Source organism: Erigeron canadensis, chromosome 5, assembly GCF_010389155.1.
Source record: "Erigeron canadensis isolate Cc75 chromosome 5, C_canadensis_v1, whole genome shotgun sequence".
Classification (NCBI taxonomy): Eukaryota; Viridiplantae; Streptophyta; class Magnoliopsida; order Asterales; family Asteraceae; genus Erigeron; species Erigeron canadensis.
The window spans coordinates 16,789,531-16,854,968 of record NC_057765.1 but is presented as its reverse complement, the minus strand read 5'-3'; the positions used below and the strand labels follow the sequence as shown (position 1 = coordinate 16,854,968).

Sequence of the window (65,438 nt, the reverse complement as noted above, 5' to 3'; positions counted from 1 at the left end):
TAAGATACAACAACGAACCAATCATGCTTCTATACCTCTTTTGGTCAAATGGTTTCCCATTTTTATCAGCATTACGAGCAACCATTGGGGATGAAATTGAAGAACATGTAGGCATATCAAACTTTGTCAGCATATCCTTATGTACTTACCTTGTGATATAAAAATACCAGTTGGTAATTGTTTGATTTGTAGACCCAAAAAGTAATTCATTTCCCCAATCATGCTCATTTCAAAATGATTGACCATTAGAGATGAAAAGTTTCGGCAAAAGGTTTGACTGGTTGACCCAAAAATAATGTCAACATATATTTGGACAAGTAAAACATGCTTACCTTACTTACGAATAAACAGGGTAGGGTCAATAGTACCTTTGGTAAAGCCTCCTTTGAGTAAGAAAGTAGATAAGGAATCATACCATGCTCGGGGTGCCTGCTTTAAACCATAGAGAGCTTTGTCTAACCTGTAGACATGGTTTGGCATTTTAGGATCAACAAAACCTTCAGGTTGCTCCACGTAAACTTCTTCTTTGAGTTCTTCATTCAAGAATGCTGTCTTCACATCCATTTGAAACACAGTGAAGTTTCTGAATGCGGCATAAGCTAAGAATATACGAATGGCCTCCATTCTTGCAATAGGAGCGAAAGTTTCATCGAAATCCACACTAGGTTGTTGGCAGTAACCCTTTGCAACCAATCTAGCTTTGTTCCTTACTACAACTCCATTTTCATCCTTCTTGTTCTTGAAAATCCACTTAGTGCGAATTGGTTCTTCTTTCCTTGGATTTGGAACCAATCTCCATACCTTCAGTCTCTCAAACTGAGCTAATTCATCTTGCATTGTTTTAACCTACTCTGGATCACAAAGAGCTTCAGAGACGGTTTTGGGTTCGATGTTACTCAGTGAAAGTGCAACAAGACACTCATTGACTGTAGTACGGGTAGAAACACCAGCTTGTGGATATCCGATGATTTGTTCTGTAGGACGATCTTTGCGCATATGTGACCACTTGTTGTCATGAGGAAGAGGATCTTGTTGATGAATGTCAATATTGTCATCATTAAATCCAGAATTCTGTTGAGCAATGGAATTATAGCTTGGAAGAACTCTTTCCTCAAAATTTGGATGATCAAAATCCAGTGGTACATACATATTTGGAGTATTTGATGGATTTGTTGTTTGGGTGATTTGAGAAGGTTGTTCTTGATCATTCTTTTGAGAATAAATATCACTTGAAGATGATTCTTCTTGCTCTGTAGAATTTGAAGATGATTCATGATTGTTGCCAGGAACTGGTTCATTTGTTTAAATAGGATCATTGTTCGGAATTGGTTCATCGATGACTTGAGGTTCCTTTTCTTGAATCGGTTTTGAGTTGTAGAATTCTTCGAAAAGAATATCTAGCTCTTCACTTTTTGGAGTTGGATATTTCTTGAACTTTGAAGCTAAGGTAGACGTCTTAGAGGAAGCACTTGAAGTACTTGGATCACTAATTGTTGGTAGCAAACTTTCTTGTTCAAATATCATGCCAGACATCTCGTCAAACCAAACATTCATGGTTTCTTGAATCGTGTTTGTTCGATGATTAAAGATGCGATATGCAATCGATGTCTTTGAGTAACCAACAAAGTAACCTTCGTCGCCTTTTCTTTCAAACTTTCCAACATTTTCCTGATCATTCAGGGTATAACAAACACACCCAAAAATATGGAAGTATATGATGTTGGGTTTGCGTTTGTTAATAACCCCATAAGGAGTCTTCTCATGACGCTGATTGATGATGGGCCGATTTTGAGTATGACAGGTAGTGTCAACAGCTTCAGCCCACATGTTTGATGGTAACTTGGAATAAGCAAGCATTGTTCTTGCTGCTTCCACCAGCGTACGGTTTCTCCTTTCAACAACACCATTTTGTTGCGGGGTACGAACAACAGAGAATTGGTGAGTAATGCCTTTTGATTTCTAAAATTCATCGAAGATGTGTAACAACCGTCACCCGAGCGACCGTCTGACTATACTTTTCTGTTCGAATAAGGTCAGTTTCCGTCAAACCTAAGTCTAAAGACGTGAGATTCTATGGATTACATTATGATTAAGACATGTAATATTTATTGTATACTAGTGTTCTAGAATTTTCAGGACCTGGTGCGAATGTTTGAGGAAGACGAGCTGTCTAATAGAAACGCCTAAATAAAGATTTAAAATACTTTCGTGGGTCAAATATGGTCATGTGACTAGTCGTATTGTTCGTAATTCAAAATTATATCATAAAATATGGTTAAATTATTTCTATGACATTCGGTGTTCGTCCGGTAAGCGAAAAGGACTAAAACTGTCAGGCGTTCCGTTAGTCTGACGAACCCCCCCTTCCTTGGCCATGCCTATAAATACAAGACAAGCCTTTTGCTCTCATTTTCCTTGTTTTGGTCGTTCACCTAGCCACACACACACTCAAGGCTTTCTTTCAAATTCTATCTTGCAAAAAATCGCTTGATTTCGGTTCTAAACGCTTGCAAATCAATCAAGGCTTCAATCCCCGATCAAGAAACAAGTGAATATTATCATTTTCTACATCAAAACTTGTGTAAGTTCTGTTCTTAATCTATTCAAGTCGTTTTATGTGTATATGTATATGTTTTCTTTTCGGTTCTTATCAAAAGTTAAGCGAATCATGTCTTTGATTTTTGATTGTGCAATTTCGGTTACAATTGTGTGTAAGAAACGAATTGAACCTTGATTAAGGCTTTGATTTGATACATTATGCACTTTTGTAATTTGGATCTTGTGCAACTGCAAAAATTGAAGATATCCTTCACTTGGCTAAAAGACTCTAAAACTAGTCGATTTCACATCCAAGATGAAGGTTGTGCAATTGTCAGACACATGATGTATGAAATCGGTCGAACTTCACCCTTTTTGTACTGATTTGTGACACTTTTGAGCAATCAAGACTCATGGATATGGATTGGCTAGCCTTAGATCTCGTTATTTTAACAAAATCGCATCAAAATCGTTTGTTTTTGCACAAATCGCGTTTGAATCCGACTCCGGCCAGGCTTAGCTCGACCTAGGCTGGTCTAAGCTCGACCTAGGAAGGCTTAGCTCGACCTAGGCTGGTCTAAGCTCGACCTCTAATGGTCTAGCTCGACCTCCATGGGTTTTTGTCGCTTAAACGACTCGTAAAGCTCCTAGTTGACTCCAAATGACTTGTTTTAACTCTCAGACCCTTAAGTCTTGGGAATAACTCATTTTTACCTCTGTCCAGGTCTAACTAGACCTGTCATGGTCGAGTTTGACCACTTCCTAACTCATATAATCGAATCCTTTAGCCTTTCGTGTCCGTACGCGCTTAATCGGTTCTTAAACTTGACTAGTTTTCTCAAAAGATGTAGTTTTGGTCCAATTGACTAACTTACGATTAAATGGTTCTAAAATGACATTTTTGGCTGTACATGGTCAAGTTCAACCACTAGGTTGAGCTCAACCTCTATTCGTTTCGGTTTCGCAAACTTTTCGGTTAAAACCTCCGGTTTCGTCTAGTTTTGGTTAAGTTCGAGTGAAACTTATTTTTGGGCTATAAAATGATTTCAAATTAGGTTTTATTGATAAAATAATGTATTTTGAACTTAAAGGACATTGGTGTCAAAGCCAGACTTCTTCTCGGTTAATACGAGTCTCGTCACTTTTGATAAACGTCGTTTTAAAAGTTAAATAAAGACATATGGACCGAAAGGCATTTCTAATAGGCTAAGACTTAATACCAAAGACTTTCACTGTGACTTGTCATGTATTATTGATAGGTGTTGATTATCGTGGACTTTGATTGTGCTTGTCATGCTCGTTCGTTAAACTATCACAACACTTTTCAGGTGAGTTTCGTAGCCCCTCTTTTACAAGTTTTGGGGTGGAAAGTATACTTATTTTCAAACAGTTTTGTCGATTTCTATTTTATGTTCAATATTGAGCCTGTGCGTATAGAGTTACTTGTGCCATTTGACGTGCTTTGATCTTGTTGTATGTGTGTGAATATGTGTTTGTTTGTTGTGCTTTGGACGTACTTATTGTGTGTGTTGAGACTTGAGACTTTGGACTAAGGCAGGTACCGTAAGACCAGACTTTGAGACATTGAGACTTTTGGACTTATTATGGCGTAACTCTGCTCGTTATATATTGAACTATTACTGGTTTAGACTTAAAATAATGAACAAAAGACTTATTTCTTTGACTAGACTTTTGACATAAAACCTACGAACTCACCAACCTTTGTGTTGACACGTTTTAGTATACTTTTCAGGTGCTCAGGCTAATCAGGGATAGAGACTGCAATGCTAGGCTGGACTTCGGAGATTAGTGCTCCTTATTTATCGTCAGACTTTAAGGCTACATGCCTTGGATTATTTCTCTATGGACTTGTCTGTAATAAGCTATTTTAGCACTGTTATGACTTTGAACTCATGTTTTTGGGAATATATTTAATATATTCTATTTCATTTAGCAGTATCTATGTAATTCCATGTCGTGCTATGCTTTTCATGACACCTCATGTTTCCGCCAACGGTGGGGTGTTACAGAATGGTATAAGAGACGTGGTTGTAGAGAATTAGGTGGAAAAGCCTAGACTATAACCTAAGAACCCCGTATAGCATTTACGATAGGAATCATAGATGCATTCTAGACGTGCTAACGTCGCTTATATTTTGAGTTCATATTCTGTTTAGACTTATTATCCCTGTGCTATTTTGACTATGATTATTATCCGGTGACTGTGTACTTCTGGTGCTATTGTGATTACTTATGTGTATTAGAGCAAGATGAAGTGATGGCGCTAACTAGTATCGCATAACGATAATCATAGAAAAGCCTGATCAACTATTCTATGATTATCGCCATGCCTTGCGACAGTTATTGACATCAGTGATTGCACTTGTAGTGAGAGTGTGGTAGCTACCCTGGGATGTTTAATGGGTGTTGGTTAGGTGGAGGGTTAGCCGCTGGTACACCCTGTATACATACCGAGCCAATACCTAGAGAGCATACTAGTACCGTGATCCGACCTTGCATTAGATTTACTAGGGGTGTGGAGGGTTAGCCGCTGGTACACCCTGTATACATACACCACTAGTGCAACGGATGTAGGTGTTAGATTCGGACCACGTTTTAACTGCGATTTAGGATTATATATATATATATATGTATTGCATTAACATGAACTGCATGAATAGTTAGGTTCTAGATAGCATTCCCTAGACCATAAGACGAGAGAGCCTACTGAGAGTGTTTTGTGATGTTAACATCGTCGAGCGTATCCTCCCCGACTAATGACACATGATTATAGGATAATGGCAAGAACAAGATCTAGTGCTGGGACTAGCGGCGGTCATGGAAGAGGCCGTGGTGAAAATGAAGACTCTGGCCAGGGTCGTGGTGTTGGCCGAGGAACTGGACGAGGCCGTGGTATTGGTCGTGGCACTAGGCCTGAAGTAGTTCAAGGTGTCGGCCGCGGTGCAGGTCGTGGAAATGAACAAGCTGAAGGGCGAGGTACTGGTCGTGGAGTTGGTCGTGGTGCAGGCCGCGGTGGCGGCCGAGGTAGTGGTCGTGGACGCGGTCGTGGTGAAGCTGAAAATGAAACTACTAATGAGAAAACTGGAATGCAACCAGACCCAGCCATGATTGCCATGATCACTCAAGTGGTTAATACTATACTCGCATAAAATGCTCAAAATGCACAAAATGCAGAGAATGAAGATGCTCAGTATGATGATGCTCATTATGATGATGCTCAGTATGAGGACGCAAAAGATGAGCAGGATGGGGAATATTATGAAGACGTTGAACAAGGAAATCGACTTGGAAATGTACCAAGGGGGCCTAGGAGTGGCGTCAAGACTTGTACTCACAAAAACTTTAAGGATTGTGGTGTGCAAGAGTATGATGGTAGAGGTGGGCAGTTAAGTTTATTCAATGGTTAGAGAAGATGGAAGCTGTGATTGGTATTAGTGAATGCACTTCTGAACAGAGGGTCAAGTATGTGGCGAACTCTTTCACTAAAGATGCTTTGTCTTGGTGGAACACTCAGTGCCGAATCAGAGGTAGATTAGCGGCAGAGGCGATGTCTTGGTATAACTTCAAAGAGTTGATGATGTCTTGGTTGAAAAACTCGCCCTCATGATATCTCTATTAGAGACTATATTCCGAATCGGGCAGTTTTCATTCCACATATCAAACCAAACCATTGTATTCATACCATTGCCAATTTTGGTCCAAATATGAGGACGTACCTGATCACGAAGTTGCAATAGTTTTCGCCATCCCCAGCTGTAGTTATTGGGCACAGGGACATCCCAAAAGCTGCGATTAGCAAGTCTGTATGAATGAATCCACTGCACTCAAAATGACTCCCTTCGATCCAAAAGACTCCAAATGTGAGTGGTCATCAGAGCTTTATTGACCTCATGGCTTCGCCTTATTCCTAATCCACCCTCATTTTTCGGTCGACATATAACATCCCAAGCCACTTTTGCTTTTCCTCGAATATTATCACCCTGATTCCAAAGAAAATCTCGCATTTTCCTTTCAAGTTCATCAATGATACGCTGAGGGAGGATAAATACAGATGCCCAATAAATATACAACAAGGATAGAACAGATCTAATAAGTTGAATTCTACCTGCAAATGACAACACCTTATTTCTCCAATCTGTTATCCTTTTTTCCATGCGTTCAACCAATACCTTACAGTCATTATATACCAGCCGAGATGATACAAGTGGGACTCCAAGGTATTTAACCGGCAAACTTCCTTCTTCGAAAGGCATAATATTCAAAATAGAGTGCTTCAAATGGTTAGGCATATTGCAAAAATAAGCAGTACTCTTAGGTAAACTAGGCTTCAAACCCGACATACTGCTAAACTCATTTAAAGACTCCATAATTACCTTGGTTGACTGCATGTCCCCTCTTGAGAAGATAAACAGATCATCTGCAAAACATAAATTGATGATACGCTGCTCATCACACTTATTATGGAACCTGAATTGAGATGCCACCGATACATTCTTGTCCAGCATAAGTGTTAAAACCTCCATAACCAAAGTGAACAAGTAAGGGGACATAGGGTCACCTTGTCTTAAACCTTTTTTGCCTTTGAAAAAACCATGCAGATTACCATTTATAGATAACGAGAACGAAGTGGTAGTGACACAAGTCATAACCCATCTGATCATTTTTGGGTGAAAGCCAAAACCAATCAAAGTTGCACGTAAGAAATTCCAATCAACAGTGTCATACGCCTTCTGGATATCTATCTTAAAAGCACATCTTGGAGGACCCGTGTTTCTATGATAATTATGCATAAGCTCCTGTGTCAACAAAATATTATCTGAAATTCGACGCCCCGGGATAAATGCCGACTGATTAACACTTACCAACTCATGTAGTCCTTCTTTTATCCTATTTGTAATAATCTTGCTGATGCACTTATAAATAGTATTGCAACATGAAATAGGACGATAGTCATTAATAAAAGCAGGGCTAGTCACCTTAGGGATCAATGCGATAATGGTATGGTTTACTTGCTGAAGCATCTTTCCATTTCTAAAGAACTCATGAACCGCCAAGCATATCTCTGATCCAATCACGCCCCAAGCACCTTTGAAAAATGCTGACGTGTAACCATCCAGTCCTGGTGCTTTGTCTTCTCCATTATCAAACATGGCTGTGCGAATTTCATCATCCGAGATAGATCTCACCATAAAGTTTGCACGATTATGGCTCAATGTTCTTTGGAGGAAATCATAAGTGACACCAAGTGAATTTCTATCCTCCATGCCAAGGAAATTTATGTAATGATTAACTAATGCCAAAGGAGCATCTCCACCCTCATGAAGATCTCCATTCATATCCTTTATGACCTCAATTCTGCTTCTATGATTTTTACATTTTAAGGATCTATGAAAGAAGGCCGAATTTGCATCCCCAGCCTCTAACCATTCAATTTTCGCCTTCTATTTTAGGAAACTTTCTTCATCTAACTGAGCTTGGTGAAAATCTTTGAGGCAAACAGTTTCATGTTCACGTAAGTGCGGGTCAGAAGGATCATGGTCAATAGAAATTTGAGCCGCATCAAGTTTTGCACGTAACACATCAACATGAGCATGCAAATTTCCCATGTCTTGAAGCATTTTACGCATGGGTCTTTTAATTGTTTTTAATTTTTGCGTAACCCGAAACATAAAATGTCCTGCCCTTTCAGTCTCCCATTCCTTTTTCACCGCTTTAAGAAAACCTTTCTTATGAATGAGAAAATTTGGAAATTTAAACGGTTTTGGCTTTGTTCTTGAAATAGAAGGCAATTTTAACACACACGGAGAATGATCCGATATTCTATATGGCTGAAACAATGCACACGCAGTCGGGAAATCATCAATAAGTTTCATGTTGCCCATAACACGGTCAATCTTCTTAAGAAGTCTAGACCCGCATTTAGGTTTCTGACTCCATGTATAATGCACACCAGAACTGTTAATATCCATAACTTCAATCTCTTCAATACATTCTTTGAAATCCTGCATACCAGTGGTAATGTTTGATGAACCCGACGAGCTATCCTCCAAGTTCAGAGACGAGTTAAAGTCACCCATAATAACCCATGGTTTGTCACGAACAAAGATCTCATGCTTACACAAATCAGCCCATAATGCTCTTCTCTCTTTATAGTAGTTATGTGCATAAATAAATGAGCAAAATAAAACTTTTTGTTCCTGTTTGAAAATAACTTGTGCATGCATTACCTGATCCGATTGAGAAAGCACCATAAGGTCTACCACATCCGTATTCCAACCTAAAATGATACGTGTTCCCTTCAAACAAACACTACCATTTGACGTCCAACTCCATGTTCTACAAATCTTCTTACAAATATCAACCAAACGACTTGCATCTACATGAGACTCCATAATAGCACATATATTTAAATAATTATCATGGATCACATGCCGAACCTCCTTTTGTTTCAGGGGTCGGTTCAAACCCCTTATGTTCCAGGATGCTATACTACCCATTAACCACGCTTGGAACGGGAATGCTTGCCCCCTCCGTGGTTGTTATTTCAACACTAACTGGCTTCGATGGTACATCCTCAAGTATTATCTCATCTTCCTCATCATCCGAGTCAACATCAAATTGTTCTTTCAGCTTCTTTAGCTTCTCCAAATCCTTCCTTTCCTCTTCTGTAGTTTCAACTATAATCGGTTCGTTACAACCATCTCCGTAATCATTCAACACATCATATGTATTTTTGGTGGGAACCGGCCCTTTTGAGGTGCTTGCTTGATCAGAATTTGTTTTCGGTTTCACCACAGGTTGATATACAAAATGAGGTTGCTGTTTTTGGACCGAAAATCCTTTCTTTGCACCTTTCTTTTTGCCAACTAGCTGGAATCTATCACTGTCCACCTCCTTTCCTGTTTTAGGTTGCCTTTTAACAGCTTTTTCATAGTGATCAGTCATATGTCCATAAACACAACATAAAGAGCATCTAGGAGGTTTCCATTCATACTCTACTTTCATGATTTCCTTTGTATAGCCATCACCATCCATATCAGGAATTTCAATCGATAGCTCATCCTTAAATTCAGAATTTGCCGAAATTTCTATTAGTGCTCTTGCATAACTACTACGCCCCCACGATTCAGTACACATGGCACTAGTATAAGAATCAAGTTGTTTCGGGTTGCCTAGCCTAGAGGCAAGCATACTTAAGCCATCATCTGAGTAAGCTGCAATCGGGACATTATGGATTTTAATCCATACAGCCACCTTTTTTATTTCTTCTTTTTGTAACTTTACATTGGGGGACCAAACCTTTAAAAACAATGGCATACCTCGAATTGTCCACGGTCCTTCTTCAAGTGTAGTTTGCATACCATTTTTGTCCGCAAATTTGAAGAAAAAGAAACCATTAGCATTCATCATTACTTTTTGCAAACCAAACTTCTTCCAATTCATCTTAACAAAGTAATCAACCACCGGATACGCAATTCTATCACCAAGGAAGTACCCAAACAAAGTATTCGCAAACTTATCTTGCACTTGTCGGACAGATTCCCTTGGTAGTACAACATCAACACCTTCTTTTTCTACCATATTTTCAATTTTTCTGAAGTTTACCACTGCTTTAATGGAGCCATCCTTCAGTTTGGCAGCATAAGAGCTGGTTATATTCACTTCATTCGCTGCCCCAGTTTCATGCACAGCCTTACCATTCTTCTTATCGTCATTATGAGCACCCTCCAATGGTGGTTGCATATTATGTTCTTCCTTCTTTGTTTCTTCCTGTACAACAGGTTTAGTTAAGCCATCACTCTTCCTGTAATCAGTTTCCATTGTGGGAGCAGCCCCACCACCCAATGATGTCTTATCTCCTGAATTATCAACCTTTTTAGGAGATTGTGGCCTATTCGAAGGATCTTCAGCACTTGAATCGGGTTGTTGCGGAGCAAAAGAATATTCACCCATATTTTCCTTACCATCAAGATTCAAATACCTATGAAGCTTCTCTTCTTCATTTGTTGTGTTACCAGTCGATTCACATGGTTTACCACCAGGAGTTTTTTGGGCAGTACTCCCACATGGTGTCTTTTCCTCAATCACTTTCCTAGGGCTAGTATTACCATTCCCTCCTTTCTTCTTCTTTTTTCCCGACATCTCCTCAACAGATGATCGATTGGAACCACCACCTGTTTTTAATTGATTAATTCGCTCTTCAATCTCTTTTATATTAAATTCACAATCTCTCTTCATAAACAAAAAACAACCATGCAGCAAGAAACCTAATTAACAACGAACAGCAGCAACAAGAGACACAAAACCCTAACCCTAATAAAACCCTAATATGTAAATCAATCACCTTAACCCTTTAACAAGTCCGAGCTAATCTAGCTAAACTACACAATGTAGCCGCGATTACAGACAAGGTAAAAGATCAGGAGAAAAGAAATAACAATATTATGGTTTAGGACAAATTCGAAACAAAAGAAGAAGAAACCCTAAAAAAAACATGAAACCCTAACCAAAATAGAAATCAAGTATGATCAGATCAAATGAGCACAAACGACTCCATTATCAGCAAGAGAAACACGAATTTAGGGCAGAAAAAAACGATGAAGAAAAGGTGTTTGAAATCGCCTTTAGGGGAGAGAAAACTGGTTTCGTTTTAAGCTTAAGAAGAAACCCTAAAAAAAAACATGAAACCCTAACCAAAATAGAAATCAAGTATGATCAGATCAAATGAGCACAAACTACTTCAACATCTAAAAGAACTACCCACGTGATTTAGTCCACTAAACTTCCCCTTTTTCTTCGTCGGCTCAATCATAGGTTTAACGTCACAAGGAAAATTCTAAAGGAAGTTCCTAGTATGACCAGCTAAACCTAGAAAACTTTTAATATCAATAGGAGACTTAGGCTGCCCCAAATTCATCACAACTTCAATCTTTAAATGGTCGACCTTAATACCACCTTTGGAAGTTACATGCCCAAAGATGAACATTCCGAAGTTGAAATTCGTATCTGGAGGATTTAGCATAAAGCTTCTTCTCCCTAAGAACTTCAAGAATAACTCGCAAATGAACATAATGCTCATCTTCAAACTTAATATAAATAAGAATATCATCGATGAATACTTTAACGAAATGATCAAGAAAGGCTAACAGACTTGGTTCATCGAATCCATAAATGCGGTCGGAGCATTAGTCAACCAAAAGGCATCACAAGGAATCCATAATGCCCAGAACGAGTACATAAATTAATTTTAGCCACACTTACCTTTTCAACTTTCAACTACTGATAACCAGAACGTAAGTCAATCTTGGAAAGGTAAGAAGCCCCATGAAAATTTTCAAACAAGTCATTCATATGTGGAAAAAGATACTTATTATTTACCATTATCTTGTCCAGCTCTCAGTAGTCAATGCACATCCTCATCGATCCAACTTTTTTACGACAAATAGACTGGAGCTCCCCAAAGCGAGGAACTCAGAAACATGAAACCTTTATCCAACAACTCTTGCAGCTGAGGCATTAACTCCTTCATTTATGTAAAAGAAAACCGGTAAGGAGCCTTTGCAACTGGGTTGCACCAAGCACACGGTCAATGTGATATTCAACCTCACCATCAAGAGGAAGACCATGAAGATCATCAGGAAACACATCAGAAAATTCAGCAACAATATCAACATTGGAAACAGAAAGCGTAGCCATACGTGTATCGATCACATAAGTAAGAAAAAGAGTTTTCGTCTGAAATTTGAGAGTCGTCATCAAATTAATGATTTTGAGACTCCCTGAATTTTATCATCATAAATTAAGACCGCCTCCCCCTCTTTACTGGTATAGGCAATCCTTTTTAGCACAAAGGATGCAGAATTATTCTTTCCCAATCAATCCATACCAACGACAACATCAAACCCAGCAAGCGAAATGGGCAATAAGTGGATGGGGAAAGTCCTGCCCCCATTTTAATAGAACAAGCACGTTAAGACAAATGACAAATGACCATCATCAATTTCAACATTTAGCATTAACTCCACCTATTCGGGAAAGTGTCACATAAGGTACTCATCGCGAATGACTTCTATCTCCCTTTATATGAAAAAGACTGAAAATCATTACCTTTAATGACAAACCTTAGCACAAACCAATCACCAGCTAGGTCAACGTTGTGCACACAAAGGACCCTTTCACCTGAGGAACCGAGAGTTACCCCATGTTACAAGGAAATAGTCATACCACCCACATAATTCACAAATAACTTCAGTTAACTCAATGAAAAACACATCATACATACACATTAAACATCAGTTAACCGATTAGACACATGCAACCCATAATAGTACACAACAATCCCAACGTCTCTTATACATCCCACCTTGGTTAACACAAGTATGCCCACATAAACATGCTTGTATCGTGATACATTTACAATTACGTTCCGGACCATAATTATAAATGTATCCCTCCACACGTGTGTTCACTACCTCACTTGTATGCCACCAACTATACATTCCTCTTTTGGGTATTCACCCAAAAACCCAACTTCACCATCCTTACAACTCATCGCTACCAAGGTCCTTGTCTAGCCTAGTGAGCTTGACAGCATTGACCATAAATCACACCACCAACTTCCATGTTCATTCACCACTTCCATTACTCCTAAAGTGAGATCGAAATTCAATATATCATCCTCAATATACAACATTTTTCAAACTTACCGTAAAGAAAATAATACAATACCTTAGAAGGAATCTTTTATCAATAAACCAGAGAATTCGGCTACAGATGTAGCAAGACATGAAAGAATAAAAAACCTATTGACAAAATATACAAGCAACAAGTAACATGTATAAAAGGCATTATTCCTACACTCTCACTAAACCCAACCTGTCTTAAAAGCAATCTATCTCAAGGTTTAAGTCCAATCCTATGCCTCATAGAATATGGTTCACATAACCATCGCTCTGATACCAACTTGTAACACCCAACATTATAAAAATATGGATTTCAAAATTTTAAAAATAAAACAATCATTTAATACGGAAAGGTCCCTTTTAAAATTTCATCATTTCCTAACAGAAATATCAATCATAGTTTTGGTGTTACTTATTGCATCACAACAACAATTCAAGAAATCCATAAACACCCTAATGACAATAAAATCTCAATCGACATAATAAATACACGTCTAAGTAATGAGGCAAACCAATGGCAACAATAAGTGTTCGTCATAGCAACCATCTACCCATGCCTCACTCTATACAAGCTTCAATGATTAACCTGAGGAGAAACAACATTTTCAATAAAACAGGTGTCAGCTTAAAAAGCCGAGTAAGATAATCACAAGTTGAATAAAAAGGTTGCCAATTAAATCAATCTTATAGATATCATACGCATGTCAAGCATATAACAACCGTCATCACATGTCAAGCATATAATAATCATCATCACATATCAATCGAATAACACAATAGGATGATATCATTCCTACATGTGCCTAGCAACCTCATTCATCTCATCAATCATCAATATGAATCTTAATTTCAATCTCAATCATCAACATTAGGTTATGCCATTTTCAATCGTTAAGTAGTAACTAATGTCACAACTAAATAAATCTCGGTTGTGCATAGGCGGTCATTCGACCTTTCAAGGAACCTTGCACCCGACATGATGGGCAGTCCTTTCGGGGTCCATCGACGTTGTTAAGGATAGGCATAGGCAAATCCAGGAGCAAGCCGTTTAGCAAAGCATGGTGATCGGTCCTAACCACCCGACAAACTCAAGCAACCGTGACCATGTTGTAATAGGCATCATGACTACCCCGTCTGACCAATTGTGGCACACCAGCCCCTCCCGAGACTAGCTTGGATTAAGCTTAACACTTTTCTACCGTAAGTTTATACTCGAGTTTATCAACCGTATTTACCTTAAGGATTTATCAACCGTTTCAACCGCATAGTTTTATCAATCATTTCAATCTCATCATTTTAGGACCCCTATCGTACAACCGTGAGTCATGGCAGTCCTACAAGAGTCTAGTGTACTACATGTATAGGCCAATCAAATATATATCAAGCATGCAATGACAATCTCAATCAACCATGCAAATCATAACAATATATCAACGTAAACAATCGAGTCAATCATGTCAATCATCACAAGGTAAAGCATGCATTACATTAATAAATAAGTTAACTAAGGCATAGCATGCATCAAACCAACCATAAGCCCTCCCGAAATTCCCATAACTTAACAAGCGTATGAAAAAGGCTTTAACCATCATTAATTATGAAAACTAAGTTCTTGTTGTGTTCCTCGTGTCGAAAGGTAGTTATCTTACCTCTCAATGCTTCATAACCAATAAAAAACCGTTTAATATACTTGGAATGTGTTCTCGAAAACCTAGAATGAAAACACAATTGAAATGAGCATCAAACAAACCCAAATGTGCAAATCAACACAAGGTGTGTCACACCTAAAATCCGGGTGCGCCGCACCACTGCAGCACTTTGGCTTGGCAACTAGAGGTGTGTCGCACCTTCTTGCAGCACCTCGGCTCGAAAACACTAAGTGCGCCGCACCCCATCACCTGGTGCTCCACACCTACCGAGAAACAGCCAAAAACCCGTTTGTTATTCCAAGCATCACTCAAACGATTACCAAACAACCCCAAACCACCACCACGACTTTTTAACCCTAAAATACAGTAGATTAAGGGTATATTGATGAAATTAAAACACCAACTACTCCTTGATTGATTTGCAAGACAAAAATTAACATTTTAGGTCATTGAATCGACGAAAACGAGCAAATTCAATCAACAAACACCCTTCCATGATCAAGATCAGATGTGATACATAAAAGAACTCTATTGAATCATAGAACCATCATCAAGAACATGTCCTTACCTGGAGGAATCCAAACCACACCAAAGGATTGCAATAACGGTCACCGGTAGACCCGAAAACACCGATTCTACCAATAAAACGTATTAAATCAACCAACAATCAAACAACCCAGGTATGAACGAATTAATAGAATGAAATTGAATTATATTGAACATGTATTTCGATCAATACCTTAATGGATGATCAGAGGGTTGAATTCTAGCACCAAACGATAAAAAATCGACCCGAAATCATTGATTCTAACAACAAACCGTATTCAATTGATCAAGATCCAGTTTGAACGAATTGAATAGTTTAAGATGATCAACAATTAGTAAGGATTTCAATTATTACCTTTATGGATGATTATGGAATTGAAATCAAGCCCTAGATCGCTTCGAATCGACTCGAAATCAAAGGAATTGAGCAAGGAAGGCAAAGGGAGGCACACCTTCAATTACACACACTTAGTTCTGATAAAATTTAGGGATTAGGGCTGCCTAATCCCCCTCAAAACTGTCCACCCCCTTTCACAATTACCAAAGTGCCCCTAACTTAAATCTAACGACCGTTAAGGCTCAAACTAACGAACCTGGAACTCAAACGACCGAGCAAGCACTCTAATATTTAACCGGCAACTAAAATAACATATTATGATCTTTAATAACTAATTAAAGCATCACCTTTATTATCCAAGCTTTAATAGTTAATTACCTAAGCACTTAAGCAACTAACGCCGTCAAAATCAACTACCGGTCAAAGTCGAAGTCAAAGATAGAAAAGTTTAGGATGTTACAATAGACATATTGATGTGATAATGAAATGGCATTAGCATGTTTAGTCTTGGAATTTTGATATGGCAATATTTGGTTGAATTGAGAAAATGATGACTTTTGTAATTTTGGTATTAAATAACCGAATGTCCATGTGAGTTATGTAAAAGTTGGGTCGGACATTGAAATACTCGTAAAGATAGTAATGTATGGCTTGTTAGCCTTATATATGAAGTAATTGAGCTTGATGACCTTATATGTGTAAGTTGTGAATTATTGCTAGGTGGAAATTAAGCAATATGATTGTTAGATAGTCATCTTGGATTTGGTTGTCGCGAAGGAGGTGAGTACTCTTGTATACGATTATATGTACGATGGGTCGATTACCATATAAAGGTGGATACTGTGTGTGGTAATCGATTCGGCGTTAGGGCCTAATTCGGCGTTAGAATCCCATAGTTGATTTGAGATGAGGCCTAAGAACCTCTTGTTGTGTTGAGATAAGGCCTAAGAACATTTGAGGCCTAAGAACCTCTTGAGTATATTTTTAGCGTATATGGATCCATGTATGTTTCGTTTGCGCAAAGGTAAGTATGCAAGTGATGGTATGACGATGCCATTGGCTACATGTGATAGTCCTTTGTGTTTTTGCCCTCCTTCGTGTGTATAAGCGTATGCAATGGTATTCACTAAGCTTTGTCTTATTCTTTTAGTTGTTACCTTTTTTTTTAGGTTGTCTCGGAAGTGGAGACAAGATTATGTGCTTTGAAGATTAAAGTTGAATTTGGAAATTGGTAAAATTAGCTAATTGCGGTAAAACGGTTTGTGGCTAGAACCCAAAGTAGCCCCGTGTGAACCCAAAAAATTTTTATTTTTATTTTTCGGTCGAGTCTAGTTGTGTCGTTTCAAATAACATTAAGAATATTGTAAAGGAATAATAAGTCGTATAAGAACACAAATAATAACTATATTAATGCTTTTAAATGTTTCATGAATGTAAGATGTAAACATGATGAAATTTATTATATATTAAAAACGTTATATATATGTATAAATACAAAAGAAAATAATCAAAAGCTAAATCTTTACAAGTAAAACCATAATTGTGTACAAATTGTATGATGAAAACCTTATAACCCAAAAGTTTAGTGTCAATAAAAATAATAACAAAAATTTTGATGTGGGATATAAGTTAAAAGATGAAAACTTTCATTAAAAAACAACTAAACATGTAGGAATACAATAAAAATAATGTAGAGAATATTAAGATGCATAAAAACATGAACAATAACTATATTAATGTTTTAAATATAACTTGAACGTAAGACGTAATGATGATAAAAGTTATTTTATAATGAAAACGCTATATGTATAAAATAACAAATGAAAATAATAAAAAGTAAAAACGTAACTGTGTGGAAGTTGTTTCATGAAAACATGAGAATTTAAAAGTTTAGTGTCACGAAAATGAAAGGGAAAACTTTGATGTGAGGTAAAAGTTAAAAAAATAAAATTTTAGGGGGTTAATACAGAATTTGGTTTAAATTAGTTTGTGCTTTAAAAGCTTGTACATTCCACGCATAAAGTACTTGTATATTTACATAGGTTTTTAGTATATATATAATGAAAATTGACAATTATAACAAAAAACTTGAACTTTATATTAGCACGACTTTAATAAATGGTTAACTGAAAACCGAACAACAATTGGCTTTTTGGGTAACTGATTTACGGGTAACCAAAATTAACGGTTCAAATTTCAAGCTAACCGATGCAAACAGAACCCAAAAAAAACAGTTTAAAGTTTCTACTTAACCGAATCAAACCGTTAGCTAAAAATGTTGAAAGTGAGAGGTCAAAGTTTGGTGAGGGAGTGATGCCAACATTATAAGGGTATGTTTGGTAAGGAGAGTTGAAACCTAAAAAATGAAAATGAATTCATTTTTGTTGTTTGGTAGGCTGGAGAGAGACACTTGTTCTTTAATGTTTTGTCACTCTGAAACTTATGCTTAAATATATTTTCAAAATATGGTTGAAGTTATGTCCATTTAAATTGGGTAGCTCTATCATTCTTTTCAAGGTATTTGAGAAAGCACATATAGTAATAACAACTTTATCCGTCTAAGTAATATTGTTTTCGTCTTTTGACGCATCATTATTTTGGTCCATTATAAGAATTGTATCAATTAAAACATATAAATTATTTCACCAACCAACTATAAGACTATATTAATTAGCAAGTATTGATTTCATGGTATTAATAATAAGAGTACCCTGCTCGTGTGATGTGACCAATTTATACCTATCGCCCACATCGTTATTGGCCATTTTATTAAGTGTTTTAAGTTGATTTTATGTGCATTTGGCGCGTTTATGGTGTTTGTTAGTGTTTTCAGGCGCTAAACAGGTTACGTGATCATTTGACACATTTTCAGATGATTTCTGAGGCCAAGAAGTTGATTTGTGAGTTCGAGAGTTGTTTAAGGTTGAGAAGATAGAAAGTTGGAGCAAGTTCACAAGTAAAAAGGTTGTTTTGATTTTGATCAGCAGGTTTGGACTGCGCCGCAGTGGGGGAAGCATGAACCCACTGCGCCGCAGTCACATAATGGACAAATGAGACCGTGGATTTGGACTGCGCCGCAGTGAGGGACATCACAGCCCACTGCGCCGCAGTCACTTAAAGAAGAAAATGTGACGTGGATCTTCACTATGCCGCAGTGAGGGTATGCACCCTGTATACATACCTTGCCAATACCTAGAGAGCATACCAGTACCGTGATCCGAACTTGCATTATATGTACTAGGGGTGTGGAGGGTTAGCCACATACATGAATGGTGGGTTGGATGTAGAGGTCAGATTCGACTTGTCCGTTAGTTGTGATTAATGAATGTTTAATTGTGATATTACCTTGATGATATTGTTTAACATGAAATTGGGGTACTTAAATTCTTGAGCTTGCGTGAAGTTATGAATGCATAAATGTCTAGAATTGTAAAAAGCTAACACGCGTGTGTTTGAGAGTGCGTAAATGATCTCACGAATGACTATTTCCTTGATCTAATGCCAATAACTTCTTTTCCTAATATAGGAAAAATAGTACGAACTAGAGCAAATGCTAACACCGAAACTCAAGAAGGCCAAGGTAGCCGAGGTGGTGGCCGTGGTGGTAGAGGTGGTCGTGGCGGCCGTGGTGGCCGAGGTGGTCGTGGAGAACATGTGGAGGTTCAAGAAATGAATGGAACCCTAGCTAAGTAGCTTACGGCACTATTGCCGACTCTTGCGGCTCAAGTCGTAGCCGTACTGGGAGTTAACATTGGAAATGGAGGACAACAAGCCAGAAATGAAGCTGAAGTGGAAAGATGAGAAGCGGTGGTTTAAGAGGCAGAGCGAGTCAGAGATGAGGTCATTGTTGTTGCTGAGCGTGAAGCGATTGTTAGGGAGAATGGCAATACGAGATACCGCTAAGGATGTAACTACAAAGATTTCCTCAACTGCAAGGCTATTGATTTTGATGGGAAGGGTGGGGCAACTGCTTATCTCCAGTGGATGGAAAAGATGAAGGCTGTAATTGCTATGAGTCACTGCACTTATGATTAGAGAGTTACTTATCTTGCTGGATATTTTGTGTCTGATGCTTTGTCATGGTGGAACAATGAGATACGCGTTAGAGGAGGAAGAGATGTAGCCTTGGCTATGCCTTGGAAAGAATTCAACGATCTGATGCAAGCAGAGTTTTGCCCTGTCCACGAGTTATAGAAATTGCAGACTGAGTTCCTTCAGCTTACGATGGTTGGAGCAGACCATGCTGGCTACACTAGTAGATTCTCTGAGCTATCTAGATTGATTGCCCACCTGGTGGATCCTGAGCCAAAATGGATAGAGAAGTATATTGTTGGGTTAGAACCACATGTACGTGTGCAAGTGGTAATTGCTGGACCTACCACCATTCGAAATGTATTCTTACTCTTGAGGGCTATTCGTTTTACATTGACTTGATTCCGTTTGGAATGGGTAGCTTTGACGTTATCGTTGGGATGGATTGGTTGTCCCGTGTTGATGCATCTATTGTTTGTCACGCAAAAATTCTTATAATACCTATGAGTGATGGGCATGTACTAGAGATTCATGGTGAGCGAACTGAAACCATCGACCGACATCTTATGAGTGTTACCGAAAAAGTAGTCAAGCTAGCTGATATTCCTATCGTGCGTGATTTCTCTGATGTTTTTCCAGATGATGTGGTGGATTGCCCCCACCTAGACAAGTCGAGTTTCGCATTGATCTTATACCTAACGCTATGCCAGTAGCTAAGTCACCGTACCGTTTGGCTCCTTCCAAAATGCAAGAACTAGCGACACAATTGCAATAATTACAAGATAAAGGATTCATCTGACCGAGTTCTTCACCTTGGGGCGCACCGATATTATTTGTTAAAAAGAAGGATGGGTCCTTTCACATGTGCATTGATTATCGCGAGTTGAACAAGCTAACGATCAGGAATCGATATCCATTACCGCGCATTGACGAGCTATTCGATCAGTTGCAAGGCGCTAAGTACTTCTCGAAGATTGATCTTCGTTCGGGTTACCATCAGCTGAGAGTACGTGAAGAGGACATTCCAAAGACAGCTTTTAGAACGAGATATGGGCACTTCGAGTTTTTAGTGATGCCCTTTGGATTGACGAACGCGCCTGCTGTTTTCATAGATCTCATGAACCGTGTATGTAAGCCTTATTTAGATCAGTTTATTATTGTATTCATCGATGACATCCTCGTCTACTCAAAGACCAAGAAAGAGCACGAAGTACATTTGAGGCAAGCGTTAGAGCTTCTAAGATTTGAAAAGTTGTACGGAAAGTTTTCAAAATGTGAATTTTGGTTGGAAGAGGTGAAGTTTTTGGGTCATGAAGTTAATAAGGATGGAATAAAGGTTGATCCCAACAAGATAGAAGCAGTGGAGCATTGGAGAAGGCCGTAGACACCAACAGAGATCAGAAAGTTCCTTGGATTAGCTGGCTACTACCGACGATTCATCGAAAACTTCTCAAAGATCGCACAACCCCTAACGTTGCTGACACACAAGGATAGTGTAACAACCCTCAATTTACAATTAGGATTACTTACTTATATTTATCTAGGTATCTATTCCTAGAGGTGTATTAAGAAAATTGACCTTCTAGACATTAGGGCATGGTGATAATTGCCTTTGTAGTATAATGAAATGCCCATAGATGATTAGTTGTCTTAGAAATGCCATCCATAATAACTAAAAATTATCTAAGTCAATCTCAAGGTTTATGAAAAATGATAACTATTTTTGCAAGTATATAATCTAAACAAGAAAGTATCCAAGAATCCAAATAACATAACAACTCAAATAATAACAATGCAACTTTCAAATAAGTCTTATAATTATAAAAATGAATTACAACTTTAAATATATATAAATATGCTTAAACCCCCAATCAATATACTCTTAACTCACTTATTCCTACACTCACACAAACATATACATATATATTTGCTTATACATATAGGTAAACACTAGTTAGGACTTAAACCCAACACATACCACCATGGTTAACCAATACCACTCACCACACCACTTAACTTGACCAATGAATGAGCTCCCAACCCATTTCTTGCCCCCCATTCACGTGATTAAGGTTCGGAAAACACCAATTTCTGATTTTTCTCACATAACCCAACACACACATATCAAGTGTGCTCTTAAAACTCTCTCCAACTCGCTCTAATTTTCTGCACACTTTCTTCATCTTTTTCGGTTCAAACAAGGCAAAATGGAGCTTGAATCTAACTAATCTAATGTAATAATAAGTCCTATTGACCATCTATCATCTTGAGTCATGTATGGTGGAAGCTTGGAGGTGATTTGGAGGCAACAACCACCCGAAATCAGCCCCTAAAGTGGTTGCTCGAACAGCAGCAGAAAATGGAGCAATACATCTCCAATCTCCTTCTTTTCTTTTGATTCTTGATCATCAATGGGTACCCAACTTGTTCCTTTGTTTGTTCATCATCCTTTCTTACATCTTGTAGCTTATATTCCCTTCTTTTCAAGCTTGCTACAGCCAACAAACAACTCTTGGGCAGCCATCAAGAACAAGACCCAACAATACTCTTAATCTTCTTGTTTTGATCTTCAAAGGTTGATAACTTGTAATCTTTTGATTATCACTATCTTTATCTTTCATTTTTATCACTAAAAACACATAGATCTTCACATGCATGCATATTTAAAAGATTGATCTAGAAGAAATAATTATGAATGCAAGAGATAATAATGGATTTAGTGTATGCATGATAAGATTTGCATTAGTTTAGGTTTATTTTGATTTGGGATTTGAGATGGATCTTTGGATGATGATTGATGATTTGAAATTGATAATAAGAATTTGTAAATTTGATGATAAAATAAAACAAAAAGAGTGATAATCTTGTAAGTGATAAATTATAGTGTTAATTAAGCAAGAAAGGTCAAAATAAAAGTTGTAAAAAAATTAGTTAAGATTAACCTCCAACCGGAATTACTCAAAAATACTGAACCAAACGAAAGATATGATATTTCTACTGAAACCGGTCAAAACTGTAATTTGGTATGAATATTTTATAAACTTTAACAATTTTTATCTCCTAATACATAAGGTTCCAGGAGGTCATACTAGGTGGAAAGGAATTCCAATGTGTCTTGAACTTAAAATAAAATCATGGGAGTTTTCTAACAATCAGAACATCAAGAACTTTTATAAAACTTCTGATGTCGCAAGCAGTGCCCATTCGGGATAGTTTGTGTTTGGATAATTTTTAAGGACACCAAACATCATCTAAAAATTCACCAAAAATTCACACAAATACTAGATACATATAAGTCACTGTGTAAAAATCATGAAAGTCCATATAATTCGGCTTGACCCCAAAATAGTAGCCAACATTTCATAAAAATATGAATTAAAAACAAAAAATTTGAAAGGAAACTAACCATTTGTATAATGGGCTAAAAGGTGCACTAAAGACCATAATGGGCTAACCCGGCCCAAATACTAAACCCATAGAACCATAAATCAGTAGGCCCACTTGGCCCAACAAACCATAAAGTCCAATAACCAATATAACCCATTAAGCACATAACCTAAATAAGGTTAAGCCCAATAACTATATTAAGCCCAAGTCACTTAAAAACCCTTCACATTTTGGCCCAATTGATAATGGCCCATAACACTTAAACGAATTTCATGAGATAAGTGTAATCAAAATAAAACAAAGATAATTAAATGAGATAGGCATAAGTAATTATGTTAACCAAGCTATATATTGATATCACAAATGCTATTTCGCGCTAAAATTGGTTACACAGTAAATGACAAATAAGGATAACATAACTTAATATGGCATTTCTATATGATAACCTAATATATCAAGTGAAACCACAAACAAAGCCAAGTTACCGAAAATCTAACGACTTATAACTACGCATGTAATGAAAGTAACCTTTCTCACCATAAATCTCTACAACCAAAACGATGCGAATGTTAGCAATATACTTGGATCCCACAATTTATAGCAACATAATGAAAGTGACATTTCTAGGTAATGGCTTAAGATAGGAACTTATGTATATTAGTCCTCTCGTAGGGATAGTCTTGGCTTTGAAATGTGGATGAGGACCATGATGGAATATATGATCAAGGAAGTAATAGATGAGAAGTACCCATTTTGGATAAATAGATATAATGCTCGGCATATCAAGGTGAGTCATAGCCCCCTTTCAAACTCTTTTATATGTTTTACTTTCGGGGTGAAAAGCATGATAATTAAAATTGTTTTCTTTTATGAAATGATATTTTGAAAGGATGTTTATGATAAGGAATATATGATGTATGTTCAATGTGATCTATGTTATATGATGAGCTTGAGTACTGTCAAAGTCTAGTCCCCGCTACACTACTATTAACTCATTGAGGCCTGTATTCGTCCCCTCACTCACATCAGCGGCGACAGGTTGTTTGGCCGTCTACGTAGCCGCCTTCAACGGTGTTGGTCGTGGGGTTCTCTAATCTACTTATTATTTAGTCGTCTCCATGGCACGATGTTAGAAATTCAAAATAGTGCTTAGTTGTATTTCTTTACATTGTTAATTTGTATGTTTAATATAAGGTTGAGGAGGAGCTTATGTATTTTACTAAGAGTATAAGTACCCCTCAAGCTTTAACCTTTTGTAACCTTTTGTCACATCTTGCCAATAACATATCCCAAGCTTTCCACACATACATATCTTCTCTCTCAATACACACACTAACACACACACATCCACCATTGTTATACACCTTACTTCCGCACCTGAACACGAACGATTTCTGGTATATTACATGTGGTATCAGAGCAAAACAACAATCTGTTGATGATCCAGAACAAATTCAATACAGATTCGTTGAATTTTTGTTCAAATTATTCTTCTTCGTGTTCAAAGCAAACTTTTGCTGCCATTTCTGTTCTTCAACAATTTACCTTCAATTATCATTCAATTTTCCAAGTTTTGTTCACAAATACATTCCAAATCATATTTCAAAACATCCTGTTAAGTTTCAGAATCAAATTCAAAGTTTTGATTAAAAATCAAAATTTTAGAAAATTTGATCAAAATTTGATTTTCACAATTAAGTTGATTTGAGATATGGAATTGTTTCTAGGGTTGTGCGCGATCATTTTCTGAGCATTTTGATGTTTGGATCAAATCCTAATTCTCAAAATTGAGTGAGAATTGACCAATTTTGTATCAAAAACCGACTATTTTGTCTGTTCTGTTTGTATTTGCAAGTATACAAAACGATCTCTTTTGGAGGAACTAAAACGATCTCTTTTAGATCGTTCTAGTTTTTTTTGCCATTTTGAAGTTAAAGCGATCTAATTTAGATCGTTCTAGCTTTTGTGATTCTGTGTGAATTGTGTGTTGTGTGGATCGTGATTCTGAAGTTGTGGTGATTGGGAATCACACACTTCCTTGGGTAACTGATCTTCTTGAGATTGGTTTTGCTCAAAAATCTTCCAAATCATTGTATTACTCTGCCTAAATTTTCAAAGTTTTCATACTTAGAAAATTTTTTCACCCAAAATTGTTAAAACGATCTAAATTTAGATCGTTCTAACTTTTCTTTACAATTCCTCAAAACGATCTCTTTTAGATCAATTCATTTTTTCTTCTTTCTTCTCCATCACTTAGAAATTTTTTTTTCAAGATTCTAAATCGTTCTAGTTTCAATTTTTCAATACTTAGAGAATTTTTTCCAAATATCTAAAACGATCTAAATTTAGATCGTTCTAGTTTCATTTTCTAATTCAAGTCTTTTATAAAATTCAAATTTTAAAAACAAAAAAAAATATTCTTTTTCAAGTTGTAATTCAATCATTTCAAATGACAACAATCAACATCAATTCAGATATTTCATCTAGAGAGGTACAATTTTTTACTCAAACTGACTACTTGTCTCTTCAAACAACTGCTGATACTGTTGGGTCTTTTGGGTTTTATCAAAGTCATACTTTCCTTATAAACATGAAAAACGCAGCGGAAGAAATGAACCTTTCATTATGTTATATGTAGTTAAAATCAAATTTTAACATATAAAAGAAAAACCCCAAACAATAAGGATCCATGTATATGAATGTCATACAATCAAAATAACAACCATAGGGTGTTTAGAAGACTACCTTCTTCCAAGCTTATGAGAAGGTTGATATGAAGAAGATGATGTTCCTAGAAAGGCCAAGTCTTCAAGATAGAAGTACCTCAAGCTTGCATACCCCAAGTCTCTAACAAACACCCAAATATGCTAGGATTTAGACTTAAAAAAAACTTTCTCCTTTTGCCTTGTTTGTGCCAAAATCAAGAGAAGAAAAAGAGAGAGTTTTTGCACTTGAGAGTTGAGAGAACACTATAGCAAATGCATGTAACAATTGTGTGTTTCCAATGTAGCTAGTGGGTTATGTAAAACAAGCAAATGCATGTGCATTTTTGGGTGGGGTTGGCTGGCCACAAGGTGAGACCACATGGGTCTCACCAACTCAAAATCCACTTGCATTTTCCTTTTATACAATATATATAAATGTATTATAACATGTTATATACCTTATGTAACATATTATGTATTATACATAACACACATAAGTGTTTATTTTGCCAAATAAACACATTCACATATTTCTCAAAATAAATTATCCATATAATTTACTTATATTTCTCAAGTGCATTTATTTAGAAACCCATTTCCTAAATGCTTCAAGTATTGATATTTATTTAAAGATCATATCATATAAATACATATCATAAGTGTTTGTCTAACTTGTTATTGGGTATGACCTGACTTGGATCATCACATACTAGCCACGTCAATTTAATATGTGTCTTGGGCATCCGAAATTCCAACAATCTCCCACTTGCACAAGATTCATAGAATATTGACGCAAATAGCAAATACCGCCTAACAACGGTTTGCTACCCCTAATACGTGTGACGTAGTGCCATTCAATAACATCATCCCCTTCAAGTCTCTACTTGAAATGATTTAGGTGAATCGATCATTTTTCCTTTTGTCACAGATGTCATGTTAAATCCTAGAGACATAGAGTGATCATTCTCTATTTATTTAACTTTGTAACAGGCCTTAGACATCTAACTCTCAACGAATAAGAGGGACAAATCCCATTTCGACTACATACGTCTTTCACAATCACCTTATATCATACCTGAGCTTAGCCTTATGTACTGCCATGTTTCAGAAGAGCGAAGAACCAAGTCAAAGTGTAATATTCAGTGAATATCAATACCCAATATGTATCTCAGGTTTGAGGACACAATGATATTCGCCTTTTAAATCAAGATTACTTATGATCAATCACAAAGATTCCATGTAGTAATGCTTGAGTGCAGGTCAGTCCAATATTTGTATCCCACAAATATCTATGAACCTTGGTAGCAACACATTGCTCTATATTGAAAACCTTTTGAACATCTACCAATCCAAGTTCATAACAGTCTTACATTCATATTTGTTCCCACAAATATGATCGACTACGGACATTTAGAATAACTAATTTATTCATGGATTTAAACATGCAAAAAATGGAACATAACACACTTTAAATGCATAATACCAATATTCATATAAAAGTGTTAACAAATACAAACGTTCCGATATCCAAATACATAAAATAGATCAAATCCAATCACTAGAATATCGAAGTCCCATGGCACAAGTATGACTTTCATGCTTAGGCCTTTCAAGGAGCTTCGTGAGTGGGTCCGCAATATTTTGATCGGTGTGAACTTTGCGAATACATATCTTTCCCTTTTCAACTTCATCCCTTATGTAGTTGAATCTCCGCTCAATGTGTCTAGTCTTTTGATGCGCACGAGGTTCTTTGATTTGAGCAATTGCGCCCTCGTTATCACAAAGGATTTCTAGGGGTTCTTGAATGGAAGGAACAACCCCTAGATTGGCAATGAATTTCTTCAACCATGCAGCCTCTTGTGCTGCCAAAGAGGCGGCGATGTATTCTGACTCTGTAGTGGACAATGCAACCACATCTTGCTTCGAGCTTTTCCAAGAAACAGCTCCTCCATTTAGAATGAAGATGTACCCCGATTGTGATCGAGAATCATCTCGATCAGTTTGGAAACTCGCATCCGTGTAACCCTTTACAACGAGCTCCTCCTCACCAGATCCATATATTAAGAACATATCTTTAGTATTTCTAAGATATTTCAATATATTCTTAACAGCCATCCAATGACTATCTCCTGGATTTTGCTGGTATCTACTTGTCATGCTCAAAGCGCATGACACGTCCGGTCTCGTGCATATCATAGCATACATGATGGATCCTATAGCAGATGCATATGGGATTCCATTCATTTTCTCTTGCTCAACTTTTGAGCTAGGAGATTGAGAAGTGCTCAATATAGTTCCTCTTTGAATAGGTACTAAACCTTTCTTAGAGTTTTCCATCTTGAACCTTTTCAAGATTTTATCTATGTATGCACTTTGATTCAAACCTATTAAGCGCCTTGATCTATCCCTATAGATCCTTATTCCCAAAATATAGGCGGCTTCATCAAGATCCTTAATGGAAAAGCAACTTCCAAGCCAGGCTTTTACACCTTCCAAGGTTGGAATATCATTTCCAAATAGAAGAATGTCATCGACATATAATACTAGAAAGGTAATGATGCTCCCACTGGCCTTCTTATACACACAAGCTTCATCAGCGTTTTTGATGAAGCCAAATTTCTTGACTTCTTCATCAAAACGACGATTCCAGCTGCTTGATGCTTGTTTCAATCCATAGATAGATTTCTTTAACTTGCATACTTTATTAGGATGTTTAGGATCGACAAAACCTTCAGGCTGATCCATATAGACATCTTCCTCAAGATATCCATTTAGAAAAGCGGTTTTGACATCCATTTGCCATATCTCATAGTCATAATGAGCGGCTATGGCAAATAATATCCTAATAGACTTTAGCATTGCCACGGGCGAAAAAGTTTCATCATAGTCGACCCCTCGAGTTTGAGTGAAACCTTTTGCTACAAGTCTAGCTTTATAAGTAAGCAAGTTTCCATGCATATCGTGTTTCAATTTGAACACCCATTTACTTCCAACTACTTTGGAATTTGGTGGTTCATTAACTAATTCCCAAACTTGGTTATCATACATGGATTGCATCTCAGCGTTCATGGCTTCTAACCATTTGTCCGAATCCGATTTGGACATTGCATCATGGTAGGTGGTAGGTTCATCAGAAACCATCATATAGCATTCATCCATAAGAAATCCATATCTTTCAGGTGGATAAGAAGCTCTACCAGATCTGCGAACGTTTTGTGTGCCTTGATCAACTCCTTGATCATCTTCAACATATTTTTGTTGAAAGCTAGTGTCACCCAAGTGTGTATCTGTCAGTGGTTCTTGATCTTCTTCAAGTTCCACTGTTCTAGAACTAGTTCCTTCCATAAGGAATTTAGTCTCCAAGAACTCAGCCTTTCGAGCAACAAATACATTTTGCTCATTAGGATCGTAGAAATAATATCCCAAATCATCTTTAGGATATCCTACAAAGATACATTTAGTGGATCGGGGTTCTAATTTGCTTGAGGTATCATGTCTTACATAAGCCTCACAACCCCATACTTTTAAATATGACAAAGATGGAACTCTTCCATGCCATATTTCAAAAGGTGTTCTCTCCACTTTCTTGGTTGGAGCCATATTTAAATTCGGGCAGTAGAGATTATGGCATAACCCCAAAATGACAGAGGTAGTGAGCTTTTGCTCATCATAGAACGAACCATATCTAATAGGGTTCGATTCCTCCTTTCAGACACACCATTATGTTGTGGTGTTCCAGGGGGAGTTAGTTGTGAGATTATCCCACAACTTCTAAGATGATATTGAAAAGCATCACTTAGGTATTCACCTCCTCTATCAGAACGAAGAATTTTTATTGTCTTGCTGAGTTGGTTTTCTACTTCATTCTTGAAAATTTTGAACACTTCAAAAGCTTCACTCTTGTGTTTTAATAAGTACACATAACCGTAACGACTATAGTCATCGGTGAATGTAATGAAGTATCTTTCACCATTCCTAGTCATTGGCTTAAAAGGACCACATACATCCGAATGTATGATACCTAATAAATCTTTTGCCCTTTCATTAGTGCCATTGAAAGGTGCCTTAGTCATCTTGCCTTGTAAACAAGATTCACATACATCAAATGAATCATTTGATTTTGTTTTCAAAAGACCATTCTTTTGAAGTGTTAGTACGCGATTCTTATTTATATGGCCAAGACGACAATGCCAAATATAGGTTTCACTTAAATCTAATTTAAGTTTCTTGGTGGTAGCTTGGTACATTGAGTTGTCATATGTTGTGCTTTCATGAACCAATTCATAAATACCATTTCTAGGCATGGCTTTAAAATAAAATACATCATTCATAGAAATATGGATATCATTGTTAACAAATTTAAAATCATATCCAACATGTCTTAAACGGGAAACCGAAATAATGTTCCTAGTTAAACTAGGTGCATACAAAACATTGTTCAATACAATTTCCAAACCATTTGGTAGTTTCAAAAGATAGTCTCCTTGGGCTTCAACTTGTACTTTCGCACCATTGCCCATAAAGAGACTAATGTCCCCCTTCTTGATGTTCCTTTTTCTTATGAACCCCTGTAACATATTACAAATATGAGTTCCACATCCGGTATCCAATACCCATATGTAAGAAAAAACAGTATTAAGCTCAATATATATCATAAATATTGTACCTGAGGTTTGCCCTGCATCCCTTTTAGCTTTCAACTCTTTGAGATAGGTTGGACAATTACGCTTCCAATGTCCTACCTCCCCACACTCAAAGCATGGGTCATTGACAGCAACCTTTTGCTTCTTCGTTTTTGGAGTATCCATTTTTGCCTTTCCTGTTCCTCTGTTGTTCCTTTTGTTGTTTCCCTTTCCTTTAGCAACATTTGCCTTTGGTCCGGGGTTGGCCCTTTTCTTTCCGCCTTCATTGATCATGTGAACGGGTTGAACCTTTCCTCCCATGCTAGCCTCGGCCGTTTTGAGCATCCCATGCAGCTCGGAAACGGTTTTGTCCCATCCGTTCATGTTATAATTTAACACGAAGGTCTCAAATCTCTTAGATAAGGAGTTGAGGATCAAATCCGTAGCCAACTCGGTTGAAACGGGACAATTTAGCCTTTCGAGGCGATCAATGTAGCTTTTCATTTTAAGAACATAAGTTGAGACGGGTTGAGAATCATCCATATAACATGCATGAAGCGCTCGAACCGTTTCGAAGCGTTCAACCCTTGCCTTTTGTTGGAACATTTCCTTGAGTTGGGTAATCATGTCGTATGCCCCATGGTGCTCGAACTCCTTTTGGAGTTCGGGAGTCATACTCGCCAACATTATGCAACTAACTTGCACGGAGTCATCGACATATTTAACCCAATCATTGTAGGCATCAACATTTGTTTCTTCGGGCTCATCGGGAATAGGATCGTCTAGTATATAGGATTTCTTTTCATGCTTGAGAACAATTCTCAAGTTACGAAACCAATCCACAAAGTTGTTTTGGTTAAGACGCTCCTTTTCAAGGATGGATCTTAGTGAAAAATTATGGACGTTTGGGTTGGGGTTGATTGGATTGTTAGCGGCCATCTACAAGATTAACAAAGTCTTTATTAGTATTTTCGATATCAAATATAAATTTTAATTGTTAATACCCTTTTATGTCTCATGGACAATTAATAATTAAAATCTAGAATCCAATGTTATATTTAAATGATGGTTAGGTGACCTTTATCCCATTATTTAAATTAACAAGGTAGTCAACGTTTGACAATTGTAACATTTTACAATTTCTAGTGGTATGGGATCGGTTTTAACATCTTATGTTAAGTCGGCATGTTTAATCCCATCAACGCCTTTGGTTACCATGCTTCTGTGACCCTAATCACATGGCTTCCAAGTCAAGTTGTCTCACTTATACACACATGTAAATTTATCTATACAAATGGTTAGGTGACCTTTATCCCACAAGTATAATGAATTTACCTTAACTTATAAGTTCCCTCAAGGTAGTTAGGTGACCTTTATCCTACAAAGAGTTCCCAAATAATTAAGTGTTGTATAAAAGATGGCGTTTTAACTTGTTTTTAAAGGGTCGTTTGAGTTTTTATATTCTAGTTAAAACTTTGTATCATGATGATAATTTTGAAATCCATATTTCAAAGTTCTTTTATAAAATCCATTTTTATAATTGTAGCCATTAACTTTTAATAAAAACCATTTTATTTTACCAAGTTAATGTCAATTTTAAAACCAATTTTTAAACTTTTATGTATGTCATTTAGTTTGTAGTTTTGAACATCCACATGACAATATTATCAAACAACCACACAAACATGACAAACATAATAATAAGTGCACAACATTAGCCAACTAATTTGACCACACTTGTTAGCCGAAACAAGTGTGTCAAAAGGTCCCAACCTAAGGGACAAAGTGACACAAAATTTATGTCAATGAACTCCCACTTGATCTTGCATCCAAATGCTTCAAGTAATCTTTTGTGATGTGATTTGAATGTCTTTCTTCACTCTTCCTTTTGGCCTCCAAAACAGCCCCTAAACTCTTTAAAGCCTTCTTGGAGATTACATTTACAAGAAAAAATGCAACTAGTCTACTTATTACATTCCAAATGAAATAAATAAAATTACATAACCAAATGAATGAAGAAAATCCTATTTAACTATTACAACCATTAATAATTAAATAAAATACAAACACATCCACATATCACAAACAATCACAAGGTCTTTTGGCTAAGTTGTGACACTATAATACACAAACAAAAATCAACTTTTGATGCATACATCCATATAACCGGCTCTAGATGCCATTGTTGGGTCTTTTGGGTTTTATCAAAGTCATACTTTCCTTATAAACATGAAAAACGCAGCGGAAGAAATGAACCTTTCATTATGTTATATGTAGTTAAAATCAAATTTTAACATATAAAAGAAAAACCCCAAACAATAAGGATCCATGTATATGAATGTCATACAATCAAAATAACAACCATAGGGTGTTTAGAAGACTACCTTCTTCCAAGCTTATGAGAAGGTTGATATGAAGAAGATGATGTTCCTAGAAAGGCCAAGTCTTCAAGATAGAAGTACCTCAAGCTTGCATACCCCAAGTCTCCAACAAACACCCAAATATGCTAGGATTTAGACTTAAAAAAAACTTTCTCCTTTTGCCTTGTTTGTGCCAAAATCAAGAGAAGAAAAAGAGAGAGTTTTTGCACTTGAGAGTTGAGAGAACACTATAGCAAATGCATGTAACAATTGTGTGTTTCCAATGTAGCTAGTGGGTTATGTAAAACAAGCAAATGCATGTGCATTTTTGGGTGGGGTTGGCTGGCCACAAGGTGAGACCACATGGGTCTCACCAACTCAAAATCCACTTGCATTTTCCTTTTATACAATATATATAAATGTATTATAACATGTTATATACCTTATGTAACATATTATGTATTATACATAACACACATAAGTGTTTATTTTGCCAAATAAACACATTCACATATTTCTCAAAATAAATTATCCATATAATTTACTTATATTTCTCAAGTGCATTTATTTAGAAACCCATTTCCTAAATGCTTCAAGTATTGATATTTATTTAAAGATCATATCATATAAATACATATCATAAGTGTTTGTCTAACTTGTTATTGGGTATGACCTGACTTGGATCATCACATACTAGCCACGTCAATTTAATATGTGTCTTGGGCATCCGAAATTCCAACAGATACTTTGACAAAGCAAAATCTTACTTTGAAAACAAATTTGAACATAGCTAAACAAGAGTTTGATAAACTTAGCGAAGATTTTTCTCAACTCTCAATAGCTCATGATGCTCTCAAAGTTAACTATGACTCTTTGAAAGAAATGCATTTGTCAAGTAACAGTTCTCAAGTTGTTTCACCCAATGCCCATTTAACCAATAAATGTCAAGACCTTGAAAAGACTGTCCATTCACTCAAGCAAACCATTGAGACCTTACAGCTTGAGAAAACCAATGAATGAATAAGAGCAAATGCAAGACAAGCAGATGTTGAGTTTCTCACAAACAAAATGAAATATATGAGACCAAATTGTGAAAAACATGAAAGACAGATTTTTGACTTAAACAGTCCTTGTTTTCTCAAAGAAGTTGAAATTGAAACTCTTCAAAAACAAGTTGAGGATTTGAAAGCAAACATTTTGTTCTACAACGAGAAAATCTACAAAATAGAACAAAATCCTTTTCTGGATTTCACTGCTTATTACAATAAATCAAAGATTGATAGGTCAGAACTTCTTTTTGGTTTAGGGTGTGAGAATCCAGCACATTTAAAGAAAATTCAAAAAGAAGATCTTGGTGCTTTGTATGATGAAAAATTTCTTCGCCTTGGCATGATTCAAGAATTCATCAGACCATCTGAGGATGACTTTGAGTTAGATGATGTTGAAAAACCAAAACCAATTCAAATAAACATTGATTATGTTGCTCTTAATGATACTTACAAGAAAACTCATAACAGATCAATTTATGAGTTAGAAGAAATAGACAACATTTCAGTGAAACAAAATGAGTCTCAACAAGTGTCTTCACAATCAATTTCTCACAGAGCTTATATTCCAACTACCATATTGGAAAAAGAAATTGAAAACCTAAAACAAAAAAATTGAGTCTCAACAAAAGGTCATTGAACATCTGAAAACTCAAGATTATTCCTCAAAGGTAAGTGAGACCACCCCTACCCATATGATGACTAATCATAATTCTGATGATTGCTCCACTCCATCCAATGGGAGTGAGAATTCAAAAAAAGTACAGCAGGATGATAGCATCTCTTCTCAAGAGATTCAAGATATGTCCACAACAATGTTATCATCATTCTTCAAGATTGAAGAGAAAATTCGAGCTTTGAAGGCTAAACGTCTTGCTTCTGTCAAGAAGGTACTTTCTTTTGAAACCCCTGTGATCATACCTAATGACCAAAGTAAAGTGACTTTAGAGCATAAAATTGAGATTCCTGAAAATCTTAAGGCTAAAGCAAAAGCATTGATTGAAAAGATGACTACAAAAACTGGTTCTCTACCAAAAAGTCAATCAAAAATTGAAAAAGAAGTTAAACAACTTTCCTTCAAAAAGCCTAAAGTTGAACCAAAGAAGGAATCTAAATCTAAGATTGCTCCAACTTCATTTTACTCACCCAAAAGTCAGCTTGCACCAGCTGTCAAAGGTAAGAACACCATCAAGGTTCATGTTTCATCTGTTTCTAGAACCTTTGCTCTTAAAACTATCTCTAAACATAGTTCAATATCCAAGATGTCAAAAACTAATCAAATTTTCCTCACAAAAGAAACATCTAAGGGTATAACTAGTTATAGGGATCAGTATGGTTGGTTCACTGTTCTAACTCCAAAGAAACAGAATCCCAAATATTCAAACAATAAAACAAAAAATCACCATCAAGTGAAAAGTTCAATAAGTAAACCTCTTGTTCGTAAACCTCATTTGTATACCATGACCAATTTTTCTAACCCAAAAGGACCCATTAAACAGTGGGTACTGCGAACAACTTAATTTTTTTTGTAGGTAATAAAGGTCTGTGTTACGTATTTCCACTTTGGAAGATATTCAACACATGATCCTGGAATGAGTTTCTGTTCAAAGAAACCATCTCAAATAAGTGCTCATTACCAATACGCTTACTTGCCTCTGCATGTTTTTAAAAAAAAAATCCTCCATCTCTCTGGTTTCATTCATTATCTGTCAAACATTGATGCTATGCTTATGTGCAATATGTTTATATCATGCAATGTTTGAGGGGGAGAGAAAGGATAATTCATGAATCGAGGGGGAGTTTGTGTATTTGCACTATTTGATTAGAAACTCATTGTTATTTTAGAAAAACTAAATATAAAATTTGAAAATTTAAAATTCATAAAAATATTTTTTTGTTTGTTTTGTTTTGTTTTGTTTATTATTGTTTTAAATTCTGTTATATGAAAAAGCCCAAAAATAATTGAGCCCAATACCGATTTAATCCATACCCGACCCAGATAACCAAACCCGATCCAGTCAGCCTAACCCGACCCACTTTCTTTATCTTCTTCTTTAAGGAGGGAAATCTCCTTTTATTGTCTTTTATCTAAATCACATTTACCCGTAAAACTAACACTCTCACACAAAATCATCATAAAATTTTTGTTGCTGATCATCAAAAAGAAGTTAAGGGATTTGTTTCAAATCGTTCTGTGATCATTTCTTTCCATAACATCATCTAATTTCAATCACATCCACAGGTACTATTTCGAATTGAATGTAGATTTCATTTTTTCAATTTTTCTTGAATTTCTCATTTCTGTTAGTGATTCTGTGTTGACAGTGTGAATTAGAAGCATGTTTAGGATATGTGTAAATGATTATTACATGTTTAAATGCTTTATTTGATGTTTTTGAAAATTCAAAAACCCTTCCCCCCTGTTCTTGCGAAAATATGATCAAAGAATGGTTTTAAAAGGTTTGATGTGTTTCTGGTTAGATAATTTGTGTTATGATAATGTTAGTTTGCATTATTCAAATGTTATGCCATGCTCAAATGTGTATGTTTGGCTAACTGAAATAGGGTTTGGCAAAGATATTTCATTTTAGAGTTGTTTGCTTCTAAAACGATCTAAATTTAGATCGTTTTGATTTCTAAACAACTTGGAAGTAAAATAAGTTTACCATTCACCTTTCCTGTTCACCTTTAATGTTAATTCATTGTTAAATCCCTTGAGACTGAGACCAAAACGATCTAATTTGGATCGTTCTTGGGTCTGATCGCTGTGTGGTTTGAAAGTGTGTTTGGAATTCGATTGATGGGTAACTGAATTCTTATGAATTCGGTTCGCTCAAATCTGATACTTTTAAATGTAAAGAGAGATCATGTATTTGATGTCACTTTATGTTTTCAAAAACGAAGTGAAATTTTTCTTAAAAAGTTTTAAAACGATCTAAATTAGATCGTTTCATTTTTCTTCACTTCAAAAGTGTTTTTAAACTGACAAAACCTAAAACGATCTCTTTTAGATCGTTTTACTTTTTCTTTCCCATACTTAACATTTTTTTTCTCTCATGAGAAACTTAAAACGATCTCTTTTAGATCGTTTTACTTCCTTTTTCCCATTCTTAAACTTTTTCTCTCAAAAGGTTTAAAACGATCTCTTTTTAGATCGTTTCACCTTCAGTTTTCCATACTTCATTTTTTTCCTTAAAGCTTTCAAAACGATCTAAATTTAGATCGTTTCATTTCCTTTTAACTGAGTTTTACTCAGAACGATCTAATAATTTAGATCGTTCTGATTTTCTATACTTAGAAAATTTTCTTTCCTTTCAAAATTTTTATTTTCCTTTTATTCTTGTGTGGTGTGACAAATTGCTTTGTATGATCATATAATTGTCATATATTTTGGAATACGAGGAATCGAACGCCTTTGTGTACTTCCTTATTATTCTCAAATATATCATACTTATATGATTATATCTAATTTTCAAAGTTTTATACGTATCAAAGTATATAAGAGTACAAAGAATTGATCGCCTTTGTGAACTTCTTTGTAAATTTATATATAGAAAATATGTGTTTAACTATTCTGTGTTTATTTTATCATTACAAATGATTTATAAAGGATACACTAAGTTGATCGCCTTTGTGAACCTCTTTGTATCTTATATAACTTGTTTGTGTGAACCTTCTTATTTGCTATTCAAATATTATTTTTCTGTGTGTGTTAAATGTTTTATGTCTTAAAATCAGAAAAGTATAAAAATAATGGATCATCAAGAAGAGGTTGGACATGATGAAGAGATTTCCATTAATGAATCGATTGAAGAAATTCTCACAGCCGGAAATTCCATCAATATGAGAAATAATAGATATCTGAATGATCCTTTCAATGCTCCTGGCTTTCCAATCATTTCAGCAATCTTCCACAATCATCCTCTTACTCATGCTCTCACAGTAGATGTTGATCTTGCTGAATCACAATTATTTGATATGTGGAGATCTATTATCTTTGTGCAACCACAAGATCCATATTCTTCAAGGACTAAAGCCAAAGTTAAATCTCCAGAACTTCGTCGACAAGGCCATTTTCAATTTGAACTTCGTTCTGGAGAGAATACATATGACTTCGAATTCAATTTAGATGATTTCAGAAGATATTTAAGGCTACCAGAAGCAAACTCAAATGGGAGAAATGATTATGATACATTTGAGTCAAATGATGTGATGTTTGCTGCCTTGATTTCACTTGGTTATGAAGGTCCTTTAACCAAGACGACATACTTCAAGCTGAAGAAGTTACCAAGAATTTGGTATTATGTCTTTTCTATTCTCAGCAACTGCCCCACTCCATATACAAGAGGCATGGATAACATGACCCAGTCAATGTTGTACATATTCTATGGGTTTGTGTTCAATCAACACTACGACATTGCTCAACTTCTTTGGGATCAACTGATAGTAGTAGTCAATGGAAAGATATCCGCTCCCAAGAAGTATATTCCTTTCATAAGATTTCTCTCAGCAATTGTTCGCAGTATAATCAAGAACAAGAAGCATATTCCAAGACTTCTTGAAACAGGGAAAGTTGTTACTCATCCTTTCAAGTTTGTTAGAGATTCTGGTATTCCTAACTATTCTTATCTGATTCCATCATTTTTACTTGATATGGTTCCCGATTCTGATGATGCCAAAAAGGCATACTTGGACTAGATTAGAACAACTCTAGGACCGGTAAACCTCCCGGTTCCTACCCAAGTTGTGCATAGGTTGCCAAGTGAGGGGTCTAAGAGGAAAAGAAAAGAGAGTGAGGGTGAATCTAGTTCAGGTAGGCCAAAGAGTAAGAAACAGAAAGGTGAAATGTTTGTGTTAAAGAAGAAGAAGGGAAGTTCTTCAAAGAAAAAGCAGTTGAAAAGAAAAACACCAGCTGAACCTTCTTCTCCTACATCTTCTGAGAATACTATCTCTGAGTCTGGGACTCCAAGACCTATCCGATCACCACCTCCTAAAACTTCAAATATCAGAAGATCACCATCACCAAGAACACCATCAACACAAAGACATTCATCACCATTTCAATCAACACCCATTCCAGAAATCATTACCCCTGAACCCCCAGTAATGCCTCAATCACTATCAGTTCCAACTCAAATTCAATCATCAACCATATCTTCATCCATTATGCTATCTCCCACACCGACATACCATCAAGGCCGCAGGAAGTCCATTCCTGTCAATATTAAAAAGAAAACATTCAAGAAATCACGCTTTGAGTATGATCGTTTCAAACAAGCTGAACCAGAGGATGTAGTTGATTCTGATATTGATTCATCTGATAATGATGCCAATCAGTTTGCTGATGATGTCATGAACATCCCTGAGGGACAAGGAGAAAATGAGGGAGGAGTCAAAAATGTTAGAGAGGATGAGAGATCCGGGCTAGGTATAAGGCAAAAAGAAAACGTTGGCCTTCCATTAGTCAAAACCACATATACTCACCGGGTTCGACCTAGGGTAGAAGACAAGAGCTCCCAACTCTTGCAAGGTCAAACCTCCTCTAGCCATTTGGAAGTCTCTCTACAGACTGACGTCTCATTATTGCATGGGCAAAATCCACGTAATCCATCCCAGTCTCCTTCAGAGTCTGTGGATGTTGAAGCTAAAGAGACATCTGCCCCTCTCTTGCCTATCGTTTCTGCACGTTTGTCTAGAACCCCTAGGACACTTACACCGATTGTTGTACCATTTGCACATCTAGGTGATGCTGCCGGAACAAACATAGAGAGCTCGGCTTCAATGCCCTCTTGAGGATTGTTTGGAAGTCCTTCCATTGCTAACATTATGCCAGCTTTGAACGAAGGCACCCGTGTAGCTGAATTGGCTCAACGACAGTTTGAACTCTCTCGAGCTCGAGCAGTTGCTGCGGCTATTCGTGCTTTGGGTTTAACGGTTGATCTAAGTGACACCGGTGTTATGTTTGTCCACTTTCCAAAAGATTCTGGTTGTGAAGCCGAATCATCAACTGTTGTTCAAACTCTTGAACCAACCGGAAATCCGGTGACAGTTATGATGTCGTCAGGTCACTCGGTAGAACCACTTGGAACTACTGATGTGCCAGTTTCTGTTTCTCCTGATACTCCGATCTCTGAATCTCCAGTTGTTGTGACACTATCACCGATTGTTCGTAATTTAGTGACTAATTTGGTTGAAGGAATTGAACAAGGTCAAGATAGTGTATTACGTGCTTCAAGATATACTATTACTGGTAAATTTCCCATGGCTCAAACCTATTCATCACCACGTAGATTGCTTACTGGTGGTACACTTAGAATTGGTTCATCTGTTGTTACTCCAATTTCTCCACCTCCATCTAGACCAACACCTTCTACACCTCATATTTCAATTGTTACAACTGTTATTCCTTTGTCTTCTCAACCAATCATATCAACACCACCGATTATTCAATCATCCCCAATTACATGACCAACACCCCCAGAAATTCCAGCTTCACCAACATCAATATCTACCACAACTATTCCAATTCAACAATCATTTCCTGATCCTGATTCTCCTGATTATTCTTCAAGTTCTTCATCTTCGTCAGAATCTGATATTAGTGATGCTTATCTGAATGACTATACTGCTAGTCGGCTTCATGAAAGTGGTATATCCACTAATACTCTCATTATGGCAGTCCTTCGTAGATTAAGATCTGAAGAGCCTAATCTGAACCCACTAAAGAGAGCCATATGTCATTCAATTCTTTCATATCTCCATTTCTTGGGTACTGCACTAAGCATAAGGATGAATTTGAAGCTCTTCAAAAGAGAATTACTGAGCTTGAACAACAATGTCGACCGACCACTATCTTAAGGAGTCGGGATGATCAAAATCCTGATGATCAACCTGAGGGGGAGAATATTCAAGATAGTGGAGAGGGTCATAACATAACACAAGAAGCAAGCGGTCAAGAAAATGTTGCTGATGTTGCTCAAAATGATACAACAGAAGGAAATCAAGATCAAGAGATACCTGAGCAAGTAAGATTTGAAAATGTGGAAGAAGTTGAAGAAGAAGTTGAAAAGCATGATCAAAGTCAAAGTGTAGATATTCCTTCATCATCTCAAGCTCATCAAGTTCATAATTCTGATTCAGATGATTTGCCTCCACTTGTTAAATACATCTCTCATTATTACTCAACAACGTCAAGTTCTGATCAATCAAGTGATCCTGATCCGTTTCAACCAGGGAATAGGACTGATAATGATAGTGATTCTGATTCGGATGATTCTAATGATGCTCCACCAAGACCAGTTATGTCTCAAGAACAATTTGAGAAAGATATCTTTGAAGAGATTATCTATGATCTGAGAGATACAAATAATCTTGATACTCCAAGAGAGGTTAGCATGGGAGTTAGACATCCAAGAATTACTCGAGACAGAATTTGGCAAATCAATGAAGGGTATTTCTATGAGAATTATGCACAAATGCTAGATTTGAATACCAGGCCTGAAGAGTTAGTATGCAGGGCAAGATACATTGAAGAAAGAGCCTTCCCGATTTATTGCTCATCTGAGGAAAGACTCAACATGACCTTGAATAGATTAAGAACATTCTTTCTATTCAGACATCAAAATCAAAGGGATGCATACTTAGAGATGATGAATGCTGAAAGTTCAGTAAGAAGTGAAGAGTGGTATAATCAGTTCCAGAGTCCAATTACAAGTGTGTTAACATTGATTGCTCCTATCAAGTATCAGAACCAAAGACTTGTTCGATTTAGAGTTCGCAGAGCTGATGGTTACATATATGTTGTTCATGAAGAATTTTTCCAATACTTGCCAATCTCTGACATCCTCTTTCTCTACAATCAGTATGCTCATCTGATTACAAAGACTCCAGATCAACTCATTGCTTATGAAGCTCTGAAGAGTCACATTCAGGCTTTAGTCAGATATTATGAGTTTAATGATTTCCAAATTGTTCTAGAAAGGAGAACAAGAAGAATCAATCTCATGAGACCAAATCAGAGAGCAGGAGGATATGAATTGACTTCTTATCAGATTGGAGATCCAATAGAAGAATTGGATGGATTTGTTTTCATCAACAGCTTCAGAGGAAAAATCTTTATCGGTGCATCTGATTTTCCCAAGTATTCAGATGGCACTTTGAAATATTGTTTATTCTTCCTCAGAGCCATACATGATAATCCTGATCCTTGTGAAAATGAAAACATCCAGACTCAGAGAGAAAGACACATAAGACGGATCCAAGAGACCATTGATATGCGTCAAAGGATTAGAGATCTTATTGCTGCCAGAAAAATTAGACCAAGAGAAGCAATTATTCATATTGAGATAGGTTCATGGGTTCTTTGGAATCCAAGTCATGAACGAGGTCCTCATAATATTCCTCTAGTTAACTTTCAAGACAACATCAGATTGCCCGATGAACGTCCAGAAGGTGCTAACTGGCATTTCATTCCTAAGAGGTATTGGAATGACTCTTGGAATAGTTACAAGAAAAGAGCTTTCTGGAGTTCTATGAATGATAAGCCATCAACATCAAAAGCAGCTCAAGATTACAAGAAAAGAAAGAACAAGAAAAGACGAGCAGAGAAAAGAAGGAGGAGAAACAGGAGGAATCAATGAAAGACAACCAAGCACTAAGGGGGAGAATGTTAGAAATTCAAAATAGTGCTTAGATGTATTTCTTTACATTGTTAATTTGTATGTTTAATATAAGGTTGAGGGGGAGCTTATGTATTTTACTTAGAGTATAAATACCCCTCAAGCCTTAACCTTTTGTAACCTTTTGTCACATCTTGCCAATAACATTTCCCAAGCTTTCCACACATACATATCTTCTCTCTCAATACACACACTAACACACACACATCCACCATTGTTATACACCTTACTTCCGCACCCGAACACGAACGATTTCTGGTATATTACACACGACTCCTTTATTATTAATTATTGCACATGATTGACAACATGTGCCTTTATATCATAATCTATTGGGGCAAGTTATTATTATCATTATTTGGACGTGAAAGAGTCTTAGTAGTGGCTCAAGCATTTAATCATCAATTTATGCCTTTGGCTAAATGGGAAATTTATGTTATTCATGGATGGATATTATGTTTTGAACATACGGTTTGGGTATTGGACCCTATATGGAATCTTGAAAGTTGTAATTGGTGACATTGAAATATTGATAACTGAATGATTTTGGTATGATATATGATTAATCGATATATATACTTTTTCTCTCGTGATGATTTGACAAATGAGAACTTTGTAAGTTACCATGGATTTTTCCAAGTCTTGAAATGACATTATGGTATTTGGAAAACTTGATATTTGGAGATGAGAATTCTGTCGGACACATGGTTTGGGTATGTTAATATCTAATAACATGTTTTCTAAGTGTTGAAAATGCTTAAGCATCGAGATTTACTTACAAACCTATGCACTCACTAACTATGTTTTCATAGTTGACACTTTTTCTTCATGCTTTTCAGGAATTAGCCTAAGCTTTGAGGAATTATTTGCATCATGATTGTTTGCATTGCACTTTGGAGTCTAAGATCAAACCTTGTGATGGGCAATGGAATCCGCCTTGATCATTGTAGTATACTATTTCATGTTCTTGTTATTTGTTTCATGAACTTAGTATCCAAGTATGGTGGACGCATTTGTACTTGGAAATTGGTTCACATGCTTGTACATTTGTAAATTCTTTTTATCAAATAAAGCTATGGTGAATGTTATTTATAATGTTTTGTTTTGAATACTTGACTTTCTGTACATCTCATTGTTCTGCCTTAGTTGGGGTGTTATAGAAAATGGTATCAAGAGCCAAGGTTATAGAGAACATTGGAGTTCCTAAGGGAATTTCAAAACTATAGCCACTTTTTTCAAAACGATTTTTATAGTGGAGTCGAGCATGAGGTTAAGTGGATTGGTTTGAGCTTTAAATGGTAGGATCCTAATTAAACATAGTGTCATGAATCTATGTTCAATTATGAGAGAACCATATAAAACTCAAACGACCTCTTGGACTTATGTTCAAAAGGATTCCTTTTCAAAAGAAAAAAGAGATCTTTATTAAATCCGATTTTATGAGCATACGTGTTGCATTTAGACATTCACCTAAGCACATATAAGGATTCGAGACTTGCTTTAGTTGAGGATTATGCTAGCTTGGTAGGATTCCTCTTCTTGCACATTAGAAGTGAAACGAATCTAAGATTGAAATATATATTTGTTGATACATGCTACTCTATGCTATAACATGCAAACTTGGGCATGATTGATTTGATTGCAATATGAAAGTTATAAAGTACAATGTGAAAGCTTGTATTGTCAATGTGAAAGTTTAAAGGTGCAATGTGAAAATTTTATGAGAAATGCATGCGTAAAAGATTTATGAATTATGATGTTGAACTTTAAGTAGCATATGCACTATAAAATAATGTGATTATTATGAAGCATGAAATTATTTTCGAATATGACTTGTTTAAGTTATTGGCTGATGAGACTGATTATTTAAGAATGAACTGAAAGGGGATATAGGTATGACGCGTAATATGAAGTTCTATAGCCGATATGGATATAAGAGCTTTTACTCTCTATGTTTGGACTATTTGAAATATGGATATAAGAGTCCTTACTCTCTAAGTTTGAGCTATTTGAAATTAGCGTGCGAATATTGCGATGATTATGTAGTCATGCCTTACTATTGAGATACTTATTGCACCCTAAGGTTGAGCTATATAAGGACTATTGCATAGATGATGTAATGACTATATAGATATGCCTAATTATGAGATAGTTATGATGCTCTAAGATGTGACTATTGAGAACTAGTAATTGCTTGATAATATGGTGATGATAATATGGTTGGTCCTTACTATCAAGATAGATATTGTATGTTGAGAACTAGTGATTGCCCTTGGGAAATTCATTATAAACTAGAAATTTTCTAAGTATGAAAGTTGTCATTAACTACCCCTCCGATATTCGTTCACTCGTGCTTTTTGAATATATTCAATATCCTTTTTCTTAAGACATCGCTATTCATTATTTACTTACGACGACACGATATCACCTATAAAGCATCCTCTCACGAGCGTTTGACGATATACTCTAAGGATTATAGTCCCAAGATATGACGTGACTTGAAAATATCTACGCACAACCTTTTTATGCGATCTGAGATGGCGCAAAACATATGGGGAATGTCAAACTAAGTCGGAGATTTACAAATGGTAAGCGGTACTAAGGCCTTATCACGATACAACGTCACCAGTCGAACACGTACCCATACATTCTAGATGACACACTGTGAGGAATGTAGCCTCGAAATTTGGTGCAATATTTCTATTTTAACACATATACACGAACATCTATCTATACTATCTAAGTCGGTGCGGCATATGTTGACGTCATCGAGAGTTGGAGTCCAATGGGCAACATAACACATAGAAGTGATTTCTTTAACTCGCGCAAACAGTCTGATTCGAGCCTTAATGAATCTTTTGTTTCTATATCGTTATTTCATTCATTCGAAACCAAATTCTATATCCTTGACATTCTTGATAATTCAAAGTATTGATCACCACCGCTTCCCTTCAAAAGTTAATAACCTAACAACGTACAACTCACTCACGCCACACTCGACAATGACGAAATCAAGTAAGTAGTACTCCGCTCTCGCTGCGACATCAAGAGATGCGAATGACGTTTAGTCATCAGTTGTCCAAAAGCGAAATGCTTGGGATAACTATATAGCATAGAAGATGCTATTGGATCACAAACATAACGTAGGCCATGGAAGATATGTTGTATGTCAATCAAAGTACAAAGAAGCAAATTTTCAAAAGCGACGTTGAAGCAGTCCGTTTAACTCACCTAAAGATATTAATCTGGGTTGACGTCTTATTCTCGCTACGAACTCTTACTCCTCACTACCACATTGAAGCTAGCCAAGTGAATTTTGACAAACTCGAGGACCAAACACGATGAAAGCATGGTCCTTCTTCTTTTCCACGGATGACTTGACACAACACCTGAAAGTAGTGAGACCAAATAATTAACACCACCTACTCGCAACGACGTTAAGAGAAGGACTCACTCGATACAAGGAAGTTCAAGAAACTAGCGAGTCAGAGAAGTATAGTATAGAAGATACTATAGACTAGTATACCCAATGAAAGCGATGCCTTGGATATGGTCTACATGTGAGCGAGTGTAGAGGAAATTGAACCGAGGCCATAAATTGGTAAAGGAATTGAAGGTCCTTCTATGGAGCCTCGACGAAAATTAGAAGAAATTCCAAAGTTACCGTTGGAACGAAGATGCAATTAAGGAGGATAAGAAGTAATATGAGAATGATGTGACTTTCGCGATTTGAAGATAAACGAATAATGATTTGGGACTACTTTAGAGAACCAGAGTAGTTACAAGTAAGATTAGGAAATCTAGCGAATTGAAGGTCGTCCAGAAGGATGAGAAAATTTGGCGAATTGAAGATTGCCAAGATGTAATGGTGATTCAAGGAACCTAGTTAAGAAGGTGGCTAATGAGCTTGCTTAGGGGAGAAAGCGATATGATACGAAAAGCATGAAATCCCTTACATTTTTCTAGAAGAAATATGTTAAGTGGGTAATCACAACAAAAGAAGATACTCGAACATGGAGAATGAAGCGCAAGACTATACTTTATCATTCAGGAAGAGTTATTCAGTAGCATCATTGAAGGTGATGTAGAGTAGAGAGTAAAGTAAAGGAAGGCGATTTAACCCAAACGGTAAAGTGAGGACATCGACGTTATCTACAAGATATAGTTCTAGAAATATTCATCTATATGGCACTCCTCATGTTATTCTTGAATACCACTTGCAAAACCACTATCGAAAACCAAGCTATTAATAGAATAGATCAACTAAGCCAAGAGAAAGCGGTATACGCTCAACACACAAGTTTAGAAGCAAGGTGAGTTATGAAGGTTAACCCCTCAAGGTCAACGTTTGTAGAGAGGTAAGCTAAAATGAGATGAACCCGAGTGAGAAAAATTTTAGAACACATGGTGAACAGTCAAGAACCATCGACCCACGAAGTGGTGTGACCAAGAAAAGTGAAGAACAAAAACAACATAAAATCGCTAAGTTAGTAGTGAAAGCAAATAAGAAATACAACATTAGAAGTTAAGGCACATACCACCACAACGATTAAGGAAGTTGGTCGTTGAATTAACTTTCAAGAAACTACAAACTCCAGAAAGAGCTATTTACGAAAGCGTGATAATGATAACATACATCTGTAATGAGTTAGGATCCAAGGATCCCTATCACTATGATCTCGCAAGTACCCCTGAGATAAACTCCAAGGACTATCGACTGCGCGTGTGTCATCCATAATAACAATTATCTAGTAAGAGATGGATCCAAGTGGCAAAACGGTAAGGAGTATGGTTATCCATAAGAACACGAAGGAGAAATGGAGAAAACTAGATGGTTGAGAGAAGGATGAGGTGTGAAGCTTCACCTAAATTATGTTACATGACGATTCCTACGAGCATTAGGCTAGTGTACTTGAAAAGGAGCTTAGCTTAGAAAAAAAAAAAAGATACGAGGCTTTAGAAAGCAAGGTCATTGGAAGTTTTGTGGAGGCCTGAAAGAACCTAAGAAAAATTGTCCTTGAGAAGGGATTTTGACTCAATAAGGGCTTGAAGTGTCTGTCTTACCAAGATGGTGAGGATATGATACGATTAATTGTAAGCATAAGGATTGTGTAAACTCTATCGCGAGGAATGCGTAGGCATAGAATAGAAATGGAAGAGGTCATATTTGTAATGTTGAAAAGGAGTTTAGTCGGAAATATGTCATGGATGGTAGTCATTCTACATTAAAAAGGAAGAAGTAAAGGCCAATATCGGCAAGAGCAAGAGAAATTATTAACGATGTGACTTAGCGAATAACAGAAAAAGGTGATCTTGGGAAAAAAAAAAGGGGGGGGGCAAAAAGTCGAAGGGCAAAGGCAAACATGAGGAGTAAAATGGAACTATACATGACCGATTTCCCTTGCACGCCATAAGACAATAAAGACGAAATCGAAAACCCTAGAATGAGGTATTATGGAAATGTACCTTTGCAAATCTTAATACAACTTGGCATTCCGAATTAGCATCACCCTTGTTAAGGGGGTAATCCCTTAACAAGTGTTTGGTCACAAGAAAAGTCAATGTTTTCTAGTAGCAACAAGTGTGTCCAACGTCAAACCAAAGAAAGATAAATGTAGGCGAGGAGCCAGTGGAGGATACTTTATTTGTGTAAGGTGCCTTATTGTTGCGTGGATCGTAATAAGACGTGATTCGTTATGTCAAGAGTGCGGAATCCTCTTGAGATAACTAGATTGCTATTGCCTTTTGTCGATTAATGAGCAATTAACCAACCCAAGGAGATGCACAAGGCTTATGGTTCGTGTAGGAGGTCACACGAAGGAACAAATAACCTTGATTCGTGTATAATCAAAACGATTCACTAAGATCTAAAATGATTAAGAACGATTAACCTAATTCCGTAGATTAGGTCTTGTATTTATACTAGTTATGTATTGGATCGTGTGGGCTTAGGCCTTAATTGAAGATTAGGCCCGAAACAATAAGCCAATCGACTTGCCTCGTGCTGACGTCAGCACGAGGTTGTTCCTTCATACTGATGACGTCAGCGCGAGGGACGACCCTTTGGCTCTTTGTTTAGCTTCGTTTGGCTAGTACATAACATCCAATCATCGTTTAAGTATTCTACGACACTTATAAACCTTGATTCTATATTCTTGTACCTGCAAAACAATATATAACACACAAACACAATACAAAACATAAACAAATATAATATTGAAGTTCAACTGTAATCATTAAATATCAACACAAGTTCTTATTTAAATGATTACAAACATAGTTCCTAAAACATAAACGATAATCAAATCTATGTTGCGATTGTCACAACGAATCTGAATCTACAGACTCCTCCTTGAGGATTGCAACTAGATCTCTTTAAAGTCTTCAAAACTTGAACTTCAAAGCTATCCGTTAAATAAAAGTCTTGTGCTATTCGCATGAATTCTCTCTTGCAAACAATGTGCGAGAATCTTGGGATAGTGCCTTTCTTCAGCTCTCCAAAATTCCACTGCTGAACAAGGTGTATCCAAAAGTCTTCTCTGATCACCTCTTGACAAGTTGTCAACCTGCATTGGATCATACATGCGTAGCAACATTTGTTCTTGTGAATCATCAACAAACATTTGTGCTTCGCTTGACTTGATATCTATTTGCCAAAATGTCATCTCTGTCAGCATATCTTGATCCCATCTGATAGTGGGAACCTTCTTAACACATTTAATCCTTTTCTGGACAAAACGAAATGTGCCATCTTGATTCTTAATCTTCTTCAAAGGTGTTGGCTTAATCAACCTTTCTTCTGGCTTCAGACCTCTATCACTGAAATTTCTAATTCTTTTATCTCTGAATCTATTCCAGTAGAAATCTGCAAGTCCATTGCTCTAAAGATTAACGAACCATCTTGTTCCCAAATCTATCATGTCAGAATCACTGAGAGAGTGGAAGTGTCTTTGACTCACCGACATGTACTGGCATCCTTCCTTTCTCTTGATTCTGTGATCATAGAACCAACTTTGTATCACTGAGAAGTACTTGGGTGCATCCTTGTCTGAGATAAACTCCCAAAACATCGATGGCTTAAACGTATCACGTATTACCAAACCAGTATGACCTCTATAACCTGGAATCAATCTGTTAACAACAAACTCATGATCTTGCTGCACCGGAGGTATATTTAATCTTCCAAGATCAACCTCTCGTGTAGCATCTATATTCCAGAATAGATCAAAAATATTATCATGTCCTTCATCTATTATATTTGCATATACAACAAACATCAAACTTGCTGCATTCTTAGGTTCATCTGGACTTTCTCTGATTGGATTAAGATTGAGATGTTCCACTTCAGCTATTGGTTCAACTTGAATGACTTCATCTTCATTAAAGACACGATCAAAGTCATAAGGTATATCAAGCAACCTTTTTCTATCAGCATCTGAAGTAATGAACTCTCCTTCTTCCATATCTTCATCATTGATACTTTCTAGATCTTCTTCAGCATCAAGATCGTCCAATCCACCTATCCTTTGAAGCTTATCTGCAATTCAAATGATTTACATATACAAAGATAAAGAACATAAATCATAAGTCAAGATATAATAAAATAGTATAAATACATAAAAGAAATTAAAATAAATAATACTATATCATAAATATAATGCAACAATTACATTAATATTTATCTTATAATCTTTATCTGTTTTAACTTACAACAATAATATTATGTCATAAATATAATGTAACAAATACATTCATCTTTATCTTATAATCATTACAAAAACAAAAACAAAAATCATTAGCACTAAGGTTCATAATCCGAATCTGAATCCGAATCTGACTCTGACTCTGAAAATGTATGAGTTAACCCTGACTGTTCTTTCATTTGATCCCTAAGTGATCCTGGATCATAATAATCATCATAATCCATAATCTCTGCTCTAGCTCTCATATGAGCTTGTGGATCATATCTCAATCTCTTTTCTAGTCTATACGCAATTAAAGGGTGCAAATCTGGCTCTGTAGAGGCATTGGTAGTAGAATCGGTCTTAATTGACTCACTATCCTGAGTAGATTTTCCTTTGCTAAGATTTTCTTTTTCTATATGATTATGAGGATCATTCACTAGCTTTTCTCGATTCTCCCTTTCTATTCTATCAGAATTAGAATCGGAGTTACCTGAATTGGAATCTTCCTCATCATCATCGTTTGGATCATCAGGATCTGCATATGGAGCGGCCATCACAGCTTTGCCTTTATCTTGAGTCCCAGAAGTACTAGCACCAGCTGTACCAGCAATCTCTGACTCTATCTGTCTTGACGACTCCCCCTGAATATCTGCAGTCTCTGTATCCATAGCATCATCAGCAGCATCTAGACCTTGACCCTGATTCTCTGGCTCACCAACATCTGGTTGTCGTCGATTTGGATCTTGAGCTCGATCTTGATCTTCATGATCATCATCTTTAGTTTTCTTTGTTAGCTCATCATCCTTACAACCACTTTTATCTCCCCTTTGAGCCAAGAATTGGTTAAGTCTAGATCCAAGAGAATGAACAAGAGCTATCATTACGTCCATCTCTTCTTGATGCTTAGCAGCTTGGAGCTTTAGCTGATTCTCCAAAGCTGTGACTCTCATCTCTAACATCTTCTTCTCAGAAAACAAACGACTCAGCTGCACTTGAACAGGTACAGGTGGACGTGGCGTTGCAAAGTAGCCATGAGGTGGCATCGTAGCTTCAAAAGAAGGCATACGAGCACTGAAAGTTCCAGTGGGAGGCATCTGAGGGCGTTGCAAAGTAGCCAACAGATGTCCCATGATTGTCGAAACAGGAACTGTCGCCTGAATAGGAGCAGACGAAGGCCTAGGAGCAACAAGTGTCGGCTCTGGCTCTTGACAAACTGTAGACTCCGGAGCAGTAGGAATCGTAACAGTTGTAGCCTCAGTAACAACTTGTGCGCGAGAACCAATTCCTCTAATGATAAACTTTGGTCTCGACCTTCTCTCCCCAATAACAACACCAGCAGAAGTAGTAGACACAGAAACAGGAATCTTAGAGACGGAAGCTCTTAAAGCAGCATCCAATGGAGTATCACCAACATTAGGTGCATGAGACCTCTCCATGGCTTCATTATAAGCAGCAAACTCTCTATCAACTTCTGCCTGAGATCGCTAAGAAGTTGGAAATCTTTCCACAGCGTCAACACCTTTTCCTTGTCTTCTTCTTCGCTTCGGCAAACGTTCTTCCTCTTCTTCATCATCTTCTGAATCATCAACCACATTAACCGGCAATTCAGAAGGACCAACATCAACACCAACTGGAGCAGAGGTAGAAGTAGAAACTCTAGTAGTTGGTAGCACAAGATTTGTAGGATCATCAATATCCTCCAAAAGAGCATCCATATCTGGATCATGCTCCAGATCTCCAGCATATAAAGGAACATCATTGAGTCCCTCAAACTGATCAGCTCACTCTTTTTGAGGATCTTCTTGAGCCTGATCATCACTAGCAGCAGCAGCAACGGGTTCTTCATCTTCCCAACCTTGTCGAGGAGCAACATAGTCAGGATTGATCAAATGTCCGAACAATGGTGGATTATCAACATCAACCGGAACATTTCTTCCCGACAAAGGCTTCATGCTTTCAACAAATGCCTTATGAGTAAGACGACCTAAATTGAACATAGGACCGTCAAATGGCAATTCAACTGTAAAGTGACGAATGATAATCATCACAAATCTTGGAAATAAGAAGAATTTCTTGTCAGTTCCATACGATCTCAATTACTTTTCAAAATTATCAAAGATGTACTGAGAAAAGCTATACGGCTTGTTCAGCACCAAAGCAACCATCTGAGAGGCATTCTGGATGTTCATCTGATCATGACCCGTACTCCGGTGACTAATGGACCTCAACAAATAGTAAGCAAGTAGCTTCCATTTGCCTCGAAGATTCTTCCTAAAGTGTGGGTGGGTAATGTCACCAGTATAACCCATACGACGTAGAGCACCGTCGCAGAATTCCTCAAAAAACTCAGTCGGACCTTGCTCCATGTCATCAACACCTAAGTGCAATATAGTCCTCAAGTCTCCAGTTGAGAACGATAAAGAACGTCCTCCAACAGTAGTGCGAATGTATGTATGATCACCCATCTGCATTGCTCAGGCTGAGTTCCAAAACTCCCGAATGAGACTTATCACCAACAGAGGGTTCTCGGTCAACACAAAATAAATGCGACATCGTGCAAGAAACTGTAGAACACCGTGAAACTCTTGTATGCACCCCGTCTGCGTAATGCTGAGATCAAGTGCATCATTGTGCTCTTTCACGAACACGCGAGCATTATCACCTTGTCCTGCCATACCTGCACAAAAACAGACAAAAACGACAAGAAAAACATAATTTAGAATAAACGAAAAACAAAAATTAGGGTTTTGGACTTCTGCGTCGTGATGACGTCATCACGAGGAGGATCTCCTTCGTCTTGACGTCAGCACGAGCCACTCATGAAACCCAGAACACAAAGATCAAAAACATCTCCATATGATGTTAAACTGATATAAAAATCACTTTTAAGACATCATCGTGGACTTGTTTATGATTCGTGGATGCCCAGAAAGTCAAAAATCGAAACGAATTCGATCAAACACGAGTTGGTTCGTGTTCTTGAAGTTCTTCGTGTGAATAGTGACCGAATTACAAAATCTTTCAATTAATTTTGATTTTAGTCAAATTAATGTGAACTTTTGTTAGATTTAAAGTGTAACAACATCAATTAATCCAATTTTTAGTTCATATCATCAAAAATTGAAGATCTAAATCTTGGTTCGTCTGAGTTACTGTTCACGTTAGGTAAATTCAAAAATCGGGCATTATAACGGCTTGAATCTTATGAGTTTCAAAGTTAAAACATCAATCCACTATCCTAGATTATGAAATTACCAACAAATCTGGATAATAATCAAGAAAAAAGGATGAAATCGATCGAAAGAAGTGCGGATGAATAGTAGCACGAAGGAGACGAAGTTCGTGTGATTTACTTAGGGTTAATTTTCGATTAATGGTAATTAATGAATAGTAATAACCCATATTTATATTCGAATCCTCATGGGCTGGGCCGAAGGACTAACTTCGTGGGCTTCGTGATGACGTCAGTGTGAGGCATGATGACATCAGCACGAAGGACTTCGAATTTTTCAGATTTTTATTCACACAGGCTTCATTCCTTAGCCAAATTTCGTGAATTTTCCAGAATTCTAAACAAGGAAAAATTACGAAAATTCCAGAAACATAAACCTGTAGATACTCGTTACTAAAAACCTGTATCTACTCGAATATGCAATCATAAATCATCCGTACTAACTTGTCATCATAATAATGTATCAAATAAATCTTACATTATTATCTTGACGTAAAATCGATCATTTCTTCGTTGATGTTTAACTCAACAAATGCAAACTTACATCAAAACATATTTAATGTATAATGCATTACAATATATCCAAATATCATATCAACAACCTATCACATTACATCTTAGGTTGTGATCTTGATAATACAATGGTAACCTATCACACTAAGTCTTAGGTTAATAAATACAAGGCAATTCATCCTTGTAGCACAGTTCTTGTAATTTCTGAGCATCTTTTATTGTCCGTCGCAATGCAATTCTAAAAGCAAGCGAAAACAATTTTGCCTTCAATCACAATCTGAAATTTTGATGCCAATAACATTGTAAAATGAGTTCATTATCTGTAACCTACACACTTAACAAACTTCATCAATGCACCAAAAACAATAGAATATCATAAATATGCAAAACAACCAAAATCTTAACCTAGCAATCATTACAAGATCTAAGGCAAGTCCAATATTTGTCAAGCATACTTATCAACCAAAAATAATTGAAATTTCAAAAAAAATTTACTTGAAACACATTCAAAAATATTTTGACTTTTCAATTTTTTCAAAACATTTCATTTTCTAAATTAAACAACTTATGTATTAATTAGAAAATCTATCTTTTAAACATTTATACCGTAAGCAACAAGACTTATATAATTCACTAAGAATTATAATTTTTAATGCTTATCAAATCTCTCGTGTAATAAGAACTAGTTTGACACACAAACTGACACTTATAAAAATAAAAATAAAAATAAAAAACAAAAAACTAGCTAAAATATAAACTAAACTACATTATTTATTTACAAGAAATTCTAAGTTTTTGCAGATTAGATCAGATTAGCATTTACATAAGTCTGTAAGTGAGAAATAATTCTCTTATTATTAGTTATGAACAGTGACTCAACCACGATTACCGGTATATTTGTTCTCTTAAACACTCGATACTTCCATTTTCCTTTGAGTTATAACACTTTCGACATACCCTGGCCAAGGACAGTCACCATGTAACCCGAGTAGCCTAATATGCCATTGAATAGTTTGCGAACTTATGTGACCCACATTCAGATATACTTCCGTAATCGAAACAAGCACTAAGATAACAAACATTCAATATATATTCAAAAACATCCTTAAACAAATCATTAGACACTTTTTAGATAATAAAAATTTAATCACTTTGTGATTTAACTTATTTGCTTTTGCATTACATTATTTATAAGGAACCCGTGATTTTCTATGAGACCCATGTAGCAAACTTTCTGACAACCTATCCCAAGTTGTAAGCTTTAGGTAAGCTAGGTATACAAAGACACCCCGAGGACATACTTGTCCGAATCTCAAAGACCACATTAGCCCCTTAATTAACATTCATTTCATTTGCATAAACAATATCACATTTAGCTTTCATGCTCATGATTGGTAGAGATTTTTGCCTATACATTGAACAAATATTATAGTAATGTTAGATCTTTCACAAAATTTAAGGACGAGATCAGTTCATTACTGAAAAGCAAGCATTCTCAGCCATATATCTAAATATGTTTTCCACAAGAACATTGTATAATTTAAGTTCAGATTAAGGAAACCTTGCTACTTTGTGTCTACCAATATATCCGAAATTGTAATCACTGAACTAAACAGTTATATTACGATTAAGCAGACTTAAAAGCTAAGTATCCTCACTTCTAATCATCTTACAGCATTAACTTAAATCTTTCCATTTTTTGTCATTTTCTCATTTTTCACATTCTTATGGTTTTTATGACACTAAGAACTCTTTTTGTATTTTTATGACTCTAGCTATTTACAGACACAAACTTACAAAATTAGTTCTTTGAGAAATTTAATATGAATCAGCATTCTTCATCCCATTGAGAAGAATTAACTTCTCAAATCGAGTCTTATCAAATGCTTTGGTATACAGATCAGCTAAATTATCATCGGTTATAACCTTTTCCAAATGAATTAACTTCTTTTGGGCATAATTACGCAAGAAATGATGTCTAATATCAATATGCTTGGCGACCTTATGCATGACAGGGTTATCTGTAATGTCTATTGCTGACTTATTGTCTATTCTGATAGGAGTATCAAGAAAATCCATACCGTAGTTACGATGTTGTTGCTGAATCCATAATACCTGGGAACAACAGCTACTAGCAGCCATATACTCTGCCTCACATGAAGACTAAGCAACACATATCTGCTTCTTGCACTTCCACGATACTAATTTTCCTCCTAACAACTGACAACCTCCAGTCGTAGACTTTCTTTCATTATTACAACCGCCAAAATCTGAATCAGTATATGAAACAAAATCAAACGTTTCTCCAATTGGATACCATAGACCAAGCCCTTGGTTTCCCTTAAGATAACGTAGAATACGTTTTGCTGCAGTCAAATGTGACTCTTTCGGACTAGCTTGAAATCTAGCGCAAAGACATACAACGAACATAATATCTGGACGCGAAGCAGTCAGATTCATCAATGAGCCAATAATAGCACGATAATAAGTTGCATCCACAAGTTCATCTTCCGGATCAAGAACCCCTAAACCATGATTTTGCAGAATAGGAGTACCATATGTCTTGGACTCTAGCATTTGAAACCTCTCCAAGATGTCATCGACATACTTAGACTGGTGAATAAAGAATCCATCTTTCCTTTGATCTGTAACAACACGATTTTATCACTTGAATTCACATCAACAATGGCGGTTTAGAGTGTGTGTGTGTTCTTGGTGTTTGTGTGTGTGTTGAGAGAGAATTGGGATCAAGTGTGTGTTATTCAGGTGTAATGGTATGAAAAATGTGTCAAGAGTTTAAGATTTATCTTTTACTGGGGGTTGAAAACAATTTTTCGTTCTAAAAATCAAACAAACTCTTTTCATTAAAAATAGTTAAAGACTATTTTTAGGCCGTAACGACTTTAAGATTTATCTTTTACTCCTCTTACGCCAAAATTTCCATTTTAGCCATTTAAAAGCTTCAAAAGATCACTTGTAGTTTGCTAAGCAACGTGACAACTCGATCACAACCCCCCAATTTTACACTTTCTTTTTAGATTAAATTTAATAGTTTATTTACTACTAATATTTATTCCCTGTGGACGATCCTGGACTTACTACTAGCTATACTATACGTGACAGGGAACACTACCCATCTGTAATATAACTATTAGTATATCTGTAACAACACGATTTTATCACTTGAATTCACATCAACAATGGCGGTTTAGAGTGTGTGTGTGTGTTCTTGGTGTTTGTGTGTGTGTTGAGAGAGAATTGGGATCAAGTGTGTGTTATTCAGGTGTAATGGTAAACATTTGTGATTTTATGTGATTTGAGAGGTTATTTTTTAATTTTCAGTGATAAAAAAAAACGAACACGAACTGGATTAAAAACAGAATTATAAAGTGATTGTTTGATGAATTGTGATTGAATTCAGGTATGGATCGAGATCAAAACGATGTTTTGCTCTGATACCACATGTAACAACATGATTTTATCACTTGAATTCACATCAACAATGGCGGTTTAGAGTGTGTGTGTGTTCTTGGTGTTTGTGTGTGTGTTGAGAGAGAATTGGGATCAAGTGTGTGTTATTCAGGTGTAATGGTATGAAAAATGTGTCAAGAGTGATGTCAAAGTTATGATTTCTAAGGAATTGAGGGATATTTATAGTCTAAACTAACCAACTATGCTAATTATCACAATTAGCCTCTCAACCTTAGAAATCATCAACACATGACTTAACAACAAGTAAGTCCATAACTTAAATTACAATGTATCACTATTTTTGGATTTCTAACATTCTCCCCCTTAGTGATATATTGTAAGGTCTGAAGAACGTGTTGTTTTGTCTTGTAGGAATGAATTTGATGAGCCCGATGGTGAAGACAATTGGTGTGTTGAAACAAGTCTTCAAAGCTTTCTCATTGTCTTTGGAGAGCTTGATTCAGTCTTGGTCTTGGACTTCTTAAAGTTAAATCATTTGTTGATTCTCAATGTTCTTTTTGAACAGAGAATGATGAGTTTGTGTGTATTCAATCTTCGAGGATTGTTGAATCAAAGATCAGAGTTGTCTTTTGAAATGCGGAAGATATGAACTTGTCTTGAATTCTTCAATCTTCGAATCTTGAAGTCTTTTCTTTGAAGTCTTGGAATGAATTTTCAGAAATATGTACTCTCCCCCTTGATATGTGTAATGTAGCTTTTGGTAAAGTGTTGTTGTATGACTTGAAGATCTTTAATTTGATGAAGACTCTTTTTGAAGCATTTCTTCTTTTGTCTTGAATCTTCAGCCTTTTGTCCGTTGAAGCTTTGATCTTTGTCACATCGTCTTAAACACTTTTGAGAGTAAACATTTCAATAAGGTTTTGGAAATTCTTTTATGAAAGTAATCATGCTCCTCCTCAATTCATGAGTAATCACAGTCTTTGATTGGAGCATTTTTGAACTTTTTGTAACATCTTGAGTGAGCATCCTTTCATTATTGATCTTGATCTTCTTATCCTTAAAATCATTCTAATTTCTTCCTTAATCAAAAAAATCAATCATACTATTTTCTCCCTCTCATAATGACAATGTTGGGAACCAATGTCATTATGCAAATATTGATTGAATAGAATATCAAAAGAAATCAAAAGAACCATAGCTCAATGGTGTTTACACAAAGATATTTGAACTAACAAGTCATTAACCCAAACCATTAATCCAACCCAAATAACCCTATGGGTGACTAAAATGTAAGGTTGAAGTTGTTGGTATAAGCATTTTATTATGGTGTTGGTGTTTTCTGTGTTGGGGTGATGAGAAAAGAAACCGGATAAGAATGATCCGTTTGCATTCAAAAATCGAAAGGATTAATGAAATGACCGAAAGAAATGTATACCATTTATCGGATTTCCTCTGTATCATAGAGAAATGCACAAAGCAAACCTCTAACATAGTTTGGTCTTTTGGCTTTCCAACCTCAAGATTGCTTTCAAAGAATGTAAACCATGGTTAGTGTCACCTAAGCGTTCGATAACCATGTTTTACTATCCTTAAAGACTTTTAGTAAAAATCCAAGGTCACAATAGACTTCTTGTTAACTCAATAATTACACAAATGTAATTATGAGACCTACGTTCAAAGCGGGAAATGATGTTAGCAATGGTAGGATTTCCATTTGATCATCGTGAAATATCAATTAAGATATCACTACAAATGTTCCGGCTATATCACAAATATAAGCATGTATATCACAAAGATATGACGCAAATGTGTCCTAAAGAATGAAAAATGATCAAATCAATGATCAATCACAAGAGCTCTAGACACAAAGTGATCAAATGAAGTCGGGGACTGGAGCAAAGTGTCACCCTTTTTCAATATCAACGTCTTCCAAATGAAGAGTCAATAGAAATGAGAAAATCTCCGTAAGAAATAAAACAAGCATTTGTTAAGAAACACTTGAGTGGTTAGGTAAAGATGTACATCGCTTCACTGGGTCCATGAAGGCTTCTTCAATACTGAGATATCAACAAATGACACCCGATAGAAATGTGTTTTACCCGGCGATTTGAGAATTTTAGTGAAGGGTATCAATTCTTTTAACCCTTTTCTCACAACATTATCACCATAACCTCTCACTTTTCGACTGTACTCCCTCCAACTTAGTTGCACGAATTCATCATCACTCAAAAATACCCTCACTATCTAATGAAAGAAGTGAATACTCCTGGGTTAGAACTCATCGGCGATGATGAAATTCATGGAGTAGAATTTTGAGAAAAACCTAGTTGCTCATGTGCAAACTAAACACCGAACTTCCTTTGAAGAAAAAAATCATCAAATGTGAAACAAAATTTTTAAAACACATTTGAAGTTTGAAAGAGATTTGAAATCACAAACACCCCCTTAATCTATGCAAAGATAGATCAAAAATATTTTCATAGAAAAGGTGGAGCAAAAATAATTTGTGTGAAATCAAACAGGTTTTATGAAAAGTGAACTCAATCAATTGTTCAAGATGAGACAACTCAGGAGTACACAAAGGCGTTCAATCCTTTGCTTCTCATATCAACAATTGAGAGTTTTTGAAATAGGTGCAACAAAATTGCAATCAACATCTTGTATTACACATATACATTCATATAAGACCACTTGGAAGTACACAAAGGCGTTCAATTCCGCGTTATCTTATATCAATTTATATGTATAACAACATGAATTAATTCCAACTTTGAAGCATAAATAAATTTTCTTTTTAAAAACTGGGTTGCATACATAGTATATGCAAGCCATTATGAAATAAATAATACAAATAAGCACGGGTTATACACTGAGTGTGCATAAGCCACTTTGAAATAAATACATCATGTAAGCACGGGTTACATACAGAGTATATGTAAACCACTTTTAAAATAAATAGTTCAATGAAGAACGGGTTGCATACAGAATATATGCAAGCCACTATGAAATTAAGAAAATCTTTTTGTTATTTTTTCAAAATTTTATATTTTTGTATTTGATTTTTTGTTTTTTTTTTTTTCAATTTTTATAATTTTTGAAAAATGAATCAAGAATTCCTTCCATGGTAAAGTAAATCAAGGATCAAGATTTAGCATACCAAGTTTAGAGATTAAGAAATTAAACCTCTTTTCGTCCAGTGGTTTTGTGAACAAATCAGCGAGTTGGTAGTCAGTTCCCACGAAGTAGAGTTCGATGTCACCTTTCTCAACATGATCTTTGAGAAAATGATATCTCACATCAATGTGCTTTGAGCGTGAGTGGTTGACTGAGTTGACAGCAATTGCAATGGCACTTTGTGAATCACAATAGATAGGGACACGATCATATTTCAGACCATAATCGGTAAGCTGTGTCTTCATCCATAGCACTTGAGCACAGCAACTAGCAGCAATTTTGCTTCTTGGATGACCAACTTATAATCTTATCCCCTAAGAATTGTAAAGTACCAGATGTGCTCTTGCGATCAAGCTTACAAACCAAGATTGGGTGTACCCTTCAGATAACGAAAAATTCGTTTCACAGCTTGGTAATGTAAATCAGTCGGAGCGGCTTGATACCTAGCACACATACATGTTGCAAACATTATATCTGGGCGAGATGCTGTAAGATACAACAACGAACCAATCATGCTTCTATACCTCTTTTGGTGAAATGATTTCCCATTTTTATCAGCATTAATGTTTGTACGAGCAGCCATTGGGGTTGAAATTGAAGAACATGTAGTCATATCAAACTTTTTCAACATATCCTTTATGTACTTACCTTGTGATATAAAAATACCAGTTGATAATTGTTTGATTTGTAGACCTCAAAAGTAATTCATTTCCCCAATCATGCTCATTTCAAAATGATTAACCATTAGAGATGAAAAGTTTCGGCAAAAAGTTTGACTGGTTGACCCAAAAATAATGTCATCAACATATATTTGGATAAGTAAACCATGCTTACCTTGCTTACGAATAAACAGGGTAGGGTCAATGGTGCCTTTGGTAAAGCCTCCTTTGAGTAAGAAAGTAGTTAAGGAATCATACCATGCTCGGGGTGCCTGTTTTAAACCATAAAGAGCCTTGTCTAACTTGTAGACATGGTTTGGCTTCTTAGGATCAACAAAACCTTCAGGTTGCTCCACGTAAATTTCTTCTTTGAGTTCTCCATTCAAGAACGTTGTCTTCACATCCATTTGAAACACTGTGAAGTTTCTGAATGCGGCATAAGCTAAGAATATACGAATGGCCTCCATTCTTGCAACAGGAGCGAAAGTTTCGTCGAAATCCACACCAGGTTGTTGGCAGTAACCCTTTGCAACCAATCTAGCTTTGTTCCTTACTACAACACCATTTTCATCCTTCTTGTTCTTGAAAATCCACTTGGTGTGAATTGGTTCTTCTTTCCTTGGATTTGGAACCAATCTCCATACCTTTAGTCTCTCAAACTAAGCTAATTCATCTTGGATTGCTTTAACCCACTCTGGATCACAAAGAGCTTCAGAGACTGTTTTGGGTTCGATGTTACTCAGTGAAAGTGCAACAAGACACTCATTGACTGTAGTACGGGTAGAAACACCAGCTTGTGGATCTCCGATGATCTGTTCTCTAGGATGATCTTTGCGCATACGCGACCACTTGTTGTCATGAGGAAGAGGATCTTGTTGATGAATGTCAACATTATCATCATTAAATCCAGAGTTCTGTTGAGAAATGGAATCGTAGCTTGGAAGAACTCTTTCCTCAAAATTTGGATGATCAAAATCCAGTGGTACATACATATTTGGAGTATTTGATGGATTTGTTGTTTGGGTGATTTGAGAAGGTTGTCCTTCAACATTCTTTTGAAAATAAATATCACTTGGAGATGGTTCTTCTTGCTCTGAAGAATTTGAAGATGATTCACCATTGTTGTTAGGAACTGGTTAATTTGTTTGAATAGGATCATTGTTCGGAATTGGTCCATTGATGACTTGAGGTTCCTTTTCTTGAATCGGTTTTGAATTGTAGAATTCTTCGAAAAGAATATCTAGCTCTTCACTTGTTGGAGTTGGATATTTCTTGAACTTTGAAGCTAAGGTTGACGTCCTTGAGGAAGCACTTGAAGTACTTGGATCACTAATTGTTAGTAGCAAACTTTCTTGTTCAAATATCATGCCAGACATCTCGTCAAACCAAACATTCATGGTTTCTTGAATCGTCTTTGTTCGACGATTAAAGATGCGATATGCAATCGATGTCTTTGAGTAACCAACAAAGTAACCTTTGTCACCTTTTCTTTCAAACTTTCCAACATTGTCCCGATCATTCAAGGTATAACAGACACACCCAAAAATATGGAAGTAATTGATGTTGGGTTTGCGTTTGTTAATAACCTCATAAGGAGTCTTCTCATGACGCTGATTGATGATGGACCGATTTTGAGTGTGACAGGCAGTGTCAACAGCTTTAGCCCACATATTTGATGGTAACTTGGAATAAGCAAGCATTGTCCTTGCTGCTTCCACCCGCATATGGTTTCTCCTTTCAACAACACCATTTTGTTGCGGGGTACGAGCAGCAGAGAATTGGTGAGTAATGCCTTTTGATTTGCAAAATTCATCGAAGATGGCATTTTTGAACTCAGTACCGTTATCTGAACGGATATAACGGACTGGAAGTTGAAGATTCACTTGAGTGGAAGTGATGAAATCTATCAAAATTTGAGTTGTTTCATCTTTTGAATCAAGAAACTTGACCCAAGTGTATCTTGAATAATCATCAACGATAACCAGAATATATCTCTTCCCGTTTCTGCTTTGTACTTTCATAGGCCTACAAAGATCCATGTGAAGCAAATGAAGAGGTGCCAAAGTATGTGGAATCTTCTTTGGTTTATGAGAAGTTCTCTTGATCTTCCCAACCGCACAAGAAGGACAGACATGCTCACTCTCATACTTGTAGTTAGGCAAGCCTACAACAAGTTGCTTGTTGACTAAAGCATTGATGGTTTGATAATTCAAGTGAGACAGCCTTCTATGCCACAACCAAGAATTTTTCTAAGTAGCTTTTGAAACAAGACATATATTATCAGTTGGTTGGTTATCATCAAGATTAACTGTGAAAAGATTCTCATCACGATCTCCGCATAGGATATCAATTCTATCTAGAGTTTGGACTTTGCACAGAGATTGTTGGAAAAGAACTTGAAGGTTGTTGTCACAGAACTGTCCAACACTGAACAAGTTATGACTCAGGCCTTCAACATAATGGACTTTCTTAATGACAATTCCGTTTCTTTCAATATCTCCATAACCTAGAATTGGAGCGAAATTGTTGTTTCCGAAATGAACAGCTCCCATGAATCTTTCTACAAAATTCTTGAGCAATAATTTATTGCCAGTCATGTGTTTTGAACACCCGGAATCGAGTATCCATACACAGATGGTTATTTCCTGAAATCAAAAATTTTAACCGACTTTAGGTACCCACTTAAAGACGGGTCCTTTGTGGTTAGTTAACACAGGCAGAGGATATAACTTAGGATATGAATACAAACATGCTTTAGAATCAATATGAGCATTAACAAGCACACCATCAATAAGCACATTCGTATAAAAAGTACGCACATTCACAGTTGAATTAAAAGTAATATGTTTAACAGCATTCAAACAAGCACGACCATTATCATTGTTTACAGCCCCACAAGGCATAGCCTTGGATTTATTAACATTGTTCACTAAAGATGAATTGTTTAAATCAACAGAGACTCTTTTCTTTCTGTTACCAACACTTTTTCTCCTCCTCCTCTTCTTCTTTTCCTCAACCGACAATTGCTTAAAATTGATCTTAGGTTCTAATGACTTAGGAACCCATTTGGTCTTTCCACCTGTTGAATTGACACTAAGAAGATTAGAACGAGGGGTTTTAGACTTATTCATCCTTTTTATCTCTTTTGGAGTTGTGGAAACTTCTTGCTTCTTAGGTTTGGTAATTGAAAACCATCCATATCTATGCCAATATCTAGTTACACCATTTGAAGTATCCCTAGTTAGCAAAACGGAGCTAGACTTAGGCACTTTAGAAATTGAACTAGATTGAGAGTTAGACAAAGAAGCATTTGGATTGTCATTTGGAAGTTTCACTTTGTGATACCTTGGTTTTGGTGAGGTCTCAGCTTGTTTCTTTTTAACATGTTTGTCAGCTGGTTTTGGAGGGTTAGGACTCTTTTGTTCAGTCTTGACAGAAGGGGTAGAACTCTCTTGTTCATCCTTGACGAGTTTGGGTTTAACTCGTTCTTGGAAGTAATATGGTGTTGGAGCTTTGGACACTGATTTTAGTTTTTGAGATTCTCCTTTTATTTCTTTTTCAAAATTTATGATTTTGATAGATTCAATCTTTTTCTCAGTTTCTGATTCAAAAACATATTCTCCCTCCATGAATTTATCAAAATCATCTTTGGTGAATTCATTCGAAAATGTAGAAATATCAGGAATCTTTTTGTCCAACATCATACCACGTGTAGCCTTAGGAATATGGTCGACTTGGACTGAAACATCCTTGGTTTCACAGGAAAATTGAGTAGAAGTATCAACACCTATACTAGCACAAAGCTTAGGGTGAACAACTAGCTCATCAAGATTTTCGCATGTGAAAAATCTATAAAAGTACCATATCAAAACTAAGTTATGCGCAAGATCTTCATCAGATAAATCAGATTGCACATAATTTGCAGCTATAGAAGTAGCAGTAGTTTGACAAGTACATGCAGAACAGTCAGTCACGGTCTGGGTGGATGAATTTGTAGATGAATTAGAAGTAGTCTGATTGAAATGGTCTACTAAAAGACTGAAATCAGTTTGGATAGAAACATTCACACAAACTTTCTTGATATCATCAACAACTGATTCATTCTTTGATTTCGGACTTTGAGACTGTAGATTATGAATG

The 65,438-nt window shown here is 36.4% G+C and overlaps 2 protein-coding genes across 2 annotated transcripts; both read right to left on the bottom strand.

Moving 5' to 3' along the window:
- Positions 1-27,442: 27,442 nt before the first annotated feature.
- Positions 27,443-28,293, bottom strand: LOC122601256 (secreted RxLR effector protein 161-like). Its single transcript, XM_043774018.1, has one exon. It carries the CDS (start codon positions 28,232-28,234, stop codon positions 27,443-27,445), a length of 792 nt encoding a protein of 263 aa, XP_043629953.1. The 5' UTR covers positions 28,235-28,293.
- A 2,006-nt stretch (positions 28,294-30,299) lies between these two features.
- On the bottom strand, positions 30,300-31,053 carry LOC122602221. Its single transcript, XM_043774934.1, has 2 exons — positions 30,564-31,053; positions 30,300-30,465 (listed from the first exon to the last, which is right to left on the bottom strand). The coding sequence occupies exons 1-2, from the start codon at positions 31,021-31,023 to the stop codon at positions 30,425-30,427; spliced, it is 501 nt and encodes a 166-aa protein (XP_043630869.1). The 5' UTR covers positions 31,024-31,053; the 3' UTR covers positions 30,300-30,424.
- Positions 31,054-65,438: the final 34,385 nt, after the last annotated feature.

Excerpts from the sequence above, each read along its gene's own strand:
- LOC122601256 (XM_043774018.1), bottom strand. The coding sequence starts at position 28,234 with ATGGAAAACTCTAAGAAAGGTTTAGTACCTATTCAAAGAGGAACTATA.
- LOC122602221 (XM_043774934.1), bottom strand. The coding sequence starts at position 31,023 with ATGAAAAGCTACATTGATCGCCTCGAAAGGCTAAATTGTCCCGTTTCA. Across the intron at positions 30,466-30,563 it reads GGATGCAGGGCAAACCTCAG|GGGTTCATAAGAAAAAGGAA; the intron begins GTACAATATTTA and ends AATATGTTACAG.